General features: G+C 36.3%; 1 protein-coding gene across 1 annotated transcript; it reads left to right on the forward strand.

Moving 5' to 3' along the window:
• The first annotated feature begins 24323 nt into the window (after positions 1-24323).
• LOC141389503 (serine protease 7-like) lies at positions 24324-57228 on the forward strand. The gene is made up of 5 exons (XM_073961090.1): positions 24324-24878; positions 49494-49702; positions 49772-49982; positions 56335-56440; positions 56516-57228. The coding sequence occupies exons 1-5, from the start codon at positions 24794-24796 to the stop codon at positions 57087-57089; spliced, it is 1185 nt and encodes a 394-aa protein (XP_073817191.1). The 5' UTR covers positions 24324-24793; the 3' UTR covers positions 57090-57228.
• Positions 57229-66447: the final 9219 nt, after the last annotated feature.

Genomic DNA, 66447 nt, shown 5'->3' on the forward strand with positions numbered 1-66447 from the left:
AATGACTAACTCAATCCTCCACTCCGGCAGTAATCTTGGTTCTATCGATGCGTTCACCAAATCCAAATTTTTTCACGTTAAGTATAATTTAGTACTTTCGGTACACATGAGAACGAATTTCAAAGGTTACATAAATCCTCCACTCCAACAGTAATCTTAATTCCAAATTTCGGTACCATTTAGTACTTTTTCGTTACCTAATATTAGGTATTTCCAATATCATTGCAGCCATCAACGACCCTAATACCAGTATGCATTCCAAAACCATCTCCATATCTTAACCCCACAGACCAACAGTGACTCTAAGAACAAAGTTTAAAATTCCACCGTGCCTACACCAGATACAACATTTAGACCTCTTTAGTACTCTTCGTAAATATACCAATGTTACACACCAATACTCACCCCAACTCCAAAAATACAGATTCCAGTTCTGTCCCTACACCCAACAACAAATTGAGTACCATTTAGTAATTTTCGTAAACTTATCTCAACACTACACATACAAAATAACAACATTAATATTGATTCCAAATCTCAGGATTCAATCAGTATCTGTTCGTCCATTATCAAATTGTACCAAACTTAGTTCCATTTAGTACTCTTCGTACCCATAAGTACGATTTTCCAAAACTACCTCAATTCTTCACTTTAACAGTAACGTTAATTCCAAATTTCAGAATTCCAGCTCTCTCCGTTCAACCATATCTAAATTGTACGTAATTTAATACTTATCGTATCCATAAGTACGAATTTTACAAAACTCCCTCAATCCTACAGGCCAACTGTAATTTTAATTCCAAATTTGTGGATTCTAGCGATATCCGTTCACCCAAACACAAATTGTACCAAATTTAGTGCCATTTAGTACTTTTCATACCCATAAGTGAATTTTCAAAACTACTTCAATCCTACACCCCAACAGTAATCTTAATTCCAAACTTCAGGATTCCAGCTCTATTCGTTCACCCAAATCCAAATTGTACCAAATTTAGTACCATTTAGTACTTTCCGTACCCATAAGTACGAAATTGTAACAAATTTAGTACTTTTCGTACCCATAATTAGACCTAGACCTATCCGTTCAATCAACTCCAAATTGTACCAAATTTAGTACCATTTAGTACTTTTCGTACACATAAGTACAAATTTCCAAAACTATCCCATATCTCAATCCTATACTTTGTCAGTAATCTTAATTCCAAATTTCAAGTTTCCAGCTCTATCCTTTCACCCAAATCCAAATTGTACTAAATGTAGTACCATTTAGTACTTTTCGTACACATGAGTACGAATTTCCTAAACCATTTCCTTTTATAAACACCACTTCCCAACCTTCATTTACATTCCAAGTTTCTAGCTAAATACGTTCCAAACATACAACTGGTACTAAATTTTGTAACTTTTTGTCGAATTTCCAAAAAAACCTTTGGTACATCTTTCTAACTCTCCATCAGTTACCTTCATTCCAAATTTCAGAATTCTAGCTCTTCCCGTTTGCTTCATACAAAGGGTACCATATTTAGTACCTTTTAGTACTTTTCGTACCCTTCTAGATCGAATTTCCAAAAACCCAGCCTTATCTCACCCCTACACACCAACAGCAACCCACAGTCAAAATTTCATGTTTCTAGCTTCAGCCGTTTCGTCTGGGCGATGATCTGTCAGTCAGTCAGTCACTCACTCACTCACTTACAAAGCTCTTTTATATGTTAACTAGCAAATGCCCGCTACTTCGTATGCGGAAAGGGAACAAAATATGTATAAACAATATTTAATACGGGAATGGTGAATACTGGAGATTCTGTTGTACTTAAACCTAATTTTATTACCAATATTTATTTCAATTGTAGTAAGAATTACAAAAAAAGAAAAATATCTGCCGTATCGCACCCCTACACAACTACCATATTTTTTTATTTCGAATTTTCGAAACTACGTATCATATTGCAAATTTTAGATTTGACTCCTGGTTTTAACCCTTCACTAACACAGCATTCCCTTTCAGTACGAATTTCCAAACACTAAACTTTATCTCACCCCTTCACAACAACAATCACGCACATTTACAATGCAAGGTTCTAGCTTTAGCGATTTCTCCCAGAACCCGAATAGGTCCGTTAAATTTTCGGAATTCAAAATGAAAGGTTAGAAAAACTTTTTTTACAAAAAATTGTACTTAATGTGCACGGGTATGTCAACCGTATATAACGGAAAATGTTTTGGAGGCATTTCAATTTAGGATTTTTTATTATCAGGGCGTAAATAACTTCTAGTTAATAAAATTGTCGCATTGGACCACATTTTCAAATTAACATACCAAAGCAGTCAGAACATAAAACCTTTTTTGAAAAGATACCTACTTCACGTTTGACTACTTAATTTCAGTACATTATTTAGAAACGCCTTGGCGTTAACATCAAATCAATGGAACAATATTCAGTACAAGTTTTCAAACTCAGAACTTTGTCTCGAATTTTGTATTTTTTGTACAAATAGCGTATTTCCAAATTATATAATCCCAGCTTTGTTCCTACACCCAACACCAAATTTAGTACCTTAACTGTTTACACAATATCAAAATGGTTTTGGTACCAACATGTTACCCAACTTTTCGTAGACATACATAGGTAAACGTTTCAAAAATTACTTCCTTATATTCAACATATATCCTAACCCCAATTCACTTTTCCAGCTTTATCTGTTCCCCTGAAACCCATTATAGTACTATAAATAAGTACGAATTTTCAAAACCTCCTTCCTACCTCCACTCTAAACACCAATTGCTAATCTAATACCGAATTTCGAAATTCCAGTTCTACCCTTTACAAAATCACAAATTGTACAAAATTCTATACCATATAGCAAATACCTAAAGGTACCAAATTTTGTACCATTTAGCACTTTTCGTACACGATTTTCCGAAATGTACTTTCATATCTCAGCTCTATCCGTTCACCTAAACCCAATTTATTGATAATGTAGTTCCATTTAGCACTCTTCCATAAGTACGAATTTCCAAAACTACCTTAATCCTACACTCCAACCGTAATCTGTTCACGCAAATACAAATTGTTGCGAATTCGGTACCATTTAGTACTGCTTCGTGCACATTAGTACGATTTTCCAAAGCTACCTCCATATCTCGATTATATATTCCAACAGTAATCTTAATTCCATATTTCAGGATTCCAGCTCTTCAAATCCCAATCGTACTAAACTTACTACCATTTAGGACTTTTCGACCTTTGGTACACCTTTCTTACTCTTCATCAGTGACCCCCATTCCAAATTTCAGGATTCCGGCCTTATTCGTTAACCAATATCCTAATTGTACTATTTAGTACTTTTCGTATACTTTTAATTCGAATTTCCAAAAACCTTTCCATTTTACTCTCCATCAGTGACCTTCATTCCAAATTTCAGGATTCCAGCTCTATGCGTTCACCCAAACCCAAATTGTACTTAATTTAGTACTATTTATTACTTTTCGCACACTTATAGTTCGAATTCCAAAAACCTTTCATTTTTACTCTTCGTCAATGATTCTCATTCCAAATTTCAGGATTCCAGCTCTATCCGTTCACCCAAATCCAAATTGTACTAAATTTAGTACCATTTAGTACTTTTCGTGCACTTATAGTTCGAATTTCTAAAAACCTTTCTTTGTTACTCTCCATCAGTGACCCTCATTACAAATTTCAGGATTCAAGCTCAATCCGTTCACCCAAAACCAAATTGTACTAAATTTAGTACCATTTAGTACTTTTCGTACCCTTATAGTTCGAATTTAGAAAAACCTTTCATTGTTACTCTTCATCAGTGACCCTCATTCCAAATGTCTGTATTCCAGCTCAATCCGTTCACGCAAATCAAAACTGTACTAAATTTAGTACCATTTAGTGCTTTTCATACCCTTATAGTTCGAAATTTCCAAAAACCTTTCATTGTTACTCTTCATCAGTGACCCTCATTCCAAATGTTTGTATTCCAGCTCTATCCGTTCACCCAAATCTAAATTGTACTACATTTAGTACCATTTAGTACTTTTCCTATACTTTTAATACGAATTTCCAAAAACCTTTCTTTTTTACTCTCCACCAGTGACCTTAATTCCAAATTTCAGGATTTCAGCCCTATCCGTTCACCCAAATCCAAATTGTACTAAATTTAGTACCATTTAGTACTTTTCGTTCACTTATAGTTCGAATTTCTAAAAACCTTTCTTTGTTATTCTCCACCAGTGACCCTAATTTCAAATTTCAGGATTCCAGCTCTATCCGTTCACACCAATCCAAATTGTACTAAATTTAATACCATTTAGTACTTTTCGTACCCTTATAGTTCGAATTTAATAAACCTTTCAGTGTTACTCTTCATCAGTGACCCTCATCCCAAATGTCTGTATTCTAGCTTAATCCGTTCACCCAAATCAAAATTGTACTAAATTTAGTACCATTTAGTACATTTCGTACCCTTATAGTTCGAATTTCCAAAAACCTTTCATTGTTACTCTTCATCATTGACCCTCATTCCAAATGTTTGTATTCCAGCTCTATCCGTTACCCCAAATCCAAATTGTACTAAATTTAGTACCATTTAGTACTTTTCGTACACTTATAGTTCGAATTTAAAAAAACCTTTCTTTTTTACTCTCCATCAGTGACCTTAATTCCAAATTTCAGGATTCCAGCTCTATCTGTTCACACAAATCCAAATTGTACTAAATTTAGTGTCATTTAGTACTTTTCGTACCCTTGTAGTTCGAATTTCCAAAAACGCTTTAGTACATCTTTCTAACTCTCCATCAGTGACCTTCATTCCAAATTTCAGAGTTCTAGCTCTACGCGTTCGCGTAATACAAAGGGTACCATATTTAGTACCTTTTGGTACTTTTCGTACCCTTCCAGTCCGAATTTCGAAAAATCCAGCCTTATCTCACCCCTACACACCAACAGCAACCCACATTAAAAATTTCAAGTTTCTAGCTTCAGCCGTTTCGTCTGGGCGTTGATGAATCAGTCAGTCAGTCAGTCACTCACCTCACTACTCTTTTATATATATAGATAGATATAGAACGGTACCTCCCGAATTTCGGTATTTGGAAGGTTAGCGACATTGTTTTACCGAAATTGCTGAAATTTGGTATTTAGTTTTCATCATAAACGAGAGGAAACTAACTGTTCCATTTTACTTAAATACCACTAGTGGTGGAGGGTACAACAAGTTCGGCTCGGCCGAACTTAAAGCCGTTCTTACTTGTTAAACGTCTGTTTTTACAATAAATATCAGTAAAGAAATGAAGAACGCTCTTACTGACAAAAACTCAGCGATCATTTGTCTGCTGATTACTAATTATTGAGTGTCAAAGTAAATTTTTAGAAGAAATGTGCAAAATACTTATTTTTGAGAATAATGCAATTTACACAAAATTATAAAACCTTATTAATTCACAATTCATGTATGAAAACATTTTTTTAGATAGGAAAAAACATATTCTTTTTGATTCAAAAAACACTGAATCAGTTTTTTGGCGGAACATAGTTTTTAGCGGGCGAAAACTTGACACCGCCTAAAGGCGGACCTGCCGGTTACAGTCAACTTTTGCGGCTCCCAAATATTTGGTGTATGCTGAAAACCTCTTTTCGGAAAAGCCGACTGATACTTTTTTATTTGTTATATAAAAAATCGGTGAAATTAATAAATATAATAACGAACATTAAAAAGAAGATCGATATGTGTCACTTAAGTCCCAATTTACATTAGGCGAGTTTACTTGCGGCAATTGTCAGTTTGTGGGTGAGAGAGGGTATTGAGAGGCAAAGGGTTACCATATACCTCACCCCTCTCTCCATCAAACTGACAATTGCCGCAAGTAAACTCGCCTAATGTAAATTGGGACTAAAAAAATTCTCAATCATTTGTGGTTTGTTTTGAATCGCCCTTTGTCCTATAAAATTTGTGTTTTTTTTTATAAACTAAATCAGGTGAAAATACAAATATGCAGTATTTGAATTTTAATGCGGTTTTAATGCATGATTACCTGCACAATTTAATTTCAATTCTTAATCATCACATTCAAATCATTTGAATAACAAAAAAAAAAACTAAAATAAAAAATTCCCCATATGCCACTATCATCAGTGGTAATTACATTTATAAATTAGTTAAGTTTAAACATGTTCTACTAAACGATTAAATTTATTAAGATAGAAGCTTTAAAATGTTACAATTTTATGAAGTTTTATGATTCACGTAGCATAAAATGGTATTGAGGAAAATGTTAAAGGTATGGGAATGAGCTCTAAATTAAAGTATATCCGTTTTTATTGAAATTAGTATACCTTTCAAGTTTCAAATAATCAACAAGGTTCATTACGTATGTTTTATTACAACAATTTTATTAGTTTTTTAGAGACAATTGTTCTGATAATGTTAGAAGTGCGTGCATCAAATATGCCATAGAAAAAAGCTTGATTTTGCGATTGTTTTTGTAGGTTCATAGTTCAAAACAACATTGTCTTGTTTAAATGATTAAAAATAAACATATGTATATCAAGCTTTTTGTAGAAAATTAACTTATGTTGAAACTGAGGTATGGAGTATTGTAACTCGCGATCAGTTTTACTATACCATTATTTTTGACCGCATTTCGGCAAAATAAACTGTTTTAGCCCGATTCACCGAGGGGTTTCTTAAAATAATAATTTGAGCGGAAGCTGTGGTCGTACTAATGTAAAAATATCGGAAAAAATCGTTGAAATAAACGAGTTTCATTATGTTATTTTCCAATTAGTGGTTTTACAACACAATATAGAGCTTAATGCTCACAGGAGAAGTTAAAGAGCATACTTCAGAGTTGAAGTTTCTAATGTATGATTTTTAAATATATCCACTGTATCTACCTCAAACGGATGCTGACATTTTGAAACCTGAAAAATGGGGTTTTTTGAATTTTTGCTCTAATCGGGACGCGCAGCTGGGTTTCCCTAAAAGCTTATTATTGGATTGTAGTACTCGTGATTTCGCATTTTTTAATGTATAACATGAGGGTGTAGCCCTCACAGGATCACAGTAATCTGCGCCTAAACACGAAATTTTTGTGCGTAAATTTTTCTCAAAAACCTATTTTTTTGGTTTAAAATTTACAAACGTCATTCGATTTCCGTGGAAACCCGCGTAAATTTAGTTTTTTTACGTTCTGAATCTAACAAGCCACGACGCGTAAAAATCCACCCACTAGATCGGCGGGTATGATACCCCTCAAATTTCGAAAATTTGCAAAAAATTATTTTGAAAATATCGCATATTAAAACGCGTTTTGGATGTGTCAGTTCTACTTAAATTAATAGATCGATACGCGTGTTTAAACTGCGCGAAAACAGATATTTAAAAACTCTCGTAAATCCAGAGATATAATAGATTTTTTCTAAAAATTGAGTGCGATGCTACATCCACGGTTCTTGATGGATCGCATTGAAACGGCATAGAAGGATGTATTTTTTAATGGTGATTATTGAAATCGAATGCGCATAAAATGTAAATGAACTTCGCGGAAATTACGACCATTTTACTGTATTTTGCACCCTTAAATGCAGCAGATGCTACATCGTGGCCGCCAAATAGAATTTGACAAACTGTACATCAAATAAAAGGGATTGATTCGCTGTGTTGGAAAATCGGATGCGCATCATGTCATTTTCATAATTACGCGGTTTATATGCGTCTCAAATGTTGTAATATTCAATATAACATTATTTTAACGTTATGCCACAATTGGAATTCCTTGTGATTTAATATAAGGTTCTAATAATATTATCAAATTGGAAGACTATAGGTGAAAAATTTGTTACAACAGAATATCATCATTATTGCGTGAAATTTTGACGAAAATGTCGAAGAACTCAAACAGTTTTTCTCCCACTTTTCCTATAAAACCATAAAAAAATAAAATTAGAATAATATGATTTTAATTTTTTCGTAATATTTTCTTCGTATTTTTGCAAATAACATGAATACTATAGCTCCAACCTTCACAACTTAGGTTTCGTTTTATTCCTCAAAATGTCTGGATGCTGTTATAATTTTTTTTATATATTCTTTGTAAGTATGAGCGCTATTGTTTCAAAAATATGTTTGTAAATACGTAAAATTATTTAACAAATTTGATTTTTCGCGAATCCATTGAGACTTCGCGATTATTTTTTGCATCATCGCAAAGGTTACGAATTCAGTTAACGCTTATAGGATATAACAGCTAACTATATTAAGCCGCGATTTTTTTAGAATTTTTTCTAATTAGCATAATTAAAACGGTCATATCTTTTGCGCGCAACGATCAAAGTTAGTAACGAAAACAGATTTGGAATGCTGATTTTTTTCTTAATCTATGTACCAAAAATCATTGATGTAGTATCAAAAAATTTTTTTGATTTTTTTGAAATGGAAAAGACAATTTTAGACATTTTTCCTGATATGTATTTGTATTTGTCTTCAAATAGGCAGCAATATAATTAATCTTCAAGAAACATCATTCATCCTCATTAAATCTTATTAATTTTTAAATAAAAAATATTGAAAAAATAACAGTGGAGGATCTTGTGATGTTTCGTAAAATTGTACTTTACAATTCTAATGAAAATAAATAAGTGAGAATTTATTGACATGTTTCTGGAATTTTTACTTAATTTTACTTTGAGGCTACGTTTACATATTTGAATATGCATTAAATAAACCACAAATGGCGAAAGCATAAACACAGAGAAAAATACTTTTCTCCTTTGTTAGAGCAGAAATATTTATTTTTATCACAGTTTTTATTTGCTGTATATTAGTTGTGAAATTCACAATCTAAAAATAGCAACATACCAAGCATAAAAAAATAACTATCGAAATTGAGAAATATGATAAAAATTACTTACAAAGAAATCTATATAAATAAAAATCAAATGTCGTTCGTTGGTAACGGCATCAGTTGAGTACGGCTGGACCGATTTCGATAACTCTTTCTGTAAAATGTGCGTTATAATCCGACTTGGGATTTTATGCAAAGAAATTTTGACCACGCCCACTCTAACCCCCACTTTTTCAATTTTTATCATTTCTACAAAAACTACTGAACCGATTTTTCTGAAATTGCCAGGGAATGTAGAGAGATGGTCCCCGGTTAAAATAGGCTAAAAATTTTGTTGAATTTCAGAAGGAGCGGGGTACTTCCCGTATACCCTATTTCTTTAAAAAAGCTATATCTAATATATAAAAGACAATGTGTGTATTAGGCCGGGGCGATTTGTGTGGAAGGAAAAAAGTGTTATCGGGCGCCTGGAGTTTCTGATTCTTGGGATTGTACTGAGCAAAAAAGTCAACTAGACCATATGTCTACGGAGAAAATCGAGCCCCCGGATTTTGACTTGAAGTTTTTTTTAAGGATTTTTGGATATTTTGGCATATAACATTCAAACCACTGAGATTTTCGATCCAGCACAAAGACAACAATTGTAGCCAAGACAATAATAAAGAACTCTCTAGTACATCGCAAAAGCATTGGAACGCTCCTTCAGGTAGTTATGGCCTCGAGAAAGTGCACATTTTTCGGAAAATATCGATAAACGACACTGTGCTACAAAATGGAACTCAAAGTCAGTGGGTGGAAAGTTTCTTTTGGAGATGAAAGCCCTTGGTGAGTGTACTGAGAACCCAAAAGGAAATTTTTACCATAGGTCAAGTTTCCGAGATATTGCGTGATTAATGGTTTAATTTTGGCCCCTTAATTTGTGATCAAATAGCGTTATTGTAGCTTCATTTTGACATTACATGTCTTCAGTCAAATCGAATGGTGAATCTTTTTGTAGAATATTTCATCCCTCTAACTCAATTCCTTTCATGCCCTTTTCGTCCTTTATTTTTTGAACCGTAGTAAAAGTACCAAAAGGCGAGATTTTACAGCATCCAAATATTCTACAAAAATGTTGTTCAGAAGATTTTAGGTACGGTTCTCATTGATGACCAATCGATATTTCCCCGTTTTCATGGTTCTTTTTGACATTTTACCGGTTTTTGTTCAGAAAACTACGTTTTGTTTTTATGTATATTCGTTATTGGTCTGTGGTGCTTCTGAAATACTTACCATAAATAGCTCTTGTAATGACGAACACGTTAATAACAAATTTTATTGGAGGACAGATCCGGTTATCTAAATTTTTGAACCGGATATTCTGATATTAAAACCGATTTTGGAACCGGTTTTAAGTAACCGATTAACCGAATATGTATATCATTAGAAAGCTAATAAAATGGTCAATCAAATGACAGCAAGTGGAAAGTTTCTTTTGGAGATGAAAGCCCTTGGTGAGTGTACTGAGAACCCAAAAGGAAATTTTCACCATAGGTCAAGTTTCCGAGATATTGCGTGATTAATGGTTTAATTTTGGCCCCTTAATTTGTGATCAAATAGCTTTATATCTCTCTAAAGCGTTATTGTAGCTTTATTTTGACATTACATGTCTTCAGTCAAATCGAATGGTGAATCTTTTTGTAGAATATTTCATCCCTCTAACTCAATTCCTTTCATGCCCTTTTCGTCCTTTATTTTTTGAACCGTAGTAAAAGTACCAAAAGGCGAGATTTTACAGCATCCAAATATTCTACAAAAATGTTGTTCAGAAGATTTTAGGTACGGTTCTCATTGATGACCAATCGATATTTCCCCGTTTTCATGGTTCTTTGAAATACTTACCATAAATAGCTCTTGTAATGACGAACACGTTAATAACAAATTTTATTGGAGGACAGATCCGGTTATCTAAATTTTTGAACCGGATATTCTGATATTAAAACCGATTTTGGAACCGGTTTTAAGTAACCGATTAACCGAATATGTATATCATTAGAAAGCTAATAAAATGGTCAATCAAATGACAGCAAGTAGCTGATTATAACTTTGTCGGTTACGAAGCTTTTCAAAATAAATATTGAACAAAACAAAAAACATTATAATTAATTAATTGGATTAATCGAGCTAACATGGCCTAAGGAGTTTTGTATTGAAAAATTAATTCTAGCGAAATACCACACACTCAACCATTACGCTACGTTGATTGACCATTTTATTAGCTTTCTAATGATATTCGGTTAATCGGTTACTTAAAACCGGTTCCAAAATCGGTTTTAATATCAGAATATCCGGTTCAAAAATTTAGATAACCGGATCTGTCCTCCAATAAAATTTGTTATTAACGTGTTCGTCATTACAAGAGCTATTTATGGTAAGTATTTCAGAAGCACCACAGACCAATAACGAATATACATAAAAACAAAACGTAGTTTTCTGAACAAAAACCGGTAAAATGTCAAAAAGAACCATGAAAACGGGGAAATATCGATTGGTCATCAATGAGAACCGTACCTAAAATCTTCTGAACAACATTTTTGTAGAATATTTCGATGCTGTAAAATCTCGCCTTTTGGTACTTTTACTACGGTTCAAAAAATAAATGACGAAAAGGGCATGAAAGGAATTGAGTTAGAGGGATGAAATATTCTACAAAAAGATTCACCATTCGATTTGACTGAAGACATGTAATGTCAAAATGAAGCTACAATAACGCTTTAGAGAGATATAAAGCTATTTGATCACAAATTAAGGGGCCAAAATTAAACCATTAATCACGCAATATCTCGGAAACTTGACCTATGGTGAAAATTTCCTTTTGGGTTCTCAGTACACTCACCAAGGGCTTTCATCTCCAAAAGAAACTTTCCACCCATTGACTTTGAGTTCCATTTTGTAGTACAGTGTCATTTATCGATATTTTCCGATAAATGTGCACCTTCTCGAGGCCATAACTACCTGAAGGAGCGTTCCAATGCTTTTGCGATGTACTAGAGAGTTCTTTATTATTGTCTTGGCTACAATTGTTGTCTTTGTGTTGGATCGAAAATCTCAGTGGTTTGGTTGTTATATGCCAAAATATCCAAAAATCGTTGAAAAAAAACTTCAAGTCAAAATCCGGGGGCTCGATTTTCACCGTAGACATAGGGTCTAGTTGACTTTTTTGCTCAGTACAGGGATGACCCTTGGTTAAAATAGGCTATACATTGTGTTGTATTTCGGAGGGGTTTGGTACCTCCACTATGTCTGATTTAATAAAACCGCTATTTTAGCAAAAATGAAACGAGTGATTGAATTATTTCTTCCGAACAACCACCCTCTGAACCACCCCGTTCCGAACCACTCTGCTGCGGACTTGCACTTACCGAACCAACCCGCTCCGAACTTCCACCCTCCGAACCACCCCGCCCCGAACTTCCACCTTTCGATCCACCCTGCTTCGACCTTCCACCCTGCTGCGGACTTACACCCTCAGATTCACCATGTTTCGAACTTCTACATATCGAACCACTCTGCAACGAACCACCCTGCTCCGAACTTCCACACTTCGATTCTCCGACTCTAGGTACTCATTTTGGGACCTTAAGACCCGACCACGCCCAATTTCTATCTCTGAAACTTCTGGGCCGATTTTCCTACAAACTCAGGGAATGTACCGGGATAATCCTGGTGGAAATAGGCTGCATATGTATATGTCCCCTGGTTCTGGGTGAAAATAAACTATATATTTTGTGGATCTTCGGCGGAGCGTGGTTTGAAAATTAACTCGATAGACAATGGTGGTTGTGTCTCCGACCCGAGGGACTTATTTGTGGCTTTAAGACCCGGCCACGCCCACTTTTTTAAATGTGATATATTTTCAAAACTTCTAAACTGATTTACATGTAATTTTCAGGTGATGTACAGGGATGGTCCTTGGTGGAAAAATGCTATAAATTTTGATTTATTTCGGAGGTGCGGGTTATACCCTGCGTCCTATTTTTAAATGCGCTATATATGTAAAATGTACAAACCATAAGACCCGACCACTCCTATTTTCTTAAACATGTTTCAAATCAATGGAAATACCAGATGTTATGCATGGCGAAGCTTTGGTCTTATTGGAAAGCAAGTATTTAAGTTAGAAGGCAACATATCGATAGCTATAGCTTCATCAGGTATATAAGATGTACATTATAAGAAGGTGGAAGGACGACAAAGTTGGCCCTTAAGCCATTTGAATGAAGGGCACATATGCAATATTAAATATAAGTTATCACCTGGAACGAATTTACAATGGCACATAATAATTTAAGAAGCAATTCACCTTTAGATTTCAGACAAACACTTCCGGCTATACTATTGCAGCAGATGAAATAAATGCATGCCTCAAGTCATCAGCTTTTTGGCGGTATGTTCAAATTGCATATCGACACAAACAAATCTGAACATTTTTTATTTATAATCAGTTGCAGATCCTGACTAATTAGCGATGCAATAAAAATACAATCACTGACTTAAGGTAACATAAAACTGCTTCAAACTTGACCTCAAATTTTCACAAAAAGTATTATCAGTCCACAAAACCTCTTAAGGCCTCGGTACATAAGAAGCATGGCATTATTGCTTAAGTCATTTCTAGACAGCGGAATCCTATGCAAATGCATATATGGTTAGGATGGTCGTACAGAAAATCTGATTAGACAGAAATATTTTGCATTTCGTGCATATTTTGACATATTTTTACATGTTTACATGTATGCAAATCCATATGCAAAAATATATACAAAGATTTGTGGTCTAAAAATCCCACCGAAATGGCTGAAATGTGGTATTAAGTCTTCGTTAGGGGTATGAAACTTTACACCTGAAATGTGCCCGCATGGGTCCACGTCTTCATATAGCCCCCATAGAACGGTACCTCCCGATTTCCGATATTTTAAAGATTGTGACCTCAACATACACTAAAATGGCTGACATTTTGCATAAAGTCTTCGTTGGGAGTATAAAACTCTCCACCTGAAATTTGTCAATATAGGTCGACATCTTCATATAGCCCCCCTAGAACGGTACCTCCGGATTTCTGGAATTTTGAAGGTTTTGGCCTCAATATCCCTCCGAAATAGATGAAATTTGATATTAAGTCTTCCTTGGGGGTATAAAACTTTCCACCTAAAATTTGTCGGTTTAGGGTCAGGCCTTCATATAGCCCCCATAAAACGATACCTTCCAGTTTTCGGTATTTTGAAGGTTGAGGCTGTGGTTATACATTTCTCTATTTTATTGACTTGTCTGAAAAGAATTTTAAACAGAAAAAATGTACATACAAACATTTTTGTACCTATTATTGAATTATTTGTTGCATAAGAAAATATGTAAAATGTATAAATTTTGCATATGCAAAAGAATAAAGAACGACCAAGCCAAATTCAAACTAGGTTGCCCTTTGCAGTTTAGTCTTTTACAAGAAATGAGTTAAACAAGATTGTTAGCCGATTATGTACCGAGGCCTTTACTGAAATTTTTGATTTGGTTGTATATTATAGACGTTTCTAAACAAATGATATATCGATGCTTTAATTTTACAACTTTGTATCGTAGAAATATATGGTTTTGACTTTTTCATATCAAACGTTTGTTATTTTTGTGTAATATTACTGCAACAACTTATTATGCCAATATTTTGTCGCTATTCAGTACATATTAATAAAAATATTGTAGTCCTAGGTAAAAGTTTTCGTATGGTTCCCATGAACGAATCATCCTGAATTGAAGTAGTTTACTGTTACCAACACATTGTTCAACCAAATTTGATGTAATTCGGTACCAGGAGTTCTTATTGTATAGTAAACCTCTACGCGAAAAATTGTCAGTATTGGTCCACGATTTGGTACACTCCTCATGTGATTTATATCTCGATATATTTCGACAGATGTTAACCACATATTCAAATCGAATAGGTATTAATAATAAACTTAGAGATCCGAACACCACCTTACAAAAATGTGATGTTGGTCCACGTTTGATCACAGTCTCCATATAGGGTCTATATAAAATATTTTCATTGTGACCAATATTATCATTAAAATAGTTTGTAACCCTTGCACCCATTTTTTTCTTCAAATTTTTTAAAGTGGCGTTGAAATGATGAATTTTTTTTATTTTTATATTTGGGCGCATCCAGTGTGCATTAGTCCATCCTCTGCACATCGTAATATTTCTCTTAAATGTAAATGAAATTCGAAGATATATTTATTATATAGGACAACTACTTCCGGTACCTCCCTCACAATAATGCATGTTTTCGCTTAGGTGCTGTTTAAGAGGTGTTCCATGGCTGTTTTGAAAATTCTATCAAAGGTACAAAGACGTAATTCTGATTATAATGATAATAGCTTTTTCATGGGAATGTCCATGCTTCTTAAAATAAAGACTAAGAGCTCTAAAAATTGTCTTCTTAAGCTTCTGATTGCCACTATAAAATGTCTCCCAAAATTAGATCCACTTCCAAACCAGAATATCAGTTTATTCCTTCAATCTAACAAATTTTTGTATTTTTACCGGCCTGCTCATAATTCCTAAAAACTGCCTAAATGTACAGTTTTTCGGAAAAGATTTCGGCTGTGTTTTGGTACTAGAATGAATGTCTCAATTCATACAGACTGAAAGAAAGAAAGTTACTGCCACCACCGACGTAGCCAGAGGGCGGCAAGCGGGCTCTGCGTGCACCGCCAAGCGGTCCGTGTTTATACTCCTTTTTAGCGGGTTCATCATCGCTCATTCTTACAATGAACGGAAAGAAACAAAACGATTCCCGTACCAATCACACAAAGCCACAAACTTTTCAGCTTCTCTGAATCGTTTCATCCTCACAACCAAAACAAAAACACAAACTTTTCAACGTAAAAAGATGGAAACAGAACGATTGCTGAAATGTAACTTCGGTTATGCTTTGCCGAGTTGTTTCATTCACCACCGAAACGACAAGTATTTTTGGGAAACGTTTGCCGTGCGTATTGTCAATGGCACACTCAGACACACACACACATGTGATTGCTTAACAACCCTATAAGTTAGCATCAGCATACCACAGTGAACACAGTGAATTTTATCAACCACCAAACGTTTTTGATTTATTCACATGTGTTTAGTACTATTCCGTCTTCTATCTGCTCTTGTGGAGTTGAGTACTTTTCACTTTTCGTTTTGTTCGTACTCACGAATGTAAACAAAACAAAACTAAACAGCGAGCTCGGCCAACGTGGGTTATGTTTCGTTTTGTATTGTTCCTATGGAAAATACGAAACGAAACGATTGGAAATGTTATTTAAAGTATTTTTACGTACTCTGCATTCTTATGATATGGCCTAGCCAACGCAATCGCTGCATCTCGATACGTTTAACAATATTGATGTCATTGTATAGCAGATACAGCTCGTGGTTCATGCGACGTTGATATTCACCGTCAACGCAGATTGGTCTGTAGATCTTTCGAAGAATTTTTCTCTCAAACACACCAAGCACAGCCATGTCTGCTTGCGCAAGTACCCAGGCTTCGGAGCCATACATCAGCACGGGTAGTATCAGTGTTTTGTAGAGCGTTATTTTTGTTTGACGAGATGTGGCTTTGTTTTTAAACTGCTTACTTAAACCAAAGTAGCATCTGTTGGCCAATACAATTCTTCTTTTTATTTCACAACTGATGTTGTTTGTTGTATTTGTATTATAGGAACCAACTTCCATAGTCGGTCCGAGCTCAATGGACGCATTGCGCGTCGACACCATCAACTTGGTCTTCTTACCGTTTACCGTTTTAACTCAGTTAAAGTCATTTTACAAAGCCGTATTAGCTTTGCGGGGATACCAAATTCAGACATGGCTTGGAATACCTTTGAACGCAGCGGGCTGTCGAAGGCTGCTTTATAATCGACAAAAAGGTGGTAGGTGTCGATCTGCATCTCTTGGGCATTCTCCAGGATTTGCCGCAGGGTAAATTTCTGGTCAATGGTGGACTTGCCAGGTCTAAAGCCACATTGGTATGGTCCAATTATCTGGTTGACCATAGGCTTTAGTCGTTCGCACAATATCCCTGACACGATCTTGTCGGTGATAGGGAGTAGACTTATGCCCCTATAGTTAGAGCATACAGTCTTATCTCCATTCTTGTGGACGGGGCACAGGATACTCAGGTTCCAATCGTCGGGTACTCGTTCTTCCTGCCAGATGGTGCTAACTAGCTGATGAATCAGCGTGTCGCCTCCGGTTTTGAACAGCTCGGCTGGTAAGCCATCGGCTCCTGCTGCCCTATTATTCTTCAGCCGATTTATTGCTGTCTTTACCTCATCTTGGCTGGGACTGTGGTATCTTCGTCGTCTTCGCTGCTATTGGATACCAACAGTTTTGAAAAATGTTCTTCCCATATCCTTAGTACACTGTCTGTATCAGTTACCAAATTACCTTGCTGGTCTCTACAAGAGGATGTGCCTGTACCAAAGCCATCTCTTTTCCCTGCGGAAAAGACGTTTCTCCTCTCTCCTTTTCTCCCTGTATCTCTCTCGTGCGCTACGCGTTGCTACGGATTGTAAAGTAGCCCTTTATGCCGCATTTTTCTCTTCGGTAGCAGCACGACACTCCTGATCATACCATGGATTCCTTGGTGGAGGTCTCTGGTATCCTAGTATGGATTTTGCGGCTGTTTGCATGCTTTGCCATTGCGCTGATATGTTATCGGGATGAGGAGCGCTTTGATTAAACAATTGGGCTAGTTGAGTGGAATATGCTGTGGCTATCTGTTGTGATTGCAGCTTACCGATGTCTAACTTTCGTGTTGTGTCTGTTCGTACTTTGTTTGCTACGTTTAAGCGGGTGCGTATCTTTGCTGTATACCATTGTCAGATGTTTCACTGTGGAGACTGAATTTCCCGACTGTTGGGCCAAAGATATTCTCTTTCCAATTTTGGCATTAAAATCGCCTAGAATGATTTTAATGTCATGGGCAGGGCAACGGTCATATGTTTCTTCTAAGCGCTCGTAAAATATATCTTTGGTCTGTTCGTACTTTTCTTCAGTGGGAGCATGAGCGCAAATAAAGCTGATGTTGAAGAATTTAGATTTTATTCGAATTGCAGCAAGTCTTTCATTCACTGGGGTGAAGCTGGATACCAGATGTTTTAGTTTCCGACTAACTACGAATCCGCAACCGAACTCATGCTTTACGTCATGGCAGCTATTGTGATGCCTTTCCCAATCCATCGTATTTCCTGTATGGCAGTAATATCGGCCTTGTACTTTTCAAGTACGTCTGCCAATGCGAAGACTGCACCTTCTCTATAAAGAGTGCGAACATTCCAGGTGCAGATTCGCAGATCATGGTCCTTAAAACGTTTTCGGGGTTCGTCAACTTTAGAGGGGGTTGTTTTTCTTTTCTTCGTTTTCTTCTTCGTTTTTTCATAATAGGCTGTTTTTTCTAGGGGAGGGTTACTAACCCGACGCCCAAACCCAAGTTTTTAACGTTCTTATGGGTGAACGCGCGGAACATTTAACTACATATGTATACTGATTGCCCAAAATATTTGAAAATATAAAAATAATGAACAATTTTGATTAATTTTCTGCATAGTTGATGTCAAGCTTTATGTTGTTTTAATGATGATTTTAGGTTAACTGTGGTGTTACACAATGATTGTATTTTGGGTAAAATAGGGCGTAGTTAAATAAAAAGTACTTCCAATGAATGCACATTTCAAGAAATGTTCCTACTTCGGCAAAGGAATTTGAGAAGACAAAAAACAGGTTAAACCAGCAAAATCCTTTACCCCAAAAATTATGTATTTTGAACATTTGCAGAATTTTGTGGCCCTTTTTGGGCGTATGAACTTGTCGATAAAATATGGATTTTGTAAAATGATCAGAAGTGTTGCGGAGAAGGTACCTGAAGGAATGGACCGGACCGACATAGTTCATTTCAATAGATTTTTCGCCAATAGTAACTTCAGTTGGTCATCGTATAATTTAGAGCTTTTGGACATTACGTCTAGAAATTTGGACTTGTTCACGAAAAGCATAATAGTACCATCGGTTAAAATTTCCAAAGGATCCTCGAACATATATTAAACTGCACTTAAACAAAATTGTTTAACTTTTGCGATCGATGAACCCTAAAAAGCAGAACGATACGTCCTATTTTCCGGCATAAACTAAATTTGGGCAAAATATTACAAAGTTTGGGCCAAATCGGTTGCTCCGTTTAAAAAATATCGCGCTTATCATTATAGCGAAAATGTTTGTGGGGAAGGTACTGGAAGGAGTGGACTAATAAGCACCATCTTCGCACTTTATCTAAGATTCGGAGAAATATTACGATATTCAAAGTTTGTACCAACGATTATCCGGTTCAAAAGTTGTCGTGTGCAACAGCCACTACACATGATGGCCATAGGGTTTTACAGGTTTTGGAACATTTTCTCTGGAAATATGGACTTTTCCGTAAACAAAAACAAAACGTTTTGAGAGAAGTCTTAAACTGCACTTTTCTGAAATTTTTTTTTTAAAATCCTGTGTGGAAGGTGCCCAAAGGAGAGGACTGATATGATCCATCTTCGTACTTGATCTAAGTTTGGACCAAATGTTAGTTGATCCGTTCGAGAATTCTCCTGCTTCCCAGTCAGCCAGACGAACGGACATCGTTAAATCGATTCCAAATTGTTGGAAACGGATTTCGTCTAAACATACTTGAGGCCTTTGACCATTATTTTGATGAGGCACATTTTTGTCGTATAAAAGTGTGTAAATACAATCATTAGTCTAAAGTTTGAATATAAAAAGTGTAGATTTGGAAAAATGTGTTCATGGATTTTTGCTAAAAGAAGAATTCTTTACACGTCTTAAGAGTTTTTATATATTTAAATGTATAGACCTTTTATTGGGCGCAAGAATTTTATTATAAAATAATTCAAAGCTGGTTGCCAGAGTTTTGCTTGCTTGTGAACAATTTATTAGAAAATTCACCATTTCTCTAAAGGGGTGTTTACACTAGCCATCAATGTCATATGACACGAAATAAATACATTCCATATCTGCCCGCACAGACAACGTGGAGACGTAATTTGCTGGTGTGGACGCAAAAAGTAAATGGCGTAAGGAAAATCCCCAATATTGCACACATTAGCTACTGCATAACGATGGAAATTCGGGTCATATGACATTGATGGCTAGTGTAAACACCCCTTAAGAGAAGACCGACGACTGCACGCAAAATTACTCTTTTGACAGAGTTCGACGGCAGAATTTGTCATTAACAAAACCACGATTGGGCACTAGAAACATTCCCTCTTTATATGTAAATCAATTCTCAACTTCTTCCATAAATTACCCAATATAATTAGAATGGCAAATTGAAGACGCAATTTTGAACTTTTGTCCAGTAGGTAGCACTACAGATGCCTTGGCAATGTTCTATACCCTCCATACCAGTTGCTGATATTATTCCAATGTTCGGCACAACTTTCGAAAACGACTATCACTGTCGAATGTTTGACAAATGTTTTTCGTGTGTACACAAGCACGTTGTTCTTTTGTTCGGCAAAAGTTCGAAAACGATATCATTTTCGAACATTTGGCGAATGTTTTTTCTTAAAAAGAAGAATTGTTTCGAGAAACATTTTTTAGTATAGAATTTTTTTGTTTCACAAATAATTTTCTGTAGTTTGTAAAAAATTCCCATTTGATTTTTTCAAATAGTTTCGATATAAATGCTACGTATTTATAATATAAACAATAAGTGTTGATGAACGCAATACAAGACAACAATGTTTATCAACAGTTACACATCGAATCGCAAGCACATAACAAAGAAATAAAGGCGAAAAAGGCACATAACAGAAACATCAAGAAACTCCATCAAAAATGTTTTTCGTCATTATCGTAAAAACTATCGTTAATCATTCGCAAATAATATTATTAACGATATTCGAAATCGAAGGATTTTCTGCCACAAAGTGAGCGACGAGTGAATCGTTTTCAATTCATTCTCGTTTGTCATTCTCTAACAAAATACCGGCAAAACTATGGAGAAACATTCGAAAACTATACCGTTTTCGATAGCAATTGTGGGGTGGGATGTGCTGAAATAAATATTTGTAAAAAAATTATTTTTGAATATATATTTTTTTATGATACTTATATACTTTAGTTGTGAGTTATAATCTACTTCGAAAGTATTCTGATGGGGGTTTTGATTTGATTTGAATTTGATAAATGATAGGTCCAAAAATATATGTGATTATTAATAGATCAATTGTTTTAAAAATATTTTAACTCCGATTTATTGTGCAAAGTGTTCCAAGAACATTTAATGAAAAAATAGTAATGAAAATAATTTCACCAGTAATATAAGTCTAAAACAAGGGGTACATCATTGTTAAATAAGATTTTTTTGCCAACATAAACTTCAAACAGTACCTCCCAATTTTGGGAATTTTGACAGTATTAGCCACATAGCCAACCGATAATTGGTTAAAATTAGGTATTGTCAAATTTAGCGCAAATGATTTTTAAATCAAGAATTCTTAACGATATATGGAACTGCTGTACCAAAAATTGGGTATGTACACTGCCGCACACTTGAATAGAACCCCCTGCAAAATTTTTTTCAACCTCCATTTTTTTTCGAATTATACAAGATATGAAGTTTTTAAGTTTTATTATATTTTGCTTCATGTGTTTGGAGTAAACTTAGTCATTCATTTGCATTCAAATCCAATTTGTATAAGAATTATGCAAGGAAAACAAAATAAAGCAAAAAATTGAAGTAAAAAATTTGGCTCATTTGAATAGAACCCCCCTTTAAAACTTGGGAATACAGAAAGATTGTATTAGAATATCGATGCACATTCACTCTATATTGAAAACTAAGTACTTTCAGTAATATTCAGTAAAAGTATATCCCTCCTGATTAAGGATACACCCGTATATCCTGCTTTGGCAAGGATTCGTTAAATAATCAGGTGTAATGCCCAACAAGGCTTGCTTTTTTCATTCAACAAGTTTATTTTTGGAAGTGTGCTGTCTCCTTTAGTCGTATATTTTACTCATAAGTCATTCCCATTTTAGAGAATATTCACCACTGTAGAATATGGCGGACTCTCCAGGATATCAGAATTTCTTTTCAAAAATTTAAGTTTTGATGACTCGAAGTGTACAAAAGTTTATAAAATCGTGATGAAATTTCCACTCGGGATATCCAAAAATGTTACTCACTACTGGATATGTCTGTTTCAGAACTCCTTTATAAGTTGTCGTGCGCATTTCGGGTGAAGTAAATTGACGCCCATGTCCTTAATAATTAGTAATGCGTTCCAGCACCATAAAAGCACATTCATCGCTACAGAAACAATTTAGAAGATGGTCTTCCATTCAATAGACGCGAAAAAAAAGTTATATAGTTATGCAATTGTTTACTTAATGAGGATAGTCCTTACGAATTATGAAGGACTTGGGCGTCAATTTCTTTCACCCTAAATACGCACGACAATTTACAAAGGAGTTCTAAAACAGGCATTTCCAATAGTTAGAAGCATTTTCGGATATCCCGAGTGGAAATTTCATCACGATTTTATAAACTTTTGTACACTACGAGTCATAAAAACTTAAAATTTTGAAAAGAAATGCGGATATCCCTGTGAGGCCGCCATATTCTACAGTGGTAAATATTCTCTAAAATGTATGGGAATGACTTATGCGTAAAATGTACGACTAATAGAGACAGTACGCTTCCAAAAATAAAGTTGTTGAAAGAAAAAAGCAAGCTTTGTTAGGCATTACGCCTGATTATTTAAAGAATCCTTGCCAAAGCAGGATATACGGCTGTATCCTTAATCATGAGGGATATACTTTTTCTGAATATTACTGAAAGTACTTCGTTTCAATATAGAGTGAATATGCATCGATATTCTAATACAATCATTCTCTATTCCCAAGTTTTAAAGGGGGGTTCTATTCAATTGAGCCAAATTTTTTACTCCAATTTTTGACTTTATTTTGTTTTCCTTGCATAATTCTTATACAAATTGGATACGAATGCAAATGAATGACTAAGTTTACTCCAAACACATGACGCAAAATATAATAAAACTTAAAAACTTCATATCTTGTATAATTCGCAGAAAAATGGAGCTTGAAAAAATTTTGCAGGTGGGTTCTATTTAAGTGAGCGGCAGTGTATGTCTTCAGGGGGCTGAGTCATGGATGCCTAAATTATTACGAATATAGACGAACGAATAAAAATAAGTAACAAAAACAGGGAGTTAGACTACATTGATGATAAAAACAATACTGCAGGGAACCGCCCGAGAATACCGCTCGTAAATAAATTAACTAAAAATAAATAAAATGTGCCTAAAAACTCAAAATACCTTAAAGTGGGCGTGAATTTATAACGAAAATTTTTGATAGAAGAATTTATTTATTTAGAAAACAAAGTGGCAAATTGAGATTCAATTCGATTGGAAAAGGTGGCTCAAATCCACAAGATACCTTTAATCAGCGGATCGATTTTATGGGATATAAGCCAATACGCTGATAGAAGTATTTTTTGTAGCTTTTTTTACTTTTTTGTAGTTTTTTTACCCACGGTAGTAGGGTAAAAAACTACAAAATTTTTCGCTATAATTTTATATTATACATTCTTCTTATACAATAAGTACTTTCCAGTTACTAACGAAAAATAATCCCAATTTCATAACTAGCATAAATATTCTACTATTTTGACCGTAAACATAAATAATATAAGTCAAGCAGTAGCAGCAACATAATAATTGCCCAAATTAGTGGCACATGTTGCTAAAATTGTTTCCATTTTCATACTTTTTTTACCTGTTGATAATAATAAATTAGGGGAATTAAATTCAAATTGTGCTAGACATCTATACAACTTCTTTTGACCTCAAACTCCATATAAAGAGTTCAGTGTTAACAAATTTAGAAAAATATTGTGGTGGTAAACTAGATTGATAAAATTAACAAAAAATATAATTTGAATATCAATGAAATTGGTTACGTTTTTAGGAAATTCAAAAAAAAAAAAAACAAATTAAATTAAATAAAAAGAGCTATTAAAATTTCAAACATCAATTAAATTCCTTGTTAAATCTGGAATTACGGGTAAATCGAAAAAAATATTTTCAAAAATTATTTGTGACAAATTTGTAAAATACAAAAAATTAATTTTAAAATTGTCCCTTAAAATTTAATAAAAAAAACACATTTCATTATTTTGTACTTTACCTTCAGAACCAGAATTGTTCTTTCTTTGTCTATGCATCACCTGTGGTGACTTGAATGCGTGCTCTAAGTTATATGAGACATCTGAAGCCGGCTTGTATAGTGTGATTGCTTGCTAACCAGGTTTGAAAAGATACGGCTATATAAAAGCAACACAGCTTAACCACAATGTTTTCAGTTTGATCTTTAGCATCAGTGAATCAACGTCGGTCGATAAATGTTTTACTTGGCGAGTTAAGAAAACGTATTAAACAATCGGAATAACGACGTGTGTAGCCAATTCTTTAAATCAAGAAACTTTTAGTGGGCAAGGTCAATAATAAAATTCTAAATAAATTAGCCAAAAAGAAGAAACAACAAAGATCTGTTAATAACCATAACCTGCAGTGTAGTAGTAATAATAAGAAGTTTGACCCATGAAGTGTGAAACAAGGCAAAGTTGAATTTAACTATTTTCTGGTAGTGTAATTAAAATAATTAACATAACAAACAAAAAAGGCAATTTTTAGTGTTTACAAGCGATTCTGTTTAAAAACCAGAAAAGAATTAAATAAACGAGCATAATTTGAAAAACATAATAACACAGAAAGAAGTTACGTACGTGACTAATGTTTTAGTGTTGTGTATATTGAATAAAGTGTCAAAATGAAAGTTATTGTTTTATACGCTGTTTGTTGTATATTGACCACAGTAAAGAGTCAACTATTCAATTATGCCGGCAATATGAATGGTAAGCCAACTAATAAACCAAAATTGTAACAATATAAACGATTATACAAAAAAACTGTTTATAACAAAGCATTGTGGGAAAATAAAACAGAAAATTAAAATATGCCGGAAGTGATCTAAATCAAAGTTAATTAGAGTTCATTGTTATATGAGTATTATTGGAAAAAATTGAATGACTCTAATATCTTAAAGTGACTAATTTCGTTAATATTTAATATTGGAATGCAATACAGACTGAATGATAAAACAATTTTAATAGTTATGAAAATAAGATTTTTTTGGCGGGAAAATCCAATCGAGGTGAATTTAAATTCTAATTTTCTATAACGATATACCTAGGTTGATTAAAGTGTAACAAAAATATAAAAGGGTGTGGGCGTGTGTCTATGGCACAACTATATGGAATATCGTATGAGTTTTCTAAAACTGAAAACACATCCAACGTTTGAGTAAAGACTTGTGTCCTTTCTGGTAGAAGAATAAAAGACAATGTGATGCCAAGTATCAAGTTTTCTTTATTCTTCTACCATATATGACACAAAACTTTACTCAAACGTTGGATGTGTTTTCAGCTTAAGGGAAGTGCGAATGTTTTGGGAGGACGCTTTTCTAGCTTTGATATCTAAGGTTTATTTTCAGCATATTTGGGTTCCCAAAAATTCATCTCCAAGGTCAACATGTTTTTTGTTTCTTGTTATTGATTATAATCATATAGACATATCAAATTTTAAAGCACATCCTCTCAAAGTTGCAATTTTATATCCTTGTCACACACTTTGATACGATCGAAAATGTGCTTAATTGAAATAATATTTTAAGCCAAAATAAGTTTGAGACAATTTGAAGTCGAATTATCAATTTCCGTTAATTTTCGTCTATATGACTTGCTGATTTTTGGTGCAAACTTTTCAAATCCTAATACATATTCAAATCGTCAATTAAGTTCATGGTTGAACTAAGAATAAATTTCCGAATGGGTCGATGTTTTACTTTGTACCGCAAATTTAAAATAGTACGCTTTAAGATTTCACTTTCAACATAGTTTCTATCAGTTTTAATTGTCGATTTTTCGAAAATATCGATTACTTTCAAACTGCCCAACAACCACAAAACATTTTGTGGTTGCCTGATGACTGGCAAAAAAGAACGGCAAGTCACCGATATATGTGAGCAAACATCGGCAGTCAAAACGGTACGTACCCCGTATTATAGCTTGCAAAGCTCATTAACCCACATAAAGCCACTGCAGTGGCACTGGTCGTTTAAACGCCACAAAAATGGTTGCAAAAATTGACGTAAAACTCTGTTTTTTTCGAATATTTTTGTGGGGGTTTTCTGCATTTTGCTATAGTATTGTCTGTTATCTATCATTTTACGCTTATAAAGCTTCATTTGGGTTATGCATTTCCACGCAATTGGCCTAAAACCCCAGCTATTCAATAAATTTGACTTTTTGTAATTTTCGACTTTGGATGAAAAATTTAAATATGTAATAAAAGTTTAATCATAAGGTAAGATAACTCAAAAGTTTTTACAAATTTTGACAAACTCTTAAAAATGCTGTTCGATAACAAACTTGTTCAGGAGAGATTGACCAAAGTTTTTGGCACGTTTAAAAGAAGGAATATCGTAGTGAGTTTTCTAAAGCTGAAAAAGCATCCAACGTTTGAGTAAAGACTTGTGTCATTTCTGATATAAGAATAAAAGACAAAGTGATGCCAAGTTTTAAGTTTTCTTTATTCTTCTGCCGTATATGACACAAAACTTTACTCAAACGTTGGATGTGTTTTCAGCTTAAGGGAAGTGTGAATGTTTTGGCAAGGACGCTTTTCTAGCTTTGATGTCTAAGATTTATTTTCAGCATATTTGTGTTCCCTAAAATTCGTCTTCAAGGTCAACATATTTTTTAGAACTATTTTTATTATACGCAAATGTTGCTTGTTATTGATTATAATCATATAGTCATGTCAAATTTTAAAGCATATACTCTCAAAGTTGCAATTTTATATCCTTTCATACACTTCGATACGATCGAAAATGTGAATTATTGAAATATTTTAAGCCAAAATAAGTTTGAGACAATTCGAAGTCGAATTATAAATTTCCGTTAATTTTGGTCTATCTGATTTGCTGATTATTAGTGCAAACTTTTCAAATCCTAATACTACTTATTCAAATCGTCAATTAAGTTCATGGTTGAACTAAGAATAAATTTCCGAATGGGTCGATGTTTTACTTTGTACCGCAAATTTAAAATAGTACGCTTTAAGATTTCACTTTCAACATAGTTTCTATCAGTTTTAATTGTCGATTTTTCGAAAATATCGATTACTTTCAAACTGCCCAACAACCACAAAACATTTTGTGGTTGCCTGATGACTGACAAAAAAAGAACGGCAAGTCACCGATATATGTGAGCAAACATCGGCAGTCAAAACGGTACGTACCCCGTATTATAGCTTGCAAAGCTCATTAACCCACATAAAGCCACTGGTCGTTTAAACGCCACAAAAATGGTTGCAAAAATTGACTTAAAACTCTGTCTTTTTTTGGAATATTTTTGTGGGGGTTTTCTGCATTTTGCTATAGTATTGTCTGTTATCTATCATTTTACGCTTATAAAGCTTCATTTGGGTTATGCATTTCCACGCAATTGGCCTAAAACCCCAGCTATTCAATAAATTTGACTTTTTGTAATTTTCGACTTTGGATGAAAAATTTAAATATGTGATAAAAGTTTAATCATAAGGTACGATAACTCAAAAGTTTTTAAAAATTTTGGCAAACTTTTAAAAATGCTGTTCGATAACAAAATTGTTCAGGAGAGATTGGCCAAAGTTTTTGGCACGTTTAAAAGAAGGACCGATAGCCGGAAAAATATACAGGGTGCGCCTCAACTAAATTTAAATGAAAGGTGCTTAGACCTTGGAAGTTTTTGCGGTTTATGAAACTACAATGTTAAAAGATGAGAAAATAAAAAAAAATCGCCTGAGGGATTTTCAAATAAATCGCGATCAAAGTTCACATTTTTATGTTTTCGCGATTTTGCTTGGAAACCGCAAGTCCTATCGAAGACCAAAAAAAAACGACGGAGGGATTTTCAAATAAATCGCGGTCAAAGTTTAAATTTTTAGGTTTATTTTAGGTTTTCACGATTTTGCTTGGAAACCGCAAGTCCTATCGAGATGGAGCTAAAGAAAATTTTGTAGCTGTGAAAATTGGATTGGAAAAGGATTTACTGCTATGATTTGGTCCTAGGAAGGATTTTCAAATAAATCGCGGTCAAAGTTCACATTTTTAGGTTTTCGCGATTTTGCTTGGAAACCGCAAGTCCTATCGAGATGAAGCTAAAAAAAATTGTAGCTGTGAACATTTTCCAGATGATTTACTGTTATGATTTGGTCCTAGGTTTTACCATTTTTGAGATATAGAAGTTCTTTGGTTCTAATTTGGTTAATTAATTGAATTAATCGAACTAACATAACCTAAGTTTTGTATTGAATGAAAAAGTGAATTCCAGCGAAGTGTCACACATCCAACTGTAATCGTTTCGCTGGTGGTTCAACTTAGCTATCAGGCATATCGGATGAGAATGGCTAGAAGGCAAAGGCTGAGTTTGATAACTTCTATTTATACAAACATTATTGCAAATTTGCAGATATGAAGTATTTTTGAAGCCTTTTTCTTATCACTAGGACACTAGGTTGTGTCCTGTCTAGAATCATTTCTCAATACATACACATGTACAAATCGAAGGGTGTTTTCCTTCATGAATTGTAATGCCTTCCATTTCGGAAGTTTGATATGATAGATTGGCAGTGGCCAAGACCTCGGTTAAGTTTTCAAATTTTGTCGTTTCCCAGGAGTTGTGTTCTTAGGGTCGCAAATACTGGGCAATGATAGAGGTAATGTTCCATTCCAGAATTCCCCTTTTAAGTATACCTGTGAGTTTGTTAATGTCAACCTTACTTAATATAAGTGTCTTCATGTGGGTTCCCCCGCGGGATTTTGGTGTATTTCCCTATCTGCTCATTTTTCTAGTGTATGGGCATGTTTTGCCAAACTCTAGCCGCGTCGCACAATGTCGCGAGTTCATATTAACGGTGCCTAAAAATAGGAGAAGGTCGGTCCACGTTTTTATATTGCCCCGATAGAACTATACCGCCCAATTTTTAGTATTTTGAAGATTTTAGTCACATCAGCCAACCGACATTTTGTGTTTGTTCTTCATATATTTTTGTTGGGTTATTGAGTGCATCAAAAGTTAGTCATTAAAAATGTTTAAAGACATTTCTTGACCAAAATGTTGGCTTTGACGGTTCACCTTTTTATATGGGTATTTTTCAAATTCCCTCCTTTAAAGAGAAGATTATAACGTGATTAATAAGCCCACAAATATATATTATGATCGGTCCATTCCTTTTCGAGCTTTAATCGACAACGCTATATGCTTTCTTAAAAAATGTTCGTGTTCGTCTGCAAACCCCCGCAGGTGGTGCCATTATACATTTGAAGTACTCACTTTTTACAACTCAAACAGCAAATAATATCGATATACCTACACTTCTATAAAATTTTTTCCACTCCACTAATTTTAACATTTGCTGCACAAAATTGGTGAACTAAGCACTAAATGTTGTAGCCAAGTTTATTACATCCCAAGAAAATTTAGGAATAGCTTTTGTAGCGACCGTTACTTGTTACTAGTCCAGCAGTTTTATACGGTGAGAAACACATGATTGCTTGTTTGACGATCGAGTGATTAATTTTTGATAAATCTTCTGTTGGGTATTCACTCCCTGTCTCGACGGAAAGTGCGTCATAATCAGGAGGCCTAGATTTTCTTCAGTTGAAAAGCCATTTAAGTCCCCCCTCCAATGGGATATTGGCGAAATCCATTTCAGACAATTTGCATTCGATTTAGCATTGTCGAACTTGCCCTCTAGAACGCATCAACCAATTTACTCTAAACTTTGGTAGATTACGTTCGAATATGAACTATATCGATCCACTCCAAAGGGTACCTCCCACATATAATTTCTAAATTTTTCGTAAAAGTTTAGTTCAAGCATATGTCTTGGGTCATTTTTAAATTTTTTTGCAGCAGGATGTCCTGGCGGCCCATATTGCGACGACACATTTTTTCGAAAGTAAGTCCACCGATCCATTCCTTTTGGTACCTCTTCCTCCGCTTAATCCAGTTTAAGGCCACAACATTATAATTTTTGCGATTGGAAGCCAATACATACTTCATGAGATATTTGTCACAAAATGTCCCAATATTCAGGGCCACTCCTTTACACAGATTTTGCATTGACACTTTTAAAAGTACTTGCGGTGTTTATTACAACGCTATTGTTATATTCCCCACACTTCTCTCGATAAAGGCCGAATGTTTCAAAAGCCCCGACCAAGTGGTATGTTGGCAATATGAAAAGAATTCCATTTTTTGTTTCGATTTATTACTTCTTGTGTACTTCTTCTGGCCCTAAGGTAGAATACCAGGTATGTCTGCAGTTAAATCTTCTTCCTTATTATGGGACCCTTTTATGCGACAAGATAAATAAGCATTTCAGAATTTTTATCCCTTAGCATTTATGCTAACGAGGGTATATACACGTTCATTCGGGCAAAATGTGCCTCATCGAAATAATGGTTTTAGACCCCAAGTATGTTTGGACGAAATTTGTTTCAGACAATTTGGAATCGATTTAGCAATGTCCGTCTGTCTGGCTGGAGCGCACGATAACTCTCGAACGGATGAGCCGATTTGGTTCAAAATTTGGCCTTCGTAATATTTTGTTTAAACTTAGTTTAAGTCCGAAGATGTGCCATATCGGTATACTACTTCGGGTATCCCCCCCACAAAAGTTTGAAAATATTCGCAAAATTTGTGCGCACGGTAGTCCTTGAAGGGAGTAACCGATTTGGTCCATACTTTGCACATCGTGAAATTTTTACCAGACATAGATGAGATTCCAATATGGATTCTAGCGGTCCACTCATTCGGTACCTCCCACCCAAAATTTCGGAAAAGTTCAGTTTAGGATCTGCTCTCGAATCGCTTTGATTTTTGTTGTAACAACTTGTATTAGCTGCCCCCATTACGACGGCGCAAGTTCTTTCAGGTTTTTATGGCACCATGCGTACGATAACTCTCGAACGGATCAGTCGATTCGGTCCAAAATTTGGCCTTCGTAATATTCTGTCCAAAATAAATTTAAGTTTGAAGATGGACACTGTCGGTGCGCTTTTCCGGTACCTTCCCCCCCTTCACCCAAAAGTTAAAAAAAATGTAACCAAATAGTACGCGCTATATCTATATCAGATAAGGCAGTTCTTGGCGTATTTGAGAGAAAAATTCTTCGAAAGATTTACGGACAAATCTGCGTTAACAGTGAATATCGACGTCGCATTAACCACGAGCTTTATCAGCTATACGACGACATCAGTATAGATAAACGTATCGAGATGCAGCGATTACGTTGGCTAGGGCATAGCATAAGAATGAGTGATGATGAACCTGCTAAAAAGACGAATAAATTTGGGGCGCATAGCGGTGCACGCAGAATTGGCAGGCCAAAGAATAGATAGCGCAAACAAGTGGATGAAGAGATGACAAGGCGCGGAATTTAGAAAGTGAAGCACTAAACGGAGAGAATTGGAGATCTTTTCTTAGTTCGGTCTATGGAACAAATGTTCTGTAATGGGCCAGCTAAGTAAGTAAGTATATCTGTTGAATGGAGCAACTTTTAAAACTTTAGATCTCCTAATATTTTGTCCAAATGTAGTTTTACTTCAAAAATGGCCGATATCGGTCTTCTCCTTAGGGTACCTCCCCCACAAAAGTTCAGCATTTTTATTTAAGTGCAGTTTAGGATCTGTTCGAAGATCCTTTAGAAAATTATACCGACGCTACTCCTTTTGGTCCTCTTAAAGCGGTATTATGTTTTTCGTGGGCAAGTCCATGCTTCCTGACATCGTGGCACAAAACTTCTGAGTTATACGGTGACCAACTGAATTGACTGGTGGGTACAATATCTATCGAAAGGAATGTATCCCAAAATAAGATCCACTTCCAAAATGGACTATGTTGGTCCATTCCTTCCAGTACATCCTCCGCAAATTCATACATCCAAAAAGGACCACAAAATCTGCGTAGCCGGTATTAGATTCGATATTGTCAATAGATGTAAGTTTCAATTTACACAAGCTGAGGATATATCTATGTCGGCACTTTTTTACTTGTTAGGAATTATTTGAGGAATATTGAGCATAGCGTTAGACTTTCCATTTAGTTATGTAGTTATAAGTTTTTGTAGTTATATTTTATATAATCAGGCTCTACGGCATATTGCATATTATATCTATATTCCGATTTAATTATCATTTCGATCACACATAATTTATGTGATCAAATTATGTGGGTATAAAAAAGCGCATTCTTTATGCTTCTGTCCCACTCAACCTCAAATGCGAATAATGTTATTAGTTGTACTATTTTGCTAAATTTAGCAATAGCAAAACCACATGTTCCATTGCACTTGGAAATAGTTATCTACATTTATTCAAAACCGTAATTTACAACTATAAATAATATGTCTTATTTCTATGCAGAAAAGTGTTAATTAAATAACTTGGTTTACCGCACACTTGAAACCGAGCATACATACAATTTTTTTACTCCCTTCTCAATGTCATTGAAAACTCGTTTGCTGTATTCTAAATATGTCTAGCCTATATTTTGCTTACAATAACGCATTAAACATGCAATTTAATTATTTCTTTTGTTGTTATTATTATTATTTTAGTATAATAAATTAATTTGAATTTAACAGGTGGTTAGAAGAAAGTCTGCACAAGATCAAGAGAACTTGTTTGTAACGTTTGTCCATAAAAGAGACTGGCTATTTGAAACAGAAACCTTTGATGTAATAATGAATCTGTTGGCAGGGTGGAATAATATTCATATGCTGGTAACCTATTTATTAATTAATAACTTATTATCAATTAGCCAAAGACTTTAAATACTTTTGTCGTCGTGTGAATTGATGAAATATGTTTTGATCAGTTGTTGAATTTAAAATAAAATATTTCACGTTAAAGTAAGCGCACACTGCCAGTCGCTGGAGCAAATATTTGCCTAATGTGACCTTACCTTAAGATATTCTGACAGACATACTTACTTAGCTGGCCCATTACAGAACATTTGTTCCATAGGCCGAACTAAGAAAAGATCTCCAATTCTCTCTATTTGTTGCTTCGCATTCTGGAATACCGCGCCTTTTCATCTCTTCATCCACTTGTTTGCGCCATCTATTCCTTGGCCTGCCAATTCTGCGTGCACCGCCAAGCGGTTCGTATTTATACGCCTTTTTAGCGGGTTCATTTTCGCCCATTCTTATGATATGACCTAGGCAACGCAATCGCTGCATCTCGATACGTTTAACAATATTAATGTCGTTGTACAGCTGATACAGCTCGTGGTTCATGCGACGTCGATATTCACCGTCAACGCAGATTGGTCCGTAGATCTTTCGAAGAATTTTTCTCTCAAACACATCAAGCACTGCCATGTCTGCTTGCGCAAGTACCCAGGCTTCAGAGCCATACATCAGCACGGGTAGTATCAGTGTTTTGTAGAGCGTTATTTTTGTTTGACGAGATGTGGCTTTGTTTTTGAACTGCTTACTTAAACCAAAGTAGCATCTGTTGGCCAATATAATTCTTCTTTTTATTTCACAACTGATGTCGTTTGTTGTGTTTACGGAGGTGCCGAGATAGACGAAATCTTTTACTACCTCAATATTATAGGAACCAACTTCCACAGTCGGTCCGAGCTCAATGGACGCATTGCGCGTCGACACCATCAACTTAGTCTTCCCGCCGTTTACCGCCAGACCCACTTTAGCAGATTCTCCTTCGACCTTCATAAAGGTATCAGTTACTTCTTTTACTGATCGTCCCATGATGTCTATATCATCAGCATTAGCATGTAACACGTGGCTATTGGTGTAGATTGTCCCACTTCTTTTGACGTTTGCCTCTCGTATAACCTTTTCCAGCTGGATGTTAAAGAGATCACACGAAAAGCTCTCTTTGGAGAGGTTCTTTCCTATTTTAACTGAGGATCTCGTGTCAGTTAAAGTCATTTTACAAAGCCGAATGAGCTTTGCGGGGATACCAAATTCAGACCCGGCGTGGAATACCTTTGAACGCAGCGGGCTGTCGAAGGCTGCTTTATAATCGACAAAAAGGTGGTAGGTGTCGATCTGCATCTCTTGGGTCTTCTCCAGGATTTGCCGCAGGGTAAATATCTGGTCAATGGTGGACTTGCCAGGTCTAAAGCCGCATTGGTATGGTCCAATTATCTCGTTGACCATAGGCTTTAGTCGTTCGCACAATATCCCTGACACGATCTTGTAGGCAATAGGGAGTAGACTTATGCCCCTATAGTTAGAGCATACAGTCTTATCTCCTTTCTTGTGGACGGGGCACAGGATACTCAGGTTCCAATCGTCGGGTACTCGTTCTTCTTGCCAGATGGTGCTAACTAGCTGATGAATACACTTTATCAGCGTGTCGCCTCCGGTTTTGAACAGCTCGGCTGGTAAGCCATCGGCTCCTGCTGCCTTATTATTCTTCAGCCGATTTATTGCACACTATCTGTATCAGTTACCAAATTACCTTGCTGGTATCTACAGGAGGATGTGCCTATACCAAAGCCATCAGTTTGATGTTTAACTCTTTGGTAGATTTTCGGACTTCATTCTGGTTCCTGTACATCTCGATTTTTTCACATTACCGTTTCTCCTATCTCCTTCTCTCCCGATATCTCTCTCGTGCACTACTCGTTGCTACGGATTGTAAAATAGCCCTATATACCGCATTTTTCTCTTCGGTAGCAGCACGACACTCCTGATCATAAAATGGATTAATTGGTGGAGGTCTCTGGTATCCAAGTATGGATTTTGCTGCTCTTTGCTCCATGCAATACTTTGCCATTGCTCTGATAGGATGAGGAGTGCTTTGATTAAGCAATTGGGCTAGTTGAGTGGAATATGCTGTGGCTATCTGTTGTGATTGCAGCTTACCGATGTCTAACTTTCGTATTGTGTTTGTTCGTACTTTGTTTGCTACGTTTACCCGTGTGCGTACCTTTGCTGCAACAAGGTAGTGGTCCGAGTCTATGTTTGCTCCTCGGAACGAACGCACATCCAACAAGCTCGATGAATGTCTTCCATCTATCACAGCGTGATCAATTTGATTTCTTGTTTTCTGATCTGGAGACAGCCAGGTGCCCTTATGGATGTCTAGATGTTGAAATCTGGTGCTGCTAACTACCATGTTTTTTGCCGTTGCGAAGTCTATCAGCCTCATACCGTTGTCAGATGTTTCACTGTGGAGACTGAATTTTCCGACTGTTGGGCCAAAAATATTTTCCTTTCCAATTTTGGCATTAAAATCGCCTAGAATAATTTTAATGTCATGGGCAGGACAACGGTCATATGTTTCTTCTAAGCGCTCATAAAATATATCTTTGTTCTGTTCGTCCTTGTCTTCAGTGGGAGAATGAGCGCAAATAAACCTGATTTTGAAGAATTTTGTTTTTATTTGAATTGTAGCAAGTCTTTCATTCACGGGTGTGAAGCACGAGACCAGGTGTTTTAACCTCCGACCAACTACAAATCCGCAACCAAACTCATGCTTTATGTCATGGCAGCTATAATACAGTGCGTCACCTTTAGGTGTTGTTGTGACGGCTTTCCCATTCCATCGTATTTACTGTATGGCAGTAATGTCGGCCTTGTACTGTTCAAGTTCATCTGCCAATGCGTAAACTGCACCTTCTCTATAAAGAGTGCGAATATTACAGGTACAGATTCCCAGATCATGGTCCTTAAAACGTTTGCGGGGGTCGTCAACTTTTAAGGGATTTGTTTTTCTTTTCTTTTGTTTTTCATAGTAGGCTGCTTTTTCTAGGGGAGGGTTACTAACCCTGCACCCAAACCCAAGCTTTTAACGTTCTTATTGGTGAACGCGTGGCACATTTTAGCTCACTACCTTTAACGGGTGTTAAAGGCAGCTACCCCAGGTGACACCATGGGGAGGTCAGTGTCCACTTGAGATGAAAGAGGGACCAAGATAAATCCTGGACTTTGCCATGTTAAAGCCGGTCAGGACCGTTTCTTGGTATCTTTCATTCCCTACGTCACCCATTCTGACAGACATCGGTCCGTATTCGGAAAAAAATTCTGGAAAATTTAGATTTTATGAAAAAAAATTGGCCCGAATTTGGAAGGAAATTCCATCAAATGCGGCAGTGCGCATTTTTTGTCAGAAAATCTAAATTTTTCTTTGATTGACACAACACAGAACAAACCCCACTCAGAGTCAATTTTCTTTTAATGCGCTATTTATTGAAGATTCAAAAATGTCAAACATTTTAATGAGTTTCAATGTTGTTATCATTTTGTGATTAAAAGTAGATTAAAAGTTGAAGCTATCAACACTAGCTTAAATTATTATATGTTGCATTTATATTAAAAAAATTAAAAATTGTGTATGCGAATTTTATAACCAATCGCATTGTTTTTCCACAACCGAACCGAACAAAAAAATCCCTTAGAAAAACGAGTAGACATCGGAACGAAGATTCTTCAGAAAATGTGCAGAGATTCTTAAAAAACATTTAGAAAATCGGTACAATTTCCTGGAAAATATGAGTGAAATGGGCAAATTTCTAAAAAAATATTCAGAAAATCGGGAAAAAAATCGGAAATCAGAGTCCTCGAAAAAAATTGTTAGCTGGGTTGCTACCTACAATAATTCAAAGTGTGTGTGTGCTTTCGTGTAATTTTAGCGGTTAATAAATGCATTTTATTAAATAATTCACGCTATGAGCGTATATAACTCACTACTCTTGTGTTAATTTGTTTCTTTATGAAACACTTTAAGAGTTAATTAGATTGAACTAAATCATTTAACATGGCATGTGAATTTAAAATACCCCCACTAAAGGTTTATTAGTTTGTGGTTATTAAGAAAACAAAAACAAAAAACGGAAATAACAATAAATCAAATCACTTGATGTGCAGTCAAGAAGTAATTCTTGCATTTAGTATTTGTTTGATTTAATTTAAATTGTGCCTGGTGATAAATAATTTTTAAGTACAGGTAGTGAACGTTCGTTCGTTCAACTGTTTAATGGGTTACACATGCTACGTATTTTTTGTTCTGTTTATTCAATTAAAGTTAAATATCTTTTGTTGCCGCTTAAGAAATATGTTGTGAAAGTTGCACATTGACGGGTAATTTGTAATCGTACTTGTGACAATTCCGATCCCATGGGTATTAAGTGGTGCAGGTGTAATTTCACGACGTATTGATTAATGTGTGCATGTATGTTAAAGTAGTCACCGAGTTATTCCAACTATGGGTTAGTAAGTACTAAATACCTTCGATTTCGTGTGAAAAAATGTGTCCAAGAAATTCTATAAACGATGTTGCAAGAAAATCATGAACCTAACCTTGTCAAAGCTGAGTGATACTTGTATCCTACACGCAGCTAATAATGATCTTAAAGTCGTCTAAGAACAAGTACAAATCAGAGGAAAAAATCTGTATGTACCGTAATGTGGGGCTACACCAAATCATTGACATATACCAAACATTTTTATTAACCAAACTTATTCATAAAGGACTCGAAATATTAAATTACGTTAAACTAAGTTTTAAAGTTATCTTGCACAATAGCCATTTTAGTATGTGCCGACATGGAGCTTTGGGCCATTATCTTAGCAAGTATTGACTTGCGGTTTTAAAAGAGGCCGCTCGAACAACCTACTGAGCTTCTTTCTTGGAGCTTTTAGGCCAATCCCTCAGGAAGTATGGACTTGCGCAAGAAAAAAATTATCGTCGTAAAGAAAGTCGCAAAGACAGTTTACTGAAAAAAAGGATCCGAGAGGAGCTCTTCAACTTCACTTTATCCGAATTTTGTGTGGGAGGCAATGAACGGAAACAAACAAAACGATTCCCGTACCAATCACACAAAGCCACAAACTTTTCAGCTTCTCTGAATCGTTTCATTCTCATAACCAAAACAAAAACACAAACTTTTCAATGTAAAAAGATGGAAACAGTACGATTGCTGAAATGTAACTTCGACTATGCTTTGCCGAGTTGTTTCATTCACCACCGAAACAAGAAGTATTTTTGGGAAACGTTTGCCGTGCGTATTGTCAATGACACACTCAAACACACACACACATGTGATTGCTTAACAACCCTATAAGTTAGCATCAGCATACCACAGTGAATTTTATCAACCACCAAACGTTTTTGATTTATTCACATGTGTTTAGTACTATTCCGTTTTCTATATGCTCTTGTGGAGTTGAGTACTTTTCGCTTTTCGTTTTGTTCTCACTCACGAAAGTAAACAAAACAAAACTAAACAGTGAGCTCGGCCAACGTGGGTTATGTTTCGTTTTGTATTGTTCCTATGGAAAATACGAAACGAAACGATTGGAAATGTTATTTAAAGTATTTTTACGTACGCTGCCGGGAGTTACCCGAAGGAGTGGAGCGATAAAGTCCATATTCCAACCTGGTACATGACTGGATGAAATAATACGATGTGTAAAGTCTGTATCAATCGCAAAATCCCTGCGAGAATTATCTTGCGGATTTGCCATTTTGGTTTGTGCTGTCAGGGTGTCTTGGAACTTTTAGGCCAATATCCCAGGAAGTATGGACTTGCGTAAGAAAAAAAATGTACCGTTGTAAAGGGAGTCGCAGGGACAGCTTACTGAAAAAAATTTCAAAACGATCCGAGAGGAGCTGTTAAACTTCACTTTATCCGAATTTTGTGTGGGTGGTACCCGAAGGAGTGGAGCGATATAGTCCATATTCGAACCTGATACATGACTGGATGAAATAATACGATGTGTAAAGTCTGCAACAATTAGAAACTGTGTGGGAGGTACCCGATGGAGTGGACCGATATAGTCCATGTTTGAACCCGATTTATATCTGGAAGAAATAATATGATGTGCAAAGTTTGGACGAAATCGATTGCACCCTTCGAGAGTTATCGTTCACATCATTTTACAGAAATATTTTGAACTTTTGTGGGGGAGGTACCCGAAGAAGTGGACCGTCTTCGAACTTAAACTACGTTTGGACAAAATACATATTACGATACCCAAAATTTGGTTCGAATCTGTTGATCCGTTCGAGAGTTATCCTGCGCACCAGCCAGACAGACAGACAGACATACGGACAGACAGTTAGACAGACGGACATGGCTAAATCGACTCCAAAATGTCTGAAACGAATTTTGTCCAAACATACTTGGGGTCTAAAACCGTTATTTCGATGAGGCGCTTTTTTGGTGTATATACCCTTTCTAGCCTAAAGGCTGAGGGTATAACAAGCAAGAACTTTTTATATCCTCACCTCGAACTGTAAGTACAATTAGTTGTCTTTCGTTTATAAATGTATGAACTAAGCTGATCGTCATCGCTATTCTTTCCAAAACATGGACCAATATTTAAAATTATTCGAATTTAGGTTTTGCATCCTCTGATTTTTTCAAGAGAGGTTTTGTACCTACAATAATGTTTTGTATCTATAGCAGGGAGGGATCGGGAGATACCGTTTCAAACCGACAAGTTTCAGGTGGAAAGTTTTTTACCCCCAACCTAGACAAATTTCCGACAGCACGATGGAATATTGAGGTCACAACCTTTAAAATCGGGAGGTACCGAAGACTATATTTTCGGCCTCATCAGTTCTCTTAGTTCGTTGTATTTAAACAGAAAACTCTTCTCCAATGTTATCAATAAATGACTGGTTGTCAGCGACATTTGAAATTTTTTGGAAAGTTTTACATTTTTTATACCCTACACCACTATGTGGGGAGGGTATTATCAGGTATGTGATGGAAATCTATTTCGAGCTCAAAACGAGTCAAAAACGACTGTAGGTGTGATGCATGTACATTTTCCTTCAACGAATTGTTTTCGATATCGGTTTCATATTCCATTTTGTTCTATGGAAAAATTGATCAAAAAGACGTGTGATGCAATTCGATAATCGTTTATTTTTCTCGTTTTGAAAACGGTCATATTTTTGTGGTCGATTTATAAACGATGTAATGAATTTTGATATTTTTTAGGAAAAAAGCTTGAAATTTAAACACGGATATAGAATAGATAAATTTACAATTATTCGCCTTATATTTAGTATATTTTGTTAAGAAAATATTTGATATTTCGATAAAAAAAAACACGGATCAAAAAATCTACTTTGAACATGTTTCTTTCCTCTAGATTAGTGAAGACATCCGCTAAATATGTTGTTTGCACTGTTTGTAAAGTTCTCCTCATGTAATTGGACAAGAATTTCCACACTAAACCTCCATATAGGCCAATTTAACCCTCCGTCATGCACATGTTCCGATAGTCACGTACGTAGCGCATGTATCTGGCCAGATACAGTAAGTATTTCAGTACATTTATACGAAAAATATGCTATTTTAGTGATAATATTATATTCTTGTATTGTTATCACGCCAGGCAGATATATATTTTCACTTTTTTTGTTCTTAGTACATGCTTAACCCGTGTAAAAAATATGAGAAATAAAACAAAAAAATTGTATTTTTGTGTTTACTCGTAATGTCAAAAAAATAACAAGAATTGGTATAAAGTTCATTTCAATTAAATTTAGTAGTTATAAAGTAAGTTTTAATTAATTCTTGATTAAAAAAGTCTCACAAAGCTTCAGGTAAGCACCTAAAACACGTATAATCTGATTTCGAATGTTGTAGGCATACCGGATTGGAGCAAAATGTGTGTGTATCTGGTCATATACATGCGCTACGTATACGATGTATAGATGAAAAACTCTACATAAATTTAGATTGTTGTTGTTTTTTTTAAGTGTTTTTTTCATAAAACGATACCTTACAATATTTGTAGAGGGTACCTGGAGACTCAAGCCCCTAGCTAAATCAGAAATATATTTAAATCGCAGTTGAATTCGTAAAATATCTGGCCAGATACATGTGCATGACGGAGGGTTAAACAAGAATACAAATTTATTTATTTGTTTAAATTTTTTCGGCTTTTGCCATCGCCAAGACTAAAAAGTGTTTTTTATTTCTATTTTTCTTCTTAGGGATCACCAGTCCGTTTTTTGTTTGTGGGAATTTAATGAAATTGAAACAACGTGGAATTGAAATTCGATGCGGATCCCATCACATCTAAAAACAATTCGCTCGTTTTGGGCAAATCGTTTTCATTGCAAATCGATTCGAAATTCATCACATACCTGTATATTAGAGTGGGGCGATTTGAACACCATCACGGGCGCCTGGAGTTTCTGATTCTTGGGATTGTACTGAGCAAAAAAGTCAACTAGACCATATGTCTACGGTGAAAATCGAGCCCCCGGATTTTGGCTTGAAGTTATTTTTCAAGGATTTTTGGATATTTTGACATATAAGAACCAAACCACTGAGATTTTCGATCCAACACAAAGACAACAATTGTAGCCAAGACAATAATAAAGAACTCTCTGGTACATAGCAAAATCATTGGAACGCTCCTTCAGGTAGTTATGGCCTCGAGAAGGTGCACATTTTTCGGAAAATATCGATAAATGACACTGTGCTACAAAATGGGACTCAAAGTCAGTGGGTGGAAAATTCCTTTTGGAGATGAAAGCCCTTGGTGAGTGTACTAAGAACCCAAAAGGAAATATTCACCATAGGTCAAGTTTCCGAGATATCGCGTGATTAATGGTTTAATTTTGGTCCCTTAATTTGTGAGAAAATAGCTTCATATCTCTCTAAAGCGTTATTGTAGCTTAATTTTGACATTACATTTCTTCGGTCAAATCGAATGGTGAATCTTTTTGTAGAATATTTCATCCCTCTAACTCAATTCCTTTCATGTCCTTTTCGTCCTTTATTTTTTGAAACGTAGTAAAAGTAACACAAGACGAGATTTTACAGGATCCAAATATTCTACAAAAATGTTGTTCAGAAGATTTTAGGTACGGTTCTCATTGATGACCAATCGATATTTCCCCGTTTTCATGGTCCTTTTTGACATTTACCCGGTTTTTGTTGAGAAAACTATGTTTTGTTTTTATGTATATTCGTTACTGGTCTGTGGTGCTTCTGAAATACTTACCATAAATAGCTCTTGTAATGACGAACACGTTAATAACAAATTTTATTTGAGGATAGATCCGGTTATCTAAATTTTTGAACCGGATATTCTGATATTAAAACCGATTTTGGAACCGGTTTTAAGTAACCGATTAACCGATTGGTTCCGAAGTTATGGTGAGATGAATTTATGTTATGTTGTTTTTTTATCATGCACTTTCATAGCCAAAAAGAATTTTTCAACCAGTGATATTTTACATCAAAATCGATTTAAGAAAGCTGTTTTTTTTCTAGCTACGGAACCAACAAAGTTGTAATAAGCTACTTGCTGTCATTTGATCGACCGTTATATTAGCTTTCTAATGATATACATATTCGGTTAATCGGTTAGTTAAAACCGGTTCCAAAATCGGTTTTAATATCAGAATATCCGATTCAAAAATATAGGTAACCGGATCTATCCTCAAATAAAATTTGTTATTAACGTGTTCGTCATTACAAGAGCTATTTATGGTAAGTATTTCAGAAGCACCACAGACCAGTAACGAATATACATAAAAACAAAACATAGTTTTCTCAACAAAAACCGGGTAAATGTCAAAAAGGACAATGAAAACGGGGAAATATCGATTGGTCATCAATGAGAACCGTACCTAAAATCTTCTGAACAACATTTTTGTAGAATATTTGGATGCTGTAAAATCTCGTCTTGTGTTGCTTTTACTACGGTTCAAAAAATAAAGGACGAAAAGGACATGAAGGGAATTGAGTTAGAGGGATGAAATATTCTACAAAAAGATTCACCATTCGATTTGACCGAAGAAATGTAATGTCAAAATGAAGCTACAATAACGCGTTAGAGAGATATGAAGCTATTTCCTCACAAATTAAGGGGCCAAAATTAAACCATTAATCACGCGATATCTCGGAAACTTGACCTATGGTGAATATTTCCTTTTGGGTTCTTAGTACACTCACCAAGGGCTTTCATCTCCAAAAGGAATTTTCCACCCACTGACTTTGAGTCCCATTTTGTAGCACAGTGTCATTAATCGATATTTTCCGAAAAATGTGCACCTTCTCGAGGCCATAACTACCTGAAGGAGCGTTCCAATGCTTTTGCGATGTACTAGAGAGTTCTTTATTATTGTCTTGGCTACAATTGTTGTCTTTGTGTTGGATCGAAAATCTCAGTGGTTTTGTTCTTATATGTCAAAGTATCCAAAAGTCCTTGAAAAATAACTTCAAGTCAAAATCCGGGGGCTCGATTTTCACCGTAGACATATGGTCTAGTTGACTTTTTTGCTCAGTACAATCCCAAGAATCAGAAACTCCAGGCGCCCGATAACACTTTTTTCCTTCCATACAAATCGCCCCGGCCTACTGTATATGTTGGTTTTGGCCAAAAAGTTTGTAACGCATCGAAATAATGGTCGTAGACCCATACTTATATATACCAAAATGAATGTCTCGACGAGCTGAGTCGATCTGGCTATGTGTGTCCGTCCGTCCGTCTGTCCATCTAAACCTTGTAATCACGCTACAGGTCGCAATTTTGATCGGATTGTCACGAAATTTTGGGTTATGGGGGTCCTACAGAGGAAGAAGCCTATTGATTTTGATGATGGTCGGATAATATTCAGGGGTTCAGGGGTCGTTTTATTTATATCTCTGTTTCTTTAAGAGGTATATCAAAAGCAAAACCTGGAAAGGAAAGTAGATAATATCACCTTTACAACGATGTAAAATTTTCGTAGGTGCTCAAACAGCAGAGATATCGCAATAGTCGGTAAGGCATCCCATTTTTCGATTTTTTATAATCACGGTACAGGTCGCAATTTTGACCGGATCGTCACGAGTTTTTTGGGAGTTGATGCGAGTCCCTCAGAGGAGACAATTCAACGTTTTTTCCTTATGCAAATATCTCCGCTTCTGGTAGGAGTATTCCAAAAGGAAACCCGTCAATGGAAGAAGAAAAGATCTCCTTTATATTGATGCAAAGTATGTTGGCGTAAGTGGGCAAACAACCGAGATATCGCAAAAGTCAGTGGAATTTTGATCGGATAGTCACGAAATTTTGGGGGTAGATGGGGGCCCCACAGAGTAAGAAGCCTACTGATTTTGGTTATAGTCGGATAATATTTAGGGGTCGGAATGGGAAAAACTCTTGTGGAGACAAATTCATAGTTTTATTCTTTGTGAATATATCGGCTTCTAGTAGTGGTATTCCAACAGCAAAATTTGTCAATTGAAGAAGAAAATATTACCTTTACATTGGTGTAAAGTAGATTGGCGAAGGTGGTCAAACAATAGTCGGTAACGCATCCAATTCTTCCATTTTTTGCAATCACGCTACAGGTCGTAATTTTGATCGGATAGTCACGAAATTTTGGTTGCTTACGGGGGTCCCAGAGAGAAAGAGGCACATTATGTTTGGTGGTAGTCGGATTATATTCCCTAAAAGAAATGTTTACCAGTGAAAAGCTTATGTGTAGGGTATCACATGGTCGGCTCCGTCCCGACTATAGCCTTTGCTCACTTGTTAGCCTTAACTTACTCAAGACTGTTTGTCATACGATCATGTGTTTTGTTGTTTACAGTGACTTGAAAAAATCACTTTGCAAAAAACAAATGGAATTTACTTGTGAACATTTTCGTCCGATAATTTTTCACAACTTTCGGCGTGGATAATGACGGCAAAAGTGCATCGATCAAATTAAATATTTCTATGTCGATAAAAGACCATCCTATAGCACTATGATAAACTGATTAAATGAATTCAATTGTGGCCGACACTCGCCAAAAAACGAAGGTCTTAAGGGTCGCCAAAAATCGGACGTTGTGCCAGAAAAAAAAATAAAGCCGTGCGTAAACGGACAATGCAAGATCGCTATGTTATATACCGTAAGAAAGAGACATCCTTGGGTTTTGCTTCCACCAACTAACATTTGATATTGCATGAAAACATGTCTGCAAAAATGGATTTTTCTCGTAAGATCTGGCAAAATTGGACAATCGATCAAAAAAAGGCTCTTGTGGATTGTTGCAAAGAAATTATGAATAAAAACGATCACGGTGCTTCAATCGACGTTTATATAATAGCCACAGACGACAAATCTTGGATCTATGCCTAGGAGACCGAAACAAAACAGGAATCGACCGTATAGGTCTTCAAAAGCGAGCCAAATCCAACGAAAGTTGTTCAAATAAGAAGCACTTCGAAACAAATGGTCGCCTGTTTCTTCGGCAAAACTGACCGTCTGGCGACTATACGCCTTGAGAAATGTAGGACGTTTAATTCTGAGTGGTATACTACAATTTGTTTGCCTGCAGTCTCCAGAGAAATTCGAAAAACGAACTAGAGAAGACGATCCATTCTGCATCCTGACAAAGTGAGCTCTCTCACACCGATTCAAAGCAGCGTCTGTTTGACCGGACAAACCGTGGAATTGATGGGTCGTCCGCCGTACAGCCCTGGTCCAATGACTTCATTTGATTCCAGCATATCAAAAAAAAAAAAGACGTGGTAAACGATTTTCGTCGCCAGAAAATGCTTTAAAAGCGTTCAAAAACCATGTTTTGGAGGTGTCTTAATCGGAGTGGAAAAAGTGCATCAACAATTGGTTTGAGCGCATAAAAAACTGTTTAAATCATTCTGGAGACTACTTAAGACAACAATAAAACTATAGACAACAATAAAACTATTTTTGATGGAAAATCTTCGAGTTTTCATTGTTAGGCCATATAGTTATCGTGCTGCCCTCGTAGGACATACCAAAATATGAACCTATATTGATCATTTTCTGCGTGGAGTTACTTACATCCACTTCAAGTAAAAATATCCTTAAAAAGACTTCACATCTGGCGGTATCATTTATCTTCCAATATGAGAACACAATCACAGCAACTTCGACTGGGAGAAACCCTTATATGGGGGTTATTTGGGGTTCACCTATGCCTACAATATTTTCGCTAAGTTCCTTAACCACTAGAAACCTTAAAATGGAAACTAGAGCTGCATTGATTGAAAAATGTGAAATCGTGACGTACCTTGGAGCCTTAAAATAATTACTGCTATTTCTGTATGAAAAGTAAGCTATACCGAAAATTCCCGGTGGATATATTTAATACCTCAAACGAAGACTAAGAACCAAATTTAATACATGTTAGCTCGAGAATGTTGTAAAATATTTCAAAATACCGAGCAATTATAACGATAGTTACGTGGCTAAACCTTAAAAATCTAGCTATATCATTCTATAAGGGCTATACCACAACCAAGACTTACGCCTGTAGTTCTCCGCAGACATACTCGTAGTTTATACCCCTGGCAAAAACTAAACATGAAATTTCAGTCATTTCGGTTGAATAATGTGGCTAAAGCCTACAAAAGAGCAAAATCGGGAGGCTTTATGGGGGTATATCACAACGTGGATTTGTACTGACAAATTTCCGAGAAAAAGTTGTGTGGCCCCAAAGAAAAAAATCCTATTTACATCCATTTCGGTGTAATAATGAGCCTAAAACTTTCAAAATACCGAAATTCGGGCGGTACCGTCATATGGGGCCTATATGAAAGCGTGGATATAACCCATTTTCAATACCACATCCTAGGAGTAATAGTAACTGTTGTACCAAAGAGTTAAACTCTATTTTAAATATTGCCAGCTGTATCTTGATTTCCACTTCGAATTTTATGCTGATCCATCGAATATTTCGATGTTCCGTCATATGGGGACCGATATAACCCACAACGTGGACCGATATAACCCATTTTCAATACCAAACATCCTAGGAGTAATAGAAACTTTTGTACCAAAGAGTAAGGCACTATTTTAAATATTGCCAGCTGTATCATGATTTCGACTACGAATTTTTTGTTGATCCATCGAATATTTCGATGTTCAATGATGCAAAGCAGGTTGGCGTATGTGGTGAAACAATAGAGATGTCGCAATAATCGCTATTCCTTTCCAGTTTTCCAGTTTTGACGATTTCCATTCCATCCAAGGCCCATTTCAATAAAAGTAACCAATATTAAAGAAGGCTGAGCTTTAGAGCGGTCCCAAGTGCGTTCTCAAAAATGACGTTCAACTATCCCAATTTCCGATTTGTTGCCTTAAGTCACCTGGTATCAAACTACAAGGTGGAGAATGCTTTTGGTATCTCCCTAAAATAAACGTTGAACAACACAAAGCTTATACATAGAGGTTGTGGTGGCCTAAAACGGCCAGACGGTTGGTTTCAATGTGTTATTGTTATTATTGTGAATAAATTGCATGAAAACTTAAACAAACATTTCGAAAGCTTGAATAACTTTCGGCCAAAATAGAGTTGTTGTTGTGCTCTTAACGTGACCTGGTAAATAGATATTGGTCGGACCCGTCCCGACAATCGCCTTTGTTTCTTCTTCTTCTTTATTTGCGTATCCGATATTCGGATGTAAAGCGATCATACAATATTATTGTTTACATATTCAAAAATGTATTTCAAAATATAGATATTATCTAAGTGTATGTAAGCTCTCGATTTTTAGCGGCATATAGTAATTTGGTTTCATCTCTGTATCCCGTCCAATCTTGAATGTTTTTTCCTTCTATTTTGCTTTTTATAATGTTTTGTATAAATTTGTATTTTTCATTTCTCATTAGATGACCTAAGTATGAGATTTTTCGCGATTTAACAGTATGCAGGAGTTGTCTGTCATGGTTCATTCTTCGAAGAACTTCCTGGTTTGTTATGTGTGCGGTATATGGTATTCTTAAAATTCGTCGATATATCCATATTTCGAAAGCTTCGAGTTTCTTCTCATCTGCACTTTTAATAGTCCATGTTTCGACTGCATATAGTAGCACTGACCAAATGTAACATTTCACAAATCTTATCTTTGTTGCTAAGCTTATGTCATGATTTGTTAGCACGGTTTACTTTTTAAAAATACTAATATAAGTTAATTGGATGATGTTTTTCTTGCTTTCGCTTGTACCTATGTCACTGTTGTATTTAGTGTTCGGGTAGTACCTATTACTTTTTTGTAGGGTGTGATTTTAGTTTGCCGGTCGGTGGTTTTATTTTTAACTGAATTCTTAGAATAAATTAGCATTTCTGTTAAAGTAGTTTACTTCACAAAGAATTAGTTTAATTGAATGATTTGTTGAAGAGATAATAAGAAATAGGTCGGTCAATAAAGTTTATTGAACTATGGATCAGTAACGATGGGCTGGACCAACCAATTTTTATTATGTATATTATCTCGAAGATAATTTTCAAATAAATTTTATTTATTTCTGTTTGGAGTTGCGCTGAATGATTGAATATATTTTTGCAAATTGTATAAAAATCAGAGTAGAGGAGTGACTCGTTCTTAATGTCGATATCCAAACGTCTTTGTCGGCAATTAAACATTAAGTTACCAATACCTCAAAAATATGGTTTCAACATTCAAAGTTGGTCCGAATCTATTGGGCGTCTTGTGTGTATATATCGCCGTTTAATGTCATACCCATTTTGAGTTGCTCTTTCGAGTTGTATACTGTTTCTGGGATACCAAACTAAATGCTCTCCCTCTCTCTATATTTCCTTAGTCAAGATATAGTCTCAAAAATATTTACCTTTCATTTTCAAAATATTACACAGTCGGCAGTTTTGTTGTTGTTGTTTAGTAAACCATTGTTGAACTATAACGTTACCGGCAAAAACAATAAATCATTTTTCGAACAATGTAAGCTTGCCGAGGTTAAGGTTTGCTGGACAATATGTCATTGATTATCTGAAATATAAACAAACAAAATAATGACATTTTGGAGAATTAAATCAATAATAATTAAAACTAAATAACTATAACAAAAAACCGCAACAAACATATAAACATATTTTTAATTAAGTCAATCAAAAACCTCAAAATTAGCAAAACCAAATAATATGGTTTGCAGAACAAAACCGAAAAAACTCCAACACCAAGAATTAAACCAGTTTCTTATACTTAAATCAGCAAAAAATTCAAAATTAGTAGGTAGACATATACATATACATATATTTCCTAAGGTGGATTTTCCCAGATGTGCAGCATTTTTGTAGTTTTTTTCCTAAACTAAAGAAGGCAGATAGAAACAACATCATCTTCTTGTGATAAATAAAGTTGAAAAATATTATGGGGTTTATCCAGTACAAATATGAAAGCAAAAATTCAAATATCTTAGTGATGTCCTATCAATTTTGAATTTTTCCAAACCAAAACGTTAAAACAGAAATGTCACAGTTCTTGTATATAAAACATAGTTGTACACCAATGTGGGCATTTCCCAACATGGGCATAATTAATGAAGTCCCATCATTATTGTATTTTCCCACAACTAAAAATAAGATATGTATATTACTGTCATCTTCAATTTGCATTTTACTAAAAACTTTTTCCTAAATTTCTGTATTTTCCAGCTTTGTCTACCAACAACAGGCGTTGTGAAAATCCCAATGGACGCATTGGAACATGTGTGGCCATACACAACTGCCAGGTACTGATGAACAGTGATCGAGAATTCGTTGAGGCATCTGCATGCGGTGGTGGCTTTGGAAAAACCCCTTATGTTTGTTGCTCCAGTGACACTGGCTTTGTATTACAATCCAAATCGATTGCTCCCGAAGATGTAAGAAAGAAACAAGTTTTGAAAATATTATTCGATATTAATTTATATGATTTTTTTTTTAATTTTTAGATTTTACGAGATAATTTCTTTGGATTTAATCCCACAACAGAAAATCGCCCACTAGTATTACTGCCGGTTTCACGAAACTCAGAATCATCATCATTATTGCCTGAACCACCAACATGCGGCGGAGAGTTTATTGATAATCGCATTTATGGTGGCAACGATGCCAACGCTTATGAATTTCCATGGATGGCATTTTTGGAATACTCAAATACAGGTAAGAGTTTTTAGACTAGTACAATCTAGGTCATCCAATTAAGACTATTTGATACTTAAAATTGCTGTCAAAATAAAAAATAAATTAGTGAACAGAAAACACAGCAAGAGGAGACTTCTAATATTGGAAAATATATTAAACTAGCAGACCCCGGCCCGCTGTTGTTATGGACTTTATGCTTGACAATTCAAAAATAGGTATTTTCTTGATGGGGGCGCAACCACCGTTGTCTCGAAAATTTGTTAGCCGATGCACTCATAAGTTTAGCAAATATAGCGATTAAAAAACAATAGGCTCCGAAAATATATAGCATTTTGGACCACGGGATGTTCATAAGTTTGGCTTATACATATAGCGTTTAAAAGAAAGGCGTGAGGAAGGTACCCCGCCTCCTCTGAAATTCAAAATACATAACAACGGCAAACATTGAGCTTGTGCTGCACATTTGTTGGAAATCGCTTCAGTAGTATTGGAGATATAACATTTAAGAAAACAGACGTGGTCGGGTCTGTAGGCCCCAAAGAAGTTCTACATTGTAGATTCATCCGTAAATTTTATAATATAGCGTCACCTCTGGAATTCAATAAAATATATAGCATGTTTCGGGGGCCATCCCTGTACATTCCTTGACAGTTTTAGGAAAATCGTTTCAGTAGTTTTTGCAGAAAAACTTTAAATTGAAATGAAAATTAAAAAAAGTGGACTCGGTAAAATTTTCTTTCCATAAAAACCTAAGATGAGTTATGACGGCATTTGAATTATATTCATAAAGATATGGCGTTTTTTAAATATGGCAAAGGGAAGTACCCTTCGAAATTCAAGAAAATATGCGTCCGGAGGTCATTCCTGTACATTCCCTAAAAATTTCAGGAAAATCGGTTCAGTAGTTTTGTAGATGTAATATATTTTAAAAAGTAGGAGTGGTCAAGTCTTTTGGTCCTAAGAAAGTAGGTACGGTCTTAGACACAACCACAATTGTCTCGCAATTACCTTCGTAATTTTTTTAAATGTATCATTTACTTTATTCCTCCTAATATATCTACTAGATATAGAGCAGGTTCAAATATGGACTATATTTGTCCATTCCTTCGGGTACCTCCCACACAAAATTTCGGATATGTTCACTTTAAGACGTGCTCTCGAATCACTTTAATTTTTGTTGAAGCAACTTGCATTCTCAATTACGACCGTAAACATTTTTGCAGGGCAAGTCCATAATTCTTAAGAAAACAGCCCAAAAGCTGTAAAAAAAACCATGGCACCATATATATTTCTTGGAGAACACGTAGCTCTCGAATTGAACAACCGATTTGGTCCAAAATTTGATCTTCTTCTTATTATGTCCAAACTTATTTTCAGTGCGAATATTGACAATACCGGTGTACAATTTCCGGTATTTCCCGCCAATACTTAAAAAAAAGTTTACTAACATGGTATGCTCGACATCTCCTTATATGTTGTCCAAATTTGGTTTAACTTCTAAGCTGGACAATATCGGTCCTCTCCACATGGTACCTCCCACATAAAAGTTTAACGCTTGTGTTTAAGTGTATACCGATGCAGTTCGTTGTGGTCCTGTTTACAGCGATATTATGTTTTCCGCGAACAAGTCCGTGCTTCCAGGCATACTGGTCCAAAAGTTATACTATGACCCACTGAAATGACTAGTGGGCACGATAACAATCGTAAAGATATGACTTCCAAAATAAGATCCACTTCCATAATGGACCCAAGTACCTCCTCCGCAACACTTTTGAACTTTAATCCTAATCTACATTTTTGTCGGCAATTTCAAAAGTCCAAAAAGGGTCACAAAATTCTGAAAAGACCTTAAATACATTCGGTCTGTCCGTAGAAGAAAGTTTCAATTCAAATAGGCTGAATGTATATATCAGTCGGCAAAGCCGACTGATACTTTTTTATTTGTTATTTATATAGATTACCTAAATTCGGAATATGGCTTTATTTGATCTTTAAAATTTATTGCCGCTGTCGACTTTTCGGCTGCAATTTTTCGACTTGGGGGAACCATAGAAAATCTATATCACGGTTTTGTGAAATTTGCCAAAATCCGATTCATCAAAAATAAAAGTCACAACACCTGCGAGGAACTGTGAAATTGGTATACTAAAGGTTTCTGGCCTAGGCAACACTACGTACTCGCCATTCGAAATTATTTGGAAAGTTTGACAGTTTTTAGCCTAAAAGTGCCCACTACGGTTTGACGAACGACCACGCTTTGGGCTGTTTACAGTGACTTGAAAAAATCAAATTTGCAAAAAATGGAATTTATTCGTGAACATTTTCGCCCAACCATTTTCCACAACTTTCGTCGTGGATTATCACGGTAAGGGCGCATCGATGAAATTAAATCTTTGTATGGTGATGATGCACCATCCTATAACACTTCCTTGGGAAATTCTTCAAACAGCATACATTCGATATTGCATGAAGAGCTAGCCACAAAAATGGTTTCTTCTCGTTGGATCAAGCACAATTTTACAATCGCTCAAAAATGGCTCTTGTCGATTGGCGCAAAGAAATTTTGAAAAAATACGATCGCGTTGCTTTTAAAGATGTTTATTAGATCGTAATGAATCATGCAACTATTCCTATTAGCCGGAAACCAAACAACAATCGACCGTGGAACTCTTCGAAGAAGAACCAAGTCCAACGAAAGTTGTTCATGGAAGAATCACTTGGAAGCAAATGGTCGCCTGTTTCTTCGACAAAACTGGACGGTCAATTATGAGTAGTACAGCACAATTCGTTTGCCTGAAGTCTTCGGGGGAATTCGAAAAACGAATAAGAAAAGACGAATCATTGTTCACGATGACAATCCGAGCTCTCATACATTGCTTCAATCCAGTGCTTTTTGACCTAAAAAACTGGGAATTGATGGGTCTTCCGCCGTACACCCCTGACAGGGGATCCGTTGACTTCTTTTTATCCCACATATCAAGAAAAAAGGGCGTCGCAAGAAGATGCTGTTGAAGCATTCAAAACACATGGTTTGCAGAAGTTTCATTCGGAGTGGAAAAAGCGCTTCTATAATGGGCGAATACTTAAGAAAACAATAAAACTATTTTTTTAACGTAAGGTGTACAATATGACAATAAAACGTGTTTAGTAAGCCATATTTATTTTCATGTGGGTTTCAAACTATTTGAACGAGTGGCACGACATCCATAAGAACGACATGACGCCGCATCAACACGACCCACTGCTCATGTGATTATGTGAAAGGATTAACTCAACTAAGTCTCGCCATTCTCTTCACGAACACTTCGCGTTCAAAACTATTTAATCCATCCCGCCCCTCCTCTTTACTAGTATTGACATTCCGTCAGTACATGTACTTCTCTCATATCAATGAGTGCAGCTCGATTCATATTAGCTCAATGATATGGGACCTACTGTTTATTGCCGAGTCCGAACGGCGTGTCTTAAGACACCGCTTGTAGAGAAGTTTTACATGGCTGCAATACTCAGGAAATGTCGCCAACATTACTGAGGTCTATTTTGCCACCATTGAAATTCTTGATGTTGCCTGTCCTGGGAATCGAACTCACGACCTTCACTGTGCAAGGTGGGTGCGCATACCATTGCACCACGTGGGGGTGCCATCCCACACCCATAAAAACCTTGAGCCGTCGAAGTCCGACACACAGACAGACGTTGACAGGGCAGGAACTTTCTCAGATCCAAACTAGTTGCGGCATACCACACAGGTGCACCATATGTTGCACAGTTAACAAAAAAACACACCATATATTGTACGCACAAAAAGCCTGTTCAAGCCCCAGTAATTCCGCAAAACCCCTTCTGGCCATACCAGCAACAACAGCTGTCAACTGATCCTTGGAGCTCTCAGCCATAGATATGACTAGGTACTGGACTAACGTACTGTGATCACCAATTCAAATGTGGAGAGAATGACTATGAGCCGTTCAGCAGCATTAGCACCGCCTTGTCACTGGCCAATACCCACGCGGCCAATTAAGACCCTACGACTTTCCTGCTGGAAAGTCGCACCTTTAATTAGCAAGCACGCTAGCCTAAGAAATCAAATGCATCTTTAACTACCACAAATATGCCAAGGATATATTTGTCACTTGATCGGCTCAGATTACGAGTATTCTGAAGATGCATCCATGCGTTTACCGTATTTCTCACGAACTTCTACAGAACATGTGTGTTATAAGCTGAACTAAGAAAACATGTTTACTTCTCTCTAATTCTTTTTTTTTCGTTCCCTTGTTGGAATATCGTGCTTTTTGATTTTGTCTTCCACTTGGTACGCTCAGAAATCCGTCGAAGCCTGTACCGGCATGCTGACGGTATTTATACCCCTTTTTAGTGGGCTCAAAATCGTTCATGATTCTAACATGGCCTAGCCAACACAAGCCCTCGTAACACATTTCCATGCCCTGGAAGAGGACTTATGACCCGATACGAACGAGGATTACCACTCACTCGATCAGGCAACATAAACAGCACTACAACTCCAGCCTGTTTTCAAGCACGCGGGAAGTTCCCATGACGAATGCAACCACAGAGAAAGGATTCAATGTACCTAGGTATGACTTTTCAGATAACTTTATAAACCCTCCCAATCATTCCGTCGATAACTGGCGATTTTTGCTTATAATGGGGGGATTACCAAAATTTTCCGCCCACCCTGCGGCAGTCGCTGTAGAGCTAAAGCGCAACGCCTGTATGCCAATCTGACGTTTAGACGAGAATGTATACTTTTCCCTATTGTCCTGTATAAAGATCCTACAATTGTTTTATTTACTTCTAGACAGGTCGTCTTTGTACGTCTTAAGAGCAACAGGAACTTTGTTCTTCACTGAACTAGATAGCCCGCATTGGTAATCCTCGCTCTTTGGAAACGCTTTCTCAGATACAAAACTTCGCTCGGCATTTGAAAGAGCTCACGGGTCCACCATTTGACTTTATACGCAGTGCGTCATTGACGCCTGCTGCCTGGTCATCTAACGTCAGTGCCCTGAAGCCCTCTAATACTGCCTCTTTAACGCAGTTCGCATATTGATCCCTGTTTATATCTCGTTGCACACAACTTCGAAAACTTTCAGTACCCTGCGGTTGTCGCCGCGGCGAGACCATAACGTCATCTGAAATGCCCAAAGACGTAACCCTCAACGTAACCCTTTGAGGGTTACGTCTTTGGAAATTTCAGGTGACGATAATCTCAATGAGACTATGGTCACTAGAGAGACCCAAAAAAAATTGGAACTTCTACCCCCTAATTTTTCCCCAAAAATTTATGATTATCGGTTAACGATAATCCGATACCCCTGACCGATATTTATTTCCATTGTATTTTGTATGGGGGCCAAAGGATAATTTTCAGGATATCGCTCTATAGGCCTCAATTATTTTCCAATCCATGATAAACTTTTATCCACTCATTGTTCTGGATATTTGTGAAAATCGGCTCGGATTTTAATATTAGCTATATTTTAGGGCCCAAACTGCCCATAATCGGCCAGATATGCATATTGATGCAATATGAAAATTTGGTCCGATTTTCATTAATGTTTGTAGGACTCGTTTTTTAATTCACAACAACGAATCGGTAAAGTTTTTTCCTCGATTGGACGATCATTGCGGCTTTTCGATAATTTTCGTTAAAATTAACCTTTGGCCCCATACAGTTTACTATGGAAACAAATATTGCACGGTTGGAACGGGTTAAGTTTAACCGATGGTCACAAAATTTCATATAAAAGGTTTTTGGATCAAGTGGAAAAAATTGGGGGGTAGGAGTTCCGAAAAAATGGTTTGTGTTTTTGGGTCACTACGCAAATCTTTCAACTAAACTGGTAAACTGTCACTACTGCCCACTTTGCAGCCGACACGTCAATGTAGCTAGCACCAGAAGAACCATCAAAAGGCAGCCGACACGTCAATATAGCTAGCACCAGAAGAACCATCAAAGGAAAACAGATCTCAAGGCTCATTCAAGATCTCTTCAGTAGCTTGAATGCAGGAATCGTAGGCTCTCGAACATTTACTCCAAAACTCTTCCCTCAGATCGTCAAATTTGTGGGTAGTACTCCACCATACCTCCACGAAGGTCGATTTTTCAGTACATTCATCCGTTAAACAATTGTGGCTTTACGTCCACATTCCAGGAGCTTGTATAGAGACTGTGGTTACCATTATCATTTATTTTTTAAAAATATGTTTTGATAGTTGTTCTTCGTTTTGGTCCACTTTTCGCATTTTAAAATAGCATTGTTTCGTTTTCAAATATCTTCACTTCTCAACAGGAAATTATTGCAGACGATATTAATATTATATCAATATATTTATTTTCTTCCAGATCCCTTCAAAGAATCTGTTTGCGCTGGGTCATTAATAACTTCACGTTATGTGATAACAGCTGCCCATTGCGTTACAGGACCCATATTACAGCAAAAAGGAGAATTGTAAGTATCACATTTTTTTTCCAAATTAATCGCTTTTAATAATTTACTAATTCAATCTCCCCCTAACCTTTTCAGAATCGGTGTACGCCTGGGCGTACTTGATTACACAAAGAATTCCCTCTTTGGTGAAGAAAATCGCAGTTGGCGTATTGAAAAGAAAATCATTCATGAAAATTATCGTCAACAAAAAACGCCCGTTCATGATGTTGCCCTACTGCGTTTGGACAGTAATGTACGTTATTCGCAGACAATACGTCCCATATGTTTACCTTCAGTAATGCCGGCATACAGTTTGAAAACTGATACAAAATTAACAGTGGCTGGTTGGGGTGCTACTGAAACTAAAAGCAGCAGTCCCATTAAACAAAAGGTTGCAGTTTCTTTGGCTGATCAGAAATTCTGCCGTCAACAATATGGTAAATTCGGCTTGAGTATAGAACCAACACATCTTTGTGCTGGTGGTTCCGTAGCATTTCAAGATAGTTGTCGTGGTGATTCGGGAGCTCCACTGATGCACTATCGTAACGGTGCTTGGGTTCTGGAGGGTATTGTCTCCTTTGGACGTCGCTGCGGCCTTCAAGATTGGCCCGGTGTGTATGTTCGTGTTGCCCTCTATACCGATTGGATCAAAAAGAAACTTAGGAAATGAATACAGTCATCTTTATTTTGTCAACTATATTTCATTGCTCGTGTATTTTGTTGTATGGAGTTTAGAAGAAACAAAAAGAATCCGTACATTCTCTTCTCATCAAAGACTACAAATAAAGCACAGCTAACATTGAACTGATATTTAGAGTATTTAGTTTAGTTAGAGTATTTAGATTAGCTTAGTTTTTATAATTGTTGTATTAGCATACACATGTCATACTCTATCAGATACCCATTCATTTAGTTGTAAGCAAACAAATATTATTGTTATATAGATTTTTTATATTATATAATATTTTTTATTATATAATTTTTTTTAATAAATAAAAAACATTTAAAAAATGGTAGTCTTAATTATGATAATAAAGATACTTTGGCTCAATAGATTGTTACACGCAGAAAAATATATGTTAAAAATGTTTGGATCCAAACAAACATGTTTGGGTCCAAACAAATATATGTTTGTAAACATTTTGTAACACATCGCAATTTTATTTGCTTGGGTACCACCATATTTTTGATGTTGGAACATATTTGTTATGGGTGTAGAGGGGATTTTTGTCAAAGAGCGTAATAACAGGGTAAGCGAGATCCCTATATAATATAGAGCTTTGTGTATGGTGCAATAGAAGACGTATGCATATTGCGGCCAAACACGTGTGTTGCTATTTATTCATCCAAATGCGAAGAGGAAAAAATGGAATGCATTACTTTTGATATTTTTCTTCAGTTTCCCCAAGGCAGTCATTGAATAAAGACGGTAAAGTGAGTGAACAAATCAGCGGTTTTTTGTAAATTAAATGCCCAATATATTTTATAATTGGAAATTTTATAATTGGTGAATGGAAATTAAAGGTGGCGCAAAAGTAAAATTCCGATGTTTTTGGACTGTAATTTAAAAAGGAAATGAAAAACATTGATTCTTCTTGTGGATTATTTTTAATTGGTCTTTTAATTTTGCTTACATCAAGTCGAGAATATGATGTCAGATAAATGGCCGCCGCCACAGTTTATTGTCATTTGAGCCCTTTTTATGGCATTTTCCATCACTTTGGTCAAAACTTCCAGCGATAGGTCCTTACATTCTTGACGGATATTGTCTTTAAGAACTGAAAGAGTCTGAGGCTTGTTGACATAAACACGCGACTTCAAAAAGCCCCACAAAAAGAAGTCCAGGAAATCTGCGACGAAATTCACGTTGTGCCAAAGTTAATTTGGTAATATAATTAATACAGTTTTCATATACATGAATATATCTGAAATAGGTCTGGTCCAAAAGTTATACGATGACCCACTGAAATGACTAGTGGGCACTATATCGAAAAGATATGACTCGCAAAATAAGATCCACTTCCATAATGGACACCTTTGAACTTTAATACTAATCCACATTTTTGTCGGCAAGTTTAAATGCCCAAAAAGTGCTACAAAATTCTGAAAAGACCCTAAATACATTCGATCAGTCCGTAGATGAAATAGGCCATTATGACTGCTCATATGTTTCGACAAAATCGGCTTCAAATAATTTGGTCTCGATTTAGCTCAGTTCTTTCGTCTGTCTGGCTCGAGCTCATGATAACTCTCGTATGGATCAATCGAACTTTAAATCATATCGGTCCACTCATTTTTCCCACAAGTCTACAAAATTTTTCACTAAAATGGTGCGCACAATAACTGTCGAAGGTCCTAATCGATTTCTTCGAGACATAGATTAGGTTTGAATATGGATTATATCGGTTCACTCCTTCAGGTACCTCCCATACAAAATTTCAATATCCGATTTCACCGAAACTTGAACATCCTAAAATGACTTCCGGACATACATATGTATATCAAGTACCAAGAGGGTCTATATGGGACAACATCTTCGGATACTTCCGTCACAAAATTTCAAAATAAATGCAATATAAGGGCTGTTCGAGAATCCATTGGACATTTCTGCCAATGCTACTCCTTGCGGTCTTGTTTACAGCGATATTCTATTTTTCGTGGGTAAGTCGATGCTTCCTGACAAAACTCGTAAAGCTCTAAATCTTACCGCGAACAACTAAAATGACGGATTGACACGATAACTATCAAAAATAATGTCTTCTAAAATTAGGTCCACTTCCAAAATGGACCATTCTTGCAGGTATCTTCTCCACAAAAGTCAAATTTATGACCACAAAATAAACATTTATTCGCAGCGCTCATAATCGTGAAGTTTTATACCCAAATGATTCGATATTTTTTTTCGGAAAGTGTATACGTCCTAAAAAGACAACGAAATTCTGAAACTTCCTGACTACACAATTTTTAGGACAGAGATATTGGTTACGAAGCCCGTATTCGATCTGTCTGTAGATAAAAGTCTCAACTCAAACAGGCTGAAGGTATATCTATGTCGGCAAACCCGGCTGATACTTTTTTACTTGTTTTCGAGAAAACAAAATTTATGAATTTTCATAAGTTGGTCCCGACGGAAGTTCATAATCTTTGGCCATAGTCCTTGGAAAGTTTTAAATGTCATAAAGTTCATAAACATCTAATCGTAAAATTAAGGTAGAAATAAGGCGGAACAACCATTGGGATATCAGATGGAGTTTTATCGACTTAACCTATTTTGTCAGGACTTAGCTGAAATTTTGCCGAGCCCGAATGTGGGTTTCGTAGTCTCAAACAGTACTGCGTGTAGAATTCGAAGTATATGAATCGGAGTTGGTATCTCCCGACTACTAATAAAAATGGTTTCTGTTCTAAATGCCTGTTCCAGAACCTGTAAGAATCTACACATTTTTACTACTGAAAATTAGTAGATTCTTGCAGTACTGGAACAAACCATAAATGTCATTTTCTGAATTTTTTAGTTGGCTTGCATGGACTCTAGAACTTCTGGTAAAATAGTAAAGTTTCGCGTTTTTGTGGCATAAAAGAGTATTATCTTCTTACAATAACTGACAATGTTTGATTGGAAATGTTCGGTACAAGTCTAATCTGCACTCGGGGATTCGAGTTATTCTTTTTTTGGAGTTATTTATTTCAATTAATTAATGTATAAAATAACATTAATAGGTTTTTTAAATAGATCTTCTTATCAGCATCAGCCCTCGCGGTAAAAATGTGTCCAATTGATAACTTAATAAGGCAAAAGTAACACAACACTTTTTTAATGGGACTGAAGTTAATGTTTGATATATGGATATGTACTTTGAAGAATAAGAAATGCTGTAAATCTTTGAAATAAGAGCTACTGTGGTTAAAAATTCTAGGATACACCAAAACGTAAACCTACATGTGTAATATTAATTTGAAAGATTTTTTAGTTATTGTGTCAATTCTGTTGGATAATTCAAAATACCAGGCGGAACTTTTGTGTGGGGACTATACTGAATATATTATGATATGCTTCATTTTACTCTGTTCCAAATTTCAAACGTATATCTAAAATATTGTAAACTCTCTCGGTTGAAATTATATACATACTTTGTGTCAATATTTCATATAAAATTAACTAAAAACTCTTTAAAATAGCTTTATGTAACGCTACACAACATTTTTTAATTTCATGATTTTTGGTAAAGGTGGGTCCCCCCGAAATGAAATCCTGCGTACGTCCCTGGACGTACCTATTTATTACATTATATACTCATTTGATTTCAGATGCCGATTCCCCGTTAATGATTTCAATTCTGAGGAGAATGTGTTTTATTTTACAACTAACGAGAAGCGTTCAACGATGTTTCTATATTTTATAATTGTTTCTTTCTAAAAGTGTGACACTATTTCTTTTATTTGGAATTTTGTATGTATCTACATGTCTGTTGTTGCTTTTGTGTTTTATGTATTTCTATACATTTCCATAAAAGAAAAACAACCACCATTTATAAATGTGTGTGTATGTCGCAGTAAGACAATGGGTTTCCCGTGAGCGTAAATTTACTCTCGGTCACCACCAGTTGGGGTCGACTCAGGTAGTGAGCGAGAGTAAATTTACGCTCACGGTTGACACATTGCCTTACTCTGGTGTATGTGTATGTGCTTTTGGGGATTTTGGGTGTGTATTTATATTTCATATAAACAAATATTGGTTTGAACTCAAACAATTATTTGTTTGCACCCACACAAATATTTGTTTGGGACATATGTTAGAAGGCCCTTTTTTCCTCCGTGTATGTACATCCCACCAAAATTATTGAATTTTTCAAGCAGCTGAGTCGATTTGACCATGTGTGTCCGTCAATTTAATGTTGTCCATATACACACTGTAATCACGCCACACCCTCATACATTTTATGAGGAGATTGGTTTCTAGAGAGCAAAAAGTCAGTGCGCTATAGTGATTTTCAGATAATATTTAGGATTTGAAATTGGCAAATACGTCCGTGGAGAAAATAAGGAATTTTTATACCCTCCACCAAAAGACTGAGAGTTAATTAAATTTGTAATTACGTTTATTTCACATTGAAATATTGTCCGTCTGCCTGTTCAAATCAAGATACAGCTCGCAATTTTATGACAGAGCTTTATAATTTAGACATGCACGGTACCTCCAGTTTTTTTGGCATTTTAAAGATTTTAGCATCATTATCTCATTGTAATGGCTGAAATTTGGTATTCGATGTGGCTACAAAATTTTTTCCAACAATTTGTCGGTGCAGATTAACGTCTGGATAAGCCCCCATGGTATAAGGTACTTTCCGATTTTGGCAGTTTTTAAGGTTTAAGCCACAGTATCGAATCGTAATAGCTGAAATTTGGTATGTAGTCTTCGTAGTTATATTTCCGCAGAGAATGGTCGATCCACGTTTAGATATAACCCCAAACCGAAAAATCTGGAATTTTGTATTTAGTCTTCGTTGTGGGTAAAAACATTTCTGCTGAGAAGTGTTGGGTTTTGATATAGCTCCCATAGAACCAATGTCCGTTACTCCTTTCGGGTATTGTGGCCATAAACGTAGAATTAGTCACCGTAGGATTTTTTTTGAGCTTTCGGACCATTGTGTCTGGATGCATGGACTTGGACAAGGATTACTTTAGCTAAACATTTTCAAAACAATCCTTAAACTGCACTTAAACGACAATTTTGAACTTTCGTAAGGGAAGCACCCGAATGTTTTGTCCGATATAGACCTTGGTGGAACTTGATGTACCTTTGGACGAAACTTTACGATGTGCAACAAAGTTTCGGCGAAATCGGATACTCAATTTGAAAGTCAACCCCACCTAACGTGAATGGAAGCAGGATTCACGGTAGGTGGGGTTGGCAGGGTTTTAAAAGCTTTTGGTTTTTTATTTCAGGAACAAGTAAAAAAGTATCAGTCGACTTTGCCGACAGAGATATACCCTCAGCCTGTGTATATTGAAACAAATTTTTCCCAAAAAAACGTATGTATTTAGGGGGTTTTAAAAATTTTGGGCGTTTGAACCGACAAAAATGTTGATTAGGATTAAAGATCAAAAGTTTTGTGGAAGAGATACTAAAAAGAATAGATCGCCAGCCACTAGATATGGCGCCATAGGGATTTTTACACCCTTCGGGCTGTTTGCTCAAGAAGTATGGTCTTGCCCCTGAAAAAACTTTTACCATCATAATTGAGGCAGCGAATGCACTTGCTTCAACAAAAATCAAAGTGATTCCATATCAGGTCTTAAAGTGAACTTATCCGAAATTTTGTGTGGGAGGTACCGGATGGAGTGGACAAATATAGTCCATATTTAAACCTGATCTATATCTGGTAGATATATTAGGATGTGTAAACTATGGAGTGGACACTGACCTCCCCTTGGTGTCACCTGGGGAACTGCCTTTAACACCCGTTAAAGGTAGTGAGCTAACATGTGCCGAACTTTCACCCATAAGAACGTTAAAAACTTGGGTTTGGGCGTCGGGTTAGTAACCCTCCCCTAGAAAAAAACAGCCTTCTATGAACAAACGAAAGAAAAGAAAAACAAACCCCTCTAAAGTTGACGAACCCCGCAAACGTTTTAAGGACCATGATCAGGGAATCTGCACCTGGAATGTTCGCACTCTTTATAGAGAAGGTGCAGTCTTCGCATTGGCAGAAGTACTTGAAACGTACAAGGCCGATATTACTGCCATAGAGGAAATACGATGGATTGGGAAAGGCATCACAACAACACCTAAAGGTGACGCACTGTATTATAGCTGCCATGACGTAAAGCATGAGTTTAGTTGCGGATTCGTAGTTAGTCGGAGATTAAAACATCTTGTATCCAGCTTCACCCCAGTGAATGAAAGACTTGCTGCAATTCGAATAAAATCAAAATTCTTCAACATTAGCTTTATTTGCGCTCATGCTCCCACTGAAGAAATGGACGAACAGACCAAAGATATATTTTACGAGCGCTTAGAAGAAACATATGACCGTTGCCTTGCCCATGACATTAAAATCATTCTAGGCGATTTTAATGCCAAAATTGGAAAGGAGAATATCTTTGGCCCAACAGTCTGGACATTCAGTCTCCACAGTGAAACATCTGACAATGGTATGAGGCTGATAGACTTTGCAGCTGCAAAAAACATGGTAGTTAGCAGTACCAGATTTAATCATCTCGATATTCATAAGGGCACCTGGCTGTCTCCAGGTCAGAAAACGAAAAATCAAATTGATTATGTTGTGATAGATGGAAGACATTCATCGAGCGTGTTGGGTGTAGCAAACAAAGTACGAACAGACACAACACGAAAGTTAGACATCGGTAAGCTGCAATCACAACAGATAGCCACAGCATATTCCACTCAACTAGCCCAATTGCTTAATCAAAGCACTCCTCATCCCGATAACATATCAGCGCAATGGCAAAGCATTGCCCACTCCAGAGACCTCCACCAAGGAATCCATGGTATGATCAGGAGTGTCGTGCTGCCACCGAAGAGAAAAATGCGGCATATAGGGCTACTTTACAATCCGTAGCAACGCGTAGCGCACGAGAGAGATACAGGGAGAAAGGGAGAGAGGAGAAACGTCTTTTCCGCAGGAAAAAGAGAGCGACGAAAAAGCGGGAGTGTGAAAAAATCGAGATGTACAGGAGCCAGAATGAAGTCCGAAAATTCTACCAAAGGGTGAAGCATCAAACTGATGGCTTTGGTACAGGCACATCCTCCTGTAGAGACCAGCAAGGTAATTTGGTAACTGATACAGATAGTGTACTCAGGATATGAAAAGAACATTTTTCAAATCTGTTGGTATCCAATAGCAGCGAAGACGACGAAGATACCACAGTCCCAATCCCAGAAGATGGTATTGAATGTATACCACCCGCCCAAGATGAGGTAAAGACAGCAATAAACCGGCTGAAGAATTATAAGGCAGCAGGAGCTGATGGCCTACCAGCCGAGCTGTTTAAAACCGGAGGCGACACGCTGGTAAGGTGTATGCATAAGCTACCGACGATTGGAACCTGAGCATCCCGTGTCCGGTTCATAAGAAAGGAGATAAGACTTTATGCTCCAACTATAGGGGCATAAGTCTTCTCCCTATCGCCTACAAGATAGTGTCAGGGATATTGTGCGAACGACTAAAGCCCATGGTCAACGAAATAATTGGACCATACCAATGCGGCTTTAGACCTGGCAAGTCCACCATTGACCAAGCAGCCTTCGACAGACCGCTGCGTTCAATGTTATTCCAAGCCATGTCTGAATTTGGTCACCCCGCAAAGCTCATCCGGCTTTGTAAAATGACTTTGACTGACACGAGGTCCTCAGTTAAAATAGGAAAGAACCTCTCCGAAGAGTTTGGTACCAAAAGAGGTTTCAGACAAGGAGACAGCCTTTCGTGTGATCTCTTCAACATCCTGCTGGAAAAGGTTATACGAGAGGCAAACGTCAAAAGAAGTGGCACAATCTACACCAATAGTCACATGTTACTTGCTTATGCTGATGATATAGACATCATGGGCCGATCAGTAAAAGAAGTAACTGATACCTTTATAAAGGTCGAAGGAGAATCTGCTAAAGTGGGTCTGGCGGTAAACGGTGAGAAGACCAAGTTGATGGTGTCGACGCGCAATGCGCCCATTGAGCTCGGACCGACTGTGGAAGTTGGTTCCTATAATATTGAGGTAGTAAAAGACTTTGTCTACCTCGGTACCTCCGTAAACACAACAAACGACATCAGTTGTGAAATAAAAAGAAGAATTGTATTGGCTAACAGATGCTACTTTGGTTTAAGTAAGCACTTTAAAAACAAAGCCACATCTCGTCAAACAAAAATAACGTTCTACAAAACACTGATACTACCCGTGCTGATGTATGGCTCCGAAGCCTGGGTACTTGCGCAAGCAGACATGGCAGTGCTTGGTGTGTTTGAGAGAAAAATTCTTCGAAAGATCTACGGACCAAATTGTGTTGACGGTGAATATCGACGTCGCATGAACCACGAACTGTATCTGCTGTACAACGACATCAATATTGTTAAATGTATCGAGATGCAGCGATTGCGTTGGCTAGGCCATATCATAAGAATGAGCGATGATGAACCCGCTAAAAAGGCGTATAAATACGGATCGCTTGGCGGTGCACGCAGAATTGGCAGGCCAAGGAATAGATGGCGCAAACAAGTGGATGATGAGATGAAAACGCGCGGTATTCCAGAGTGCGAAGCAACAAATAGAGAGGAATGGAGATCTTGTCTTAGTTCGGCCTATGGAACAAATGTTCTGTAATGGGCCAGCTAAGTAAGTAAGTAAACTATGGAGCAAATCGGTCACTCCTTTCAAGAGTAACCGTGCGAACAATTTTTCCGAACATTTTTTAACTTTTGTGGGGGAGGTACCTGAAGGAGTGGACCGATGTGGCTTATCTTCGAACTTAAACTATGGTTGGACAAAACATTAATAAGACCAAATTTTGAATCGACTCGGCAGATCCGTTCGAGAGTTATCTTGCGCTCCAACCACCTCACACGGTGTCATTGGGGTTTTCTATTTTCTCAGGAAGTATGGACTTGCCCCTGATGAAACTTCTACCGTCGTATGGGGGGCAGTAAATACAAGTTGCTAAAACAAAAATCAAAGCGATTCGAGAGATGGCCCTAAACTGAACTTTTTCGAAATTTTGTGTGGGTGGTACCCGAAGGAAAGACCGATTGAGTCCATATTGAAACCCTTTCTAAGTCTGGTACACATTTCACGATGGGCAAAGTATGGACCAAATCGTATACTTCCTTCAAGAGTTATCGCGAGCACAAATTTTCCGAACATTTTTGAACTTTTGTGAGGGAGGTACCGGAAGGAGGACCGATATAGCCCATCTTGGAACTTAAACTAAGTTTGGACAAAATATTAAGAAAGCCAAATTTTGAACCGAATCGGTTGATCCGTTCGAGAGTTATCGCTCCAGCCAGCCAGTCAGACAG

The sequence above is a fragment of the Musca autumnalis genome, unplaced genomic scaffold, assembly GCF_047663935.1.
Source record: "Musca autumnalis isolate F117 unplaced genomic scaffold, ASM4766393v1 scaffold_1, whole genome shotgun sequence".
NCBI lineage: Eukaryota > Metazoa > Arthropoda > Insecta > Diptera > Muscidae > Musca > Musca autumnalis.

What these genes read in the sequence shown, in the direction of transcription:
- LOC141389503 (XM_073961090.1), top strand. Translation starts at nt 24,794, where the DNA reads ATGAAAGTTATTGTTTTATACGCTGTTTGTTGTATATTGACCACAGTA. An exon ending in AATCGATTGCTCCCGAAGAT is followed by an intron (nt 49,703 to 49,771) that starts GTAAGAAAGAAA and finishes TTTAATTTTTAG; the next exon opens with ATTTTACGAGATAATTTCTT. An exon ending in TTTGGAATACTCAAATACAG is followed by an intron (nt 49,983 to 56,334) that starts GTAAGAGTTTTT and finishes ATTTTCTTCCAG; the next exon opens with ATCCCTTCAAAGAATCTGTT.